This window comes from Lissotriton vulgaris, chromosome 3_1 (assembly GCF_964263255.1).
Source record: "Lissotriton vulgaris chromosome 3_1, aLisVul1.2, whole genome shotgun sequence".
NCBI classification, from domain to species: Eukaryota; Metazoa; Chordata; class Amphibia; order Caudata; family Salamandridae; genus Lissotriton; species Lissotriton vulgaris.
The window spans coordinates 1,729,708,305-1,729,780,393 of NC_141689.1; positions in this window are offsets into that span (position 1 = coordinate 1,729,708,305).

Sequence of the window (72,089 nt, forward strand, 5' to 3'; positions counted from 1 at the left end):
TGGTTCAGAGCTAGCTGCAGATAAGAAGGGACCGAGGGAGGATAGGTTGGACTGCGAGGGGCATGTTGGTGGTGCCAGATTGCGGCACAGGCTTTTCGAGCGGAGCAGCGAAGGTGCGGTGTAGTTGTGACAGAGGAGTGCCCGGACATGAGGGCAGTGGGGGCCGGGCGTAGCGGCGTATTGGTGTCAGTTTGTTCGGGGGCAAGGGTATGTGTGGGAAGATCACAAGGGATTATGAGTGAAGGAAGTTGGAGGGAAGGATTTGTTTTTTCGACAGGGGGGAGACATTTCTCCTGGTCTTTACTGGCCTTGTGGGTAACGGTCTGGCGGAGGAGTGTGGTTCTTGGGGCATCGGGGGGTGGCAACAGCTGTGGTGTCATAGGGTGGGTCCGGGGGGGGCACTGACGGGGCGGCGGGTGTACAGTGAGGTGTCGGTGACGAAGTGGGTACTGGGGGCATGGGGTTTGTATTGCAGAGGGGTTTAGGCTGACGGCCATAAGAGGGCTGGGGGAACGCCATGTATTTCTTGCAGGACTCATTTTTCTTTTCTACCATGGGGTCTGGAAGTAGAGCGGGAGCCAGCGCAGTCGCCTGGATGGGGTCGCCTTTTCTCCCGGTATTTGGTCGACATAGGAGGTGCGCTAGCGGGTGTGTGGACGTTACTGGGTGGGGTCCACGATCATTGGGTGGTGACCTGGTGAGAGAACGGGTCGGAAAAATTTGTGGGGGGGAGATGTTTGTGCCAGTACGATCACCGTTGGGCACAGGAAATGGGAGGTTGCCCTGAGTTGAGGATACATGAAGGGGAGAAGTTTACTGGGATATGTCAGGTCTGGCATTATCCTGGGATGCTTGGCAGGGGATGTGTTTCCAGTGAACAGATCATGGGGCGTCCTGGACATGCGTATGTTTTGTGCTTGGGGGAGACGGTTTGGGGGGTCAAGGATGTGGAGGTCCAGGCCATGGCGCTCTGGGTGATGGGACTGTTTGGGGTGAGATTGAAGGTGGGGGCCTTTTTCACGGGGAGCCACCTGTCGCGGTCCAAGAATGGTCGGGACCGTCACTCACATACATTTGAACGGAGGTGCATGTGGTGGATGGTCGTCCACGGGGGGCACCTAGCAGGGAAAAAGTTTGGCCCGAGAAAACCTGGGTACGGTATGCAGGCCCGGTTTGGTGAATAGTCGTTCACTGCGGGTAGGGGGGATCCACAGTGAGCTATCCACCGCAGGACGATATAAGAGATGAAGGAGGGTGACCGGGCAGGAGTTTGATTCCTTAACAAAGACTGAATTTTGTTTGCATTAAGATTCCTTTCTGGATCGAGAGCGGTCTACAACTGTTATGGTTTGCCAAGGGATACGGAGGACTGAGGTACAAGGGGTGGATGGTCGTTCACCTCGGAAGTGGGGGGGGGAGCATCTTGGGTGACCAATGATTGGTCTGGGGTTGTTGGTTTTGGTGGATTCAGGTTACAGTGGTGGACGATCGTTCGCCACTAGGGGGGTGTTGCGTTCTAATCTAGGACCCTGATCGATACTGTGACCTTATGCCCCTATACAGCTATAATCCCCTTGTACCCCTATATTGGCATAACTGATCAAATGCAATATTCAGAAACTCGTCTCTGGCCTCACACGAACAGAGCCACATTTCAGAATCGCTTCCTCTGCCACTTCCTTTGCAGCTAATTAGTGCAATGACATAGCAGAAGTTACTATCTAAGATTCCTAGATTAACACTCCGAGTTCTTCAACAAGATAAAAACTCAGCAACCTGGGAAAGCCCCGCTTGCTAAGTTTTGATTAGTAATAGAACTCTAATGAGCACTGATAGACGATCACTTCCTAGTGACATCTTTATTGATGTCTTATGTCCAAAAACATACGTCAAACAAGGCACCTTTCAGGTATAAATATTACCAACATTGCCTTAAGCAAATGCTGCTGTTTTCGCTGAAGCTGAAGCTATCTCGCTGAAGTTGCTGCTGTTATGCTGATGATACCATAGCTGCTATCGCTACTGCTATCGCTGCTAACGAGCGAACGATGGTGTGGTGAACTTAGGAGCTGAACAGCCGTCCCCTGCAAGAGCCCAGCAGATGCAAGCTGCCCCTCCTCCTCCTCGACGCGCTGAGAGAGAAGCTGTCTTTTCTCCTGCAGAGAAATCCAGCTCCAGCGTTTCCAGCCTACTCTTGCGAGTGACTGGGATATCGAGTTCCCTGAAGGAGATACCAGACCTCCATCATTCTATTCCAGAGGTATGGTGTTGACTAAACCCTTAGAGAGAATTCTTGAAGAAAACCTTGGCAAAACCAACTTAACTTAAAGCTACTTACTTACTCCCCTCCCAAGTATTAGGCTTAGGTCAGGTACACTGGGGTAGGCGTAGTTAGAAGCACCAGTTGAGTATTTTAGACTAATGTATATATGAATGTATATATGTTTTATTCATTTTAAACCATTGTATGGCTAAGAAACCATATCAATGCTTTTACAGTATTATTTCGCAATACTCATCTTACTGTACGTACTTTTTATAATAACAAGTCTTGCAATTGTGGCAATTCATTTCTCTTGTACGAGAAGAAAGACTGTTCAATAAATGTTACGTTTTATTGAAAACGCCTGTCTCTCTATTCTCTGCATATTGTGAAAGTAATCTGCACAACAACTGACTGAGTAAAATAACTGTCTATTGTTTCACACGACCCTAGAGATTGACTCTTATCTGTGGAGCAAAGTTGTCATGTTGCAAGGTTGTTGGAAAACTGAATCCCTTCTTGTCTGTACCAAGGAAGCTGATCACTTCCTATTCAGAGAAGAAAGTTTCCAGTGACCTCTGAGCTAGTTGGTAACAAACCCAATTAAGTTTAGCATAGTCAGTAGAGGCCTGGAAGATCCGCACTTCGATACTACTGTTTATGTTATTCCAATGCGAAGGGCCTATTGGGAAAATAGGAACTACACTACAGGGGCACTTACCCAACTCACGAAGATATACAAGATGAAGTGAGGATGAACAGGCAGTGGTTTCATGCTCACCTAAGACCAAAGTTTGTTTTCATTGACATCACATGATCATCTAAGATCATGTCACAATCTAGAATGCTTCTTTGTCGTCATGAACTTCTAAGGTTACTCATTATTTGCAGACGTGAAGCACTTCCATATAGAGGGGGGACAAACTTACATGTTACACGGCCTTTGGGGGGGGCACCTTTTATGGGCCAGGAGCGGGCAATGATTTGCATTGGTTGTCGAAGGGGCAAAGGTCGGTTGTACAAGGGGTGGATGGTCGTTCACCTCGGGAAGAAAGGGGGCACATTGGATGGCCAATACAGTGGTCCGTAATGGTTGCTGGTTCTGCTGAGATGAGTACAGGTGATGGATGCAGACCAGGTGGTGGATGGCCGTTCACCGCGGGGGGGGGGGTGAATTTTTTCGGCCAAATGATTGGAACCGCACATGTTGCTGGTTTATACGGGCATTGGGCAAAGTGGTGGATGGTCGTTCACCGCGTTTGGGGGGGGGTGCCATTTTCCGGCAGGGTATGGCCCCATGGCATGTTTTTGCTTACCCGGCATGCAGGTGCAGGCGGGAGTGATGGAATATCACAGCGTTGAGAGCAGTTTTTCTTGGTGGGGTTTGTCCGGGGGACGTTCCTGAATTGCAGGGGACGCATGTTCGGTGGATGGTCGTTCACCAGGTGCTGCTGAGTGGAGGCTGCCTTTGGGCACGGGACTGAAGGGCGCGTGGGCCCGTTTTTGGAGGGGCACATTTCATGATTCATGTTTACATCAAGAGTGGTATTTTGCTGCAGGACCCAGGGTGAGGTGGTGGATTGTCGTCCACTGGAAGGGTTCAGGTGCGGCTGGCAGGAGGCGAAAGGTGCGCAGGACAGTGGGGGGGTGGGGCAGGTAACCGCCCTATGGGGGTTCCCTGGTTGGTGGTACTTTGGAGGGGTGGGGAGTCACTTACGGGCGGATCCACCCCTAGGGTGGGGGGAGAACGGTACACAGGTGACTGATAGTGGGGCACGGGAGGCAATGAGCAATAAAGGCAAAGTCAACAGAGGATGCTTGGAGGGCAAGTGAAGGTGAGAATGGGGAGAGGAAGGAGGTTATCGAGTGAATGGGTGAAGAGTTAGACAGGTGAGAGGGTTTTGGAAAGGCAGAATGGAGAATGTATGGGATGGAAATGTATATTTCATGCATTGATGTACTGTTAATAAGTCTAAATGATTATGGAAACATATTTCATCCATTGATGTACTGTTAATAAGTCTAAATGATTGCAACCTTGTCATATTAAATGTCCTTTTACGCTTCAAGTAACAGTGTGGAGTGTAGTTATTGCGCGATGTGGCCCCCGGGGGAAGTAAGGTCGCAGACCAGTCTTCCCCTGGGGTTTTCGCGCAATGAACAGAAGGACAAGGTGGAGGGCGGGACTACAGGGGTTAAAGGAAGGAGTGGGATTGGGGAGGGCATATAAGGTGTCAGGGGAGGAAGATCCGGCCTCTTCCTGACACTTGAGCACCACCGGGAGGACGTTTAAGCCTGTCCACCCGCCCACCCTACAGGTTCAGGAAAGGACCGGGGTGGTTTTTGAGGTCTGGGGTGCCATTTTAGGGCAGGTTGCGGAGCAGAGGTGTTACGGTACTTTGGAGGGGTGGGGAGTCACATACGGGCGGATCCACCCCTCGGGTGGGGGGAGAACGGTACACAGGTAACTGATAGTAGCGCACGGGAGGCAATGAGCAATACAGGCAAAGTCAACAGAGGATGCTTGGAGGGCAAGTGAAGGTGAGAATGGGGAGAGGAAGGAGTTTATCGAGTGAATGGGTGAAGAGTCAGACAGGTGAGAGGGTTTTGGAAAGGCAGAATGGAGAATGCGTGGGTATGGGATGGAAACATATTTCATGCATTGATGTACTGTTTATAAGTCTAAATGATTATGGAAACTTATATTTCATCCATTGATGTTCTGTTAATAAGTCTAAATGATTGCAACCTTGTCCTAATAAAGGGCCTTTTACGCTTCAAGTAACAGCGTGGAGTGTAATTATTGCGCGAGTCAGCGGCCTCTACCTGACTCTTCCTGCACAGCTCCCGGTCGGGCGGGCGGGCGGGCGGGCTCCCATGTGCTGCAGGAGTCACGGTGTGCCGCCTAGCCGCCCAGCCGCCCCAGCCACCTAGCACCCAATACCCCAGCAGCAACAGCAAGCCACCAGTGCTACAGGCAGCACAAGCTCCTTTGCCCGGTCTGGCTGGATCGGCGAGCATGGACGCTAGCCGCGAGAGCTTCCCTGAGTGCAGGTAAGAGCTACCTGCAGGAGGGGCCGCGGCGGGTGGAGTATTTGCGGGCATTAAAAAGGCATTAAAAAAGACAGAAAATCTTCCATTCTCAGAGGCGTCCTCAAAAGCGGCAGTGCGGGCAGGAAACAGATTAAAGTTACTGCCACCAGGAAACAGATTGAAGTTACTGCCACCAGTTAACCTACAGCGCAGATTAGCGCTGGAGCTGCTGAGATCTGGCATGAGTGCAGCAGGAGCTGCGAGTTCCTTCTTCCAGTGCAACAAGAGCCGCAAAACAGCTGCAAAAGTCCTTTATCTGGTGCAGCAGAAGCTGCAAAAGGCTGCGGATCCCTCCTTCTTGAACAGTAGGAAGAAGTGCAAGTGCAGGAGCTACGCAGGAACAGTGTGTTTAAACTGCAGTGCAAACAAGAGTCAAGCGACAGTGAGGACAAGCAAAGACATTTACTGGCGAGTCTTGTGAGTCTAACGCAGCCGCTTTCCAACTTATTCTAACATTACTCCAAGTTACTCCAAGCTCAGTATATTGCAGCAGGGGAAGGAGGAAACATCCATAATAATTTGGTTTGAGCCAGGTTGAGTCTGGTTGAGTCTGGTTCAGTCGGGTTTGAGTGCCCTGAGCAGGTCCTACCTCCCCACTCCCACTCCCCTGCTCCCTCTCGCCTATCATAATCCTCTCAATCATATTATTAATCCCACTATCAATACAGATCAACCCGGATAATATCCGGATAGTATCGACCGGAACTAAGACACCAACTTCAACACCTGGAACACAACACAGTTGGAAAGGGTTCTAAGGGTTCTCTCTCCTTCTAAATTGAACTAATATAGATAATTAGGTCTGGTAAAGTAGTAAAGTGCAGAATGAGGTCAGGTCGCATCCGAGGAGGACCAACGGTTATAGGAGCTACAAAAAAGCTTAAGCGAAACACCAAAGCGCTGGAAGGCACCAGGGATGAACCATCATCTAAAACCAGGCCATCAGTACAGAGCGATCGCTCCTTATTTGAAATAACCATTGACAAAAACATTTAAGGGAAGCTTAAGAGCGGTTAGCCACCAAAAATGGAAATAATCAATAAATCAAAGAACTGCCAAACCTTGTTTCAACCAAAAATGTAAACAAAATTTAGCTTTTTTCAAAATGCAGGGGACACTGTGCTTTCAAATATTAGAGAAGTGCTGGGCCTTCAATCACTTCTTCAGCCATTACAGCAATTTCAACTGTTACAGTGTTGCTGTGAACTGAGCAATATTTTCAAAAGGGAAAGTCCAAGTGCGTCAGTTAGTAGCACACAGCAAGTAACATCAACTCCATAATGTAATACATTTCGGATGGGTGATGATACTATAACCACTGGCAAGAAAATTGCAATAGACAATAAAGTAGTTCAAGTGCACAGTTCCAACGATGCACAAGAACTATGTGCAGACGATCAAGAGGAAAGTTGAACTGTTAATTATGAAATAGTAGGCGCTAGCCTATCGTCGCCTAGTAAAAATATAATTGCCAACTGTGTCATAACCGATGTACCATCAATTTGCGAACTGAGAAGCCCAGAGGAATCAAAACAGAAATACAAACAAACGAGAACAATGGAAAAAGGGAGAGAAAATGAATTTTCGCTGGCAGCTTCAGCTCTAGCTTCATCAGTGAGCGTACAAGCGACAAACTACAATATATCGCTAATATCAGGGGAGAAGAAAGAAAAAGAGGACAGGCCAGTAATTCATTCCTCAGAAGTGACAGAAGTCCCTTTATTCCTGGAGAAGGAAGAGTGGGAAGATCTCATAGCCGCCTACTCCCAAGATAAGTGTAGGAGAGGGTATACTGCACATATCCCGATCCTGACAGCTGAATGCAAGCAGGAAAAAAAGGTGGAGAAAAAAATGCTACAGCAACACCAGAAAGTCAATAGGAACCATAAAAGCATATAACTTATGAAAGTGCTTGGCCAAGTCTGTTAAAAACCAATACAACTCCTGGTGGAGGCCCTCCATTACCAATCCGACAAGATGGATACTCAACTGGTGTTACTAGATACTTTGGCTGCCTTTGTGGTTGCCATCGACGGGAAGCTGGGTACACTTAATACACTTCTACAAAACAAGTACGACCAATCGCAAAGCGATAACTTGAGTTGTGGACGTGGTCCAATTATTAATAAATTGGTCACACTCCCAGTAATGCTGAGTGATCTGTGCACTGAACTCAAAAGATCCCCGCAGGGCCCATACAATCAACCTTTTGAGGGCCACTTGGAAAAAGAAAAACAAGAAATACATGATTCAATAAACACAGTAATAGTTAAAGTCAATAAAACAGGAAACTCCTGGATAAAGGATAGCCTGGCCCACATGATTAACGGAACAGTGGGCACAGAAACCAAATCATTAATAGACCAAATGTCGGAAGCTGCATTGGATGACATCACAGACAAACAGCTGAATGCAAAGCAAAGGCGAGCAAAAGAAAAGGCAAAAATCAAAAATCTAATTTGAACCGTGAAGGATTCACGGGTCTCTTTGGGACATCAGTACCATCATCACAAAGTGACCTCATGCTAAAAAATTATATCAGTATAGCAGGGACCCCTGTACGAAACACAATATCTGCAAAAGAAATAACGCAGCCTGCCAATAGAGTGAAGCAAGTAACTGAGAAAACGCAAGTCCTTGGAAATATTTTGAAGGAAGATTTAGAGGCCCGTATCAGGAAACATCTAGCCTGATCCCCCGATCAACCAAAGAGGAAAAGGCATCTTTTGAGTCGGATCAGAACCAATAATAAAAGGAGCAATATCATGTCCCGTTCTATAACCAATCAAACAACAAATTCTGAATATATCTTGGTAACAAAACCTGAGAATAAAAATGACCAACGCACACTGACTAAGAAGTCAGGAGAATCAACAAGGCACCACCTTGATTAAATAAATGACAGCCAACTGGCATCCAATACCCAAGTTTCTTCATCTATACACAAAAGGGTGTAGCAGGGTTTCCGTTCTCCCACAGAACTGTGCACAGAGATCTAGAACCTGGGTGAGTTAGGGTGACCCACAACTCACCTTTGTTTCAGAAATCCCCTTACCAAGCTAGCTACAGTGTCTCATCGGTAGTAATAACTTACCAATGACTTAGACAATCCAGAACATGAACTTAGAGTACCTCAGGTATCGTGGAACACATGAACACTCTTTCGTTATATTATCATACCAAACCGAAACTGGGAGGCAAAGAATACACGTGCAAGTTTGAAATGTTTATTTTTCAATGCAGCATTCTCAAACGCAGTATCTTGTATAATATCAATATACATATTATAAAAATCAGAGTCAGCAGCATAGTCACTAATCCATAGTAAGCAAAAGGTGATAGCATTTTATGATGCAAAAATCTATAGAATTCTGTATCACCTATATTTCGCGCACCCTAATTAGCATATTATATTATATCTAAGAAGATCTCATCTGGGTTCTTAGTAGGGCGGACCCATACCTTTAATTCTCAGTAGGAGGAGATCACATCAACCGCTACCAGCTCTCTGCATGCTCAGCATCAAGTGTGTTGATTCATTCCCTGTAACTGTATCTTAAATCCACGTAGAGCCAAATGTTGGCAGAAACATTATTTGTGTTATGACTAACGTGGTGCGAGGATCAGGCCTTCAGCAACCTTGTGTTAGGTTATTCTGAGAGTGTGCAGTTCTCAGTGTGCAGACAGTTGTACCAAGTGTACCAAGCACGACTGATACCAGGGCAATCACATATTATTCTCAAATAAATCACATCTTTCGTCTAGGTTGAAAGCTACAATAACAATTAGGTGTCGTGTGCAAACCGAAGCAGAAAGAAAATATGGCGTTTAAACATTTAATAAGCACATGCTAACTTAACACAATATATAGAAACGTAGTAACCATAAGACACCCCCCCAATGATCCGAGGACGGTTAAAAGAGAAAAATATAAGCCAATACTCCTATGAGAGGCAAGACATGAAAGCAGAGTTCAATGATATTGAGCCAAGCTAAATGTATGTAAATGTATGTAAAATTTAAAAACACAAAAATGTATGTATGAATGCCTATAGTGGCCACACAAAATATAAAAAGTCGAACTTGAGGCCTATTTTCAGTTAAAAGGCCTAGAACATATGAAAAAATCGAATGTTCGTATTGAAAAAGGCACCATTCAGAATTACTAAAAAGTCACGTGCCATAATGATGGAAGTCTTCAGAGTCACTCATCGTTGAATGAATATGCAAAATAGGTAGCTACAGCTTCCAACATGAAATCACTGCCATCATCCGAAAACAGTTCAGCCATCCAATTAAGCAATGGGAAAGAACATACGTGCTCCTCCAACACCGATTCCTCTAGCAACATCAATGTAAATGTAAATGTAAATGTAAATGTAAATGTGTTTCGATTTATATAGCGCAACACTTTAACCCAGGGGTCTCAAGGCGCTTGCTTAGGGAACCCGTCCTGGTATTCCCCTGTGAGATACCCCGGCCGGGTATCCACAAGGTGAAAGCCAGGCATCCCGCCGCAAGGGGCCGTAGTGGAGATTAAGCAAGCTATTGCCCAGAGTCACAGAGTGTGACCCCATGAGTTGAGTAGGCACCGGAGCGAGAATTGTCGACTCCGTGGAATTTTTGAGCCCGAGACCCGCAGAGGCGGGGAATCGAACCCTGGTCCACGGCCGATCTCAGCTTCCGGGTCTGCCGCCTCTAACCACTGAGCCACGCTTCTCCACATCAGAGGACAACTCAGTGGGTTCTCGAGAATGCTCTGTGCCAGAAAGTCATGCGCCGCTGCGAATATGTCCCACTGACCCATTAGTCCATGCATCGCTGCCACAGCCATAACCCTTTCGCCAGAACAGACCAACTCGTGAGCCACTACGGGGTTCATCAGCTGATCAAAGTTGACGTCAGGAGAAGTCGGTAAACAGAGACACAAATCAATGGCCCAGTCGAAATCACAGCTCAGGCAATGAAACACAGGCTGGACACATGTGAAATAGAAAAATCTGAAGGATAATCCAAAAGCCGTGCTTAAGGTCGCAAGCGGCAAGGAGCCATAATAATCAAGCATCCGGTTGCGAAACTGCATCAGTAGGGGCTGAGCGTTTCCTTGCGCAGGATGGGCATCCATGTTTTATAAAATAAAATATCACCAGAACGCCTGCAGCCAAAGCCAGCAAAACAGGAAATCCGCCAAACAGGCTAGCAAATATAGAATGAAAGAACGCAGGGATAATACCAAATACTTTTTCAAATGTAGTCACGAGACCACTGCTAACCATTTTAAAAAAATGAGCCAGGCTCGTTGTGGAGGAGGCATTGAAGATTTGATGAACCAGCTCGCAGAAATGAAACGGCAAATCAGTACTTAAAAGTGCTTGTACTTCTGTGCGTGTGTTTGCTATGTGAAGGACATAAGTTTCGCGGGCAGAGCTCAGGGCCACCTGCTTTTGAGACGATAGGGCTCTTATACGGCCTAAACCATTGAACTCAGCTCTCAAGGTTGGTATTCTTGGCCAAATTAAAACTTTTGAATTCCCATGCGTGGGTGGATACAACACATTCTTGCAGCAAACCACCCTTTCTGACACGGTAACCACATAAGCGATACCAGCCTCTAACCCACAACAAAACTCGTTATTTAAAAGTAAATAACTTCCGTTGGACAACAAAGTGAACGTGGGAACTATTGCCGGAAATGGTGTCCCTTTCAAAACACAGGCCAAATTAGGTTTGTCCTGATTACAAGAACCATGCAACTGGATGTGTCTGCATATTAGTGAGCGGTCAGGCGACTGTGTACATTCTTCACCATTCAGATTCACTTCATTTCCCTCCTTTAGGCATCTGTAAGTGTATGGTAAAGACCATGTCTCATGGAGGAAAGCACTGCCTAATGGTTCATATCGCCCAATGGCTATATATTTCATACAATTTGTAAATTTATACAAAGCAAAAGGTAAGGTTATAACACCATGGATAAGCCATGTAGCAGCAGTCACCTCAGCCACAGAAAATGGCAGGGATTCTAATTTTTCAATATGTAACATAGAAAATGTTGCATCTCTCATTGATAGCATGCGCTGTTTTTCAGTTAGATTAAATGGGGCAAATAGTGACGAGACGTTCATAAAATTCCATGGCACTCGACCAGACTTAAGAGTCTGTAGTGTCCAAGCAAACTGCATCACAGAACGCAATTGATTTTGACCATGATATAACACGGACACTTCATCATGTACAATGTCAACAACAGAAGACACAATATTGTTTAACGTGTAAATTCGGGAAGAAAGCGTGTTAATGCTGTTATCAACAACTGCAAGCACCTTCTCTAAATTTGCTTGATCAATAGCTCTCAGGCGTTTAGCAGCCTCAACCTGGGTAACTTTCCAAATTTCATTGTAAATCGCATATAGCCATCGTTTAGATCTACCTTTAGCTGGGCCTTTTATAAAATCGTTCAAATCCACATTATCATTTAATAGAGACAGATGTAGTTTAACTGCAGCTAATGTGGAATGTTGTAACCAATTCTGACACAGCTTCCCCACAGAATAAGTCGTGACAGTATAGTCTTCTTCAAAACGGGGATCGAGTCTGACTTTTGTGAACCCCTTAGCCAAACCCAGAAAACGGCGTTGGCAAGAATCAGCACTCCTATGCCACACCAGCCAACCCTTAGATTCCAAACTGGAAACGTTAAAGGACAAATTTTGTAAAAGAGTTTGCAACTCCTGAATGGACAAATCAGTAAAATTACCCCAACCTGTATATTCCTCTAAATCTGGGATGGTCGGTGTATTTAATTTTTTAGAAGTAGCCAATCCAAAGCATGTTGTTTGGAAAATGGATGAATTTAAAAACAACATGTGATTCGGGATGAGACATGCACGGTGCAAAGCCTCAGTGCCTTGTACCTGCCAATCTTTGGTACCCCAAACCGATTTAAGGTCAATTGTTCCTTTCCAAAACTCGTAGCCATCTACAGCCAACCTGTCTAGAAAGGACTTCGAATACAGCAATTTTGTATTGGTAAGTCTAACTTTGGACATGGACTTTTGTGTCATTTTAAAATAAAATGACTCGGGATTAGATTGATTAAAGTCTGTAAAATAGGTGTATTTTTTCAGAAACGTATTGGAACTGCCACCAAATGGAGTAGGGCAATGTTCCCATTGTGTATAATTTACAGTAACCCTCCTGGAATTTGTCTTATGTAAAAAATGATTACCATAGTGTTGAAAACAAAACAAATCACCATAATTAATAGAATCTGTGTACAGATCCTCAGCATCAAAGGCAGCATAATACTTTAAATCAGAGAATAATGCTTCTACGGCCTGAATATCCCAATCATCAGAACGTATATTCTGTTTAATTACATCTCCCATGTTTACTCTAAGCACATTTGGAACATTAATCACTTCAGTGGGCCCATGTATCTGAAACCTAACCGCATCCCACACAATCCCATCAAGGACAGGCCAAGCAGTAATGTTAACTGTATTTAAGTTTCGTTTCAGTCTGTGTGCAGAATGTGAAGAGGAAAGAGGGGCCAATGTTCCATTAAGGTACCGAATTCCTGTTCTTTCTTTAACGTAGTGACCATCAATTAGGCGGAAAAAATAAAACACAAAACCAATTGACATAAAAAGATAGAATGAAAATAGGATCAACCAAATGTATGTCCAAGGCGGAATTAAAAAATGTTTTTTAAACAACGTGGCATATCTTGCAATGTTTGTGGGTTTCTTTGAAGGTTCCGAAACAGAGTCAAAAGAGAATCTGGACTGGCCTGCCAAACGGGTCTGTAAATCAGGCATCGATAAATCAGCAGGATAAGTGTAGTTTAGCTCATCAATGTTAGTATCAGGAATAGTATTTAATAAAGGACTGGATATGGCAGGCATCTCGAGGGACACCTCCTGTTCTGCACCAGATGTAATAGCCAGCACAGAGTGCCTCACCATGGAAGGACAGGATACAGCCGGTGTCATGCTATGAAGAATCGGCCACCCTGTGTGTCTTGACATTGTCAATAGAAATAAATCTGTTTTCCTTACGACCTGGAAGTGGTGGTAAAATGACTGTTCTTGTGCCCTTCACTCCAAGAACTCGAACCGGTGCACGATATGAGGGACCAAACTCTTTCTTGTTATCGATCTTCTCTCGAACCAGTTCTCCAACTTGGGGTAGCCAGCCAACTACCGGGATCTGCAGCGCATCATCCGATGTGGAGGGCAAATGTTCCTTTGCAAGACTGTCTCTGGTCTTTTGTAGATTCTGTAAAACATTGCAATGTTCATCTACGTCAAAGGCCGTGGCCTGGGCCTTGCTGTCTAGCCCATCGAGGTCAGATACCAAAGAGCATTTCGTATGGGGTCCGCCCACCCAGAGACCTTCTAGGGAGATTATTAAGCGCACGCTGCACGCCTATGAGGTGGGCTAACCAGTTTCTGCCAGTGCCTATAACTCGAGCTGTCAAAGATTGCTTTAAGTCGCGGTTCATTCGTTCAACTACACTATTACCCTCAGGTCTGTAGGGACTCGAAAATTTGACTTGGACCCCCATCGAAACCATAGCATCCTTATACGCCTTAGAGGCAAAAGCCGGACCCTGATCCGAATGGAAGGTACCACAGGCAAAAATTCCCACAAAGACTCGCAAATCCTTAATGACAGTACGTGAATCAGTGCTCCGATGTGGCCATACCCACACAAAGCGTGTGCATGAATCAACTGCTACTAAGATGTACTTATACGCAGTATCAGAAGAAAATGGACCGCAGTGATCCAAATAAACGCATCCAAGTGGTTTATTCGAGATGTACAACTGTGTCTGAAGCGGACGCGCAGCAGTTGAAGGCTTAATCTGCTGGCAAATGTCACATTGAAGGACATAATCGCGCGTCTGTTTATACAGTCCCCGCCACCAGAACCTCTGTTGTAGCTGAGTTACAGTGGCTGAGACGCCCGCATGCGCAGACGCCACACCTTCATGCGCTGCTGTAATCAAAGCAGCTCTGCGATCCGAGTTGGGAACTAGACGTTCGCCAACTTCAGGGATTTTCACATAAGGAACCTTATCGGGACTTAAGTGGTATGTGTATTTAGAAGGGAACTCCGCAGGATATTTACTTCCCTTCTCCGTTGCAGCAACTGCTGCCAAGATGTCATCATCTATTTTGCTTTTGGACCTCGTGACCGCTGCAACTAAGTATTTTGATACCGCTGACTTCGCTGCTTCATCAGCAAGCGAGTTGCCAACAGCGTGGACCCCCACGCGCTGATGACCGAGAGTATGAATCACAAACACGAGTGGCAGCTTCTCTTTCATTTCCGCCACTCGGACCCAGATCATTTTATGTTTTATTGTGCTACCTTTGGAATCGCGAAATTCATTTTGAATCCAAAAGAACAAGTTCTCATTGTAAGACTGGACACAGTAGTAAGAATCACTTACGATCAAAGTCGTCCCACTAGGATCAGCGTACTCCAATGCAAGCATCAGTGCACGAAGCTCTGCTAATTGTGCGGTGCAGTCCCCAAGCGTCTGCGTATGCACGACACTGGACTTGAACTCATCGTTCACCATGGCCCCGACCACAATGGCGCAAGCGGAAACGTAGGCATGTTTAGAGCCATGCGCAACCTGCGCCGAACCATCAGTGTAAATGATGCAATGGAAATCCTCCAACGGCCGCATTGCTAATGGAGCAGGATGAACAAATTCATACTGTAAATACTCCTGCGACCGTAAAGTGGCGTCAAAAATAAACGTGACATCCTGGGACGTCAAGGATGCCGCCCATTGAATCCACCGAGGGTGCAAAGCTTTGGAATTAGGTACACTGGCTTTCGTAACCGCCTCTAAGGCAGGACACGGGGTAACAACCAACATGCGCTTTCCTTGTGACAGGGCACGTTCCTTAAGAATTGCCATCTGCACAGCCGTTAAAACTTTCTCCACAGTGGAAAACCGCAATTCAGCCGAAGTGTACAAGTGTGACTTGTAAGCAATAGGTACTGTGTCTCCTTCATTAAAAGTCAGGTACGTGAAACCCACCGCCCCAGGGATAATTCTTATCACCAGGTTGGTCTGGTTATCACGAGTCTGTAAGTATTCAGAAGCGAGCAAATCAGCCTGCAAAGACTGCAGAATGGCCGAATGCTCAGGCAGCCAGCATGATTTGGAAAAAGATGGTTGTATCAAAGCATACAAAGGCTTGATACGCTGGGCATATTCCGGAATGTATGTCCTCCCGAAATTCAGAGAGCCCAGTAGAGATTGTAATTTTTTCAGTGTTGTCGGAGAGCGCAACTGTGCGCATTTCTCCAGGAAGTGGGGTGCTAAACCCTTCCCTTTGTTGTTAAGCTCGTAACCAAGAAACAACACTGTGTACTCTGCAATGTGCGATTTTGCAAAGTTAAACTTGTAACCTATGTCAGCAAAGTTACAAATTATGCTATTTACCCGACACAGATGCTCCCAAAGATCGTCGTCTGTGAGATAAATGTCATCCACATACGAACAAGCAACTGGGTCGAAGCTCTCCAGAAGAGAGACAATGCGTGCGGAAAATACTCCAGGACTGTTCTTGTAGCCCATTGGGAGTCGCCTAAACATTTTTTGCACACCGCCGCATGTAAAACTGGTCCATTGGGAACTTAGACCGTCTAATCTATGGGCATAAAAACCATTGGAAATGTCAAGCGTGGTTTTGAACCGTTTACGCTCAAGACTATTCACTAACGCAGAGCCATGAGTATTCTGTACTGCGCAGTTACGGCAATGCAAGTTCAAATGCCTATAATCCAAAACCAAACAATATGAGCTGTCTGGCTTGTTCACAGTAAAAAGGGGGTTATTCATCAGTGACACACACGTTTCAATTACACCTTGATATTCCAACTGTTCAAGGATAGCCGCGACTGAAGCTTTGGCTTCACGCCATATGGGATATTGAGGTTGAGGCTGTGGTTGAGACCGTAAAGGAATCTCGTGGCTTGGTGACAATTTATCCCAGCCACACTGATTGCGGTACACAGCCGGCGCAAGCGCCAGAGCCCACTCTTCTGCAAAATGCAGCGCCTCCACTCTCGGCACAGTGTGCGCGAAGCTGGGTAGGATTACCTCCTCCCCTCGCGGAGCTGCGAGAACAAAAGGTGGGGGCCAGTCAGCCTCCGAAAGCAAAATGTCATACGTAGACAAGAGATTTTCCCAAAATACCCCTTTTACAGTTCGCTGCATGTCACCTTCAATTAGCAGGACAATTTCAAAAAGACGTTCAGGGGGAGCAACATGCGTATCAGCAGTTTCAATCACAACATAAGAATCAGTCGCTGTCACCTTCAACAGTGGACGGAGGGCCTCTCTCACTATGGTAATCTCTGCTGCGCTGTCCAGCAAGGTCAGAGCCCACGTCAGATTCCGAAGCCACGTTCTCACTATCTGGGGCATAACGATGCGCGGTCAGGGCAGCGACTTTCTTCGTGGCAAACTGTGGTCTCTTGGGCGTAGAGCCTTCCTGCTGATCTCCACCGGCACGCGGGCGGGGCTGACCACGTCCTTGCTGGCCACCCCGGCCCCTGCCGCCCCCTCCACCACCGGTTGACGGAGCCGATGAGTCCTGAAAGGAACGAGGAGAGCGTTGGTCAGAAGCCTGAAACCTCTCAGGCGATTTAATCATTGCGCGGTCGCGCAATTCATAAACACGATCCGACTGCGCAGGCAACGGAGACGCAGGAGCAGAAACCTGTGTTTGTTGTTGTTGTTGCTTACCCTGATTCTGCTTTTTAGGCCAATTTTGTTTCTTGGACTTTTGTTGACCACTAGTTTCCGATGTCTGACCCTGGGGCTGCTTCTTCTCCTTATCAGGAAAAGCTTTAACCCCCATTGCATTGCGGCCAACCATTTTGTAAGCAGCTACAATTATCCTTGCTAACCGTCTGGGTCGTTCGGCCTCGGGAACCAACGCTAATTCGTTAGCAACTTGAAAGTTCACTGCATCCCCCTTGACATTCGCAAGGATCAGATCGCAAACCACATCAAAGGAGCCACACAGGCGCATACCCAATTCAACAGCCGACTCCGGTCCGTGTTCCTCTTGAACACGTTTAAGGACCCCACCTAGATTGGTCACAGACGGGGAGCCATAGCACCTCGAATAGACCGCTGCAAAAGTCTTGCCCCAGGTCTCACAGTCAACAAGTTCAGGAGCCAAATCTTTCGGCAAACTTAGTGTAAGAATCCGGTGTTTATCACCCGGACTCGTGTTGGGAAACACAGCTTCCAGCTGGCCGAATTTCTCAGCAAGCCAGAACGGAAAATCATCCTTGTCCTGGGGCTTTTTACCCATCACGGAATTAACCATGACCGGATTGATTTTCAGACAAGCATGTTCTGCACGAAGCTGTGCACCCCTAGGGGCCGCGTCTTGAACATTACAGCTAGTGTAATGAACAAGCGCTCTAATCACTTCCACCGCGACTTCATGAAGCCGCCGCAGATCAGCCACGTTACAAGTGGCACGTCGAGGGTGAGGAGTAAATCCAGCCAAAGCGGGCCAAGGAGTGCCCGGAATGGACAAAGGACCTAACCTCGGAGCGGTCAAAGCGTGCGGTAGGGCGCCACCAAACCAAACTCCATGCTGCCAAGCGTCAATAGGAACTTCCAGTGCCCTGTACGGAGCGTACGCAACCGGTACATCCGAAGCAGTGTATGAGTGGAACACACCAGAATTAGCGTCTACTGCCGGAAATGTCACCCACGAATAAAACAGTTCGTACGGGTAAGCATGTTCCGCACTCACCACCAGAACCACAGCCAAGCCTTCCAGAGGAACATCATACATCCGCAAATGGTCACGCACCGCAATGCGACTATGCTGCGGGATGTCCACGGCTTGAGCCATGTCAGCACAGGAAAATGAAAACACAAAGAATAATTTGTAGCACAACTGGGTAGTAATTCAAAGAAACCGTTTTAGATAGATTCAAGCTTGAAAAAGACCTATTTCAAAATAGGTAGGTATTTCCGACACTGCCGTTTTCCGGAAACGGGAATGTAGGCGTTAAGGTTTGAATGATATACTACTCGAGTGTCATGATATAAGGCCAATCAACGTATGGGCGCCATGTAGCAGGGTTTCCGTTCTCCCACAGAACTGTGCACAGAGATCTAGAACCTGGGTGAGTTAGGGTGACCCACAACTCACCTTTGTTTCAGAAATCCCCTTACCAAGCTAGCTACAGTGTCTCATCGGTAGTAATAACTTAGACAATCCAGAACATGAACTTAGAGTACCTCAGGTATCGTGGAACACATGAACACTCTTTCGTTATATTATCATTCCAAACCGAAACTGGGAGGCAAAGAATACACGTGCAAGTTTGAATTGTTTATTTTTCAATGCAGCATTCTCAAACGCAGTATCTTGTATAATATCAATATATATATTATAAAAATCAGAGTCAGCAGCATAGTCACTAATCCATAGTAAGCAAAAGGTGATAGCATTTTATGATGCAAAAATCTATAGAATTCTGTATCACCTATATTTCGCGCACCCTAATTAGCATATTATATAATATCTAAGAAGGTCTCATCTGGGTTCTTAGCAGGGCGGACCCATACCTTTAATTCTCAGTAGGAGGAGATCACATCAACCGCTACCAGCTCTCTGCATGCTCAGCATCAAGTGTGTTGATTCATTCCCTGTAACTGTATCTTAAACCCACGTAGAGCCAAATGTTGGCAGAAACATTATTTGTGTTATGACTAACGTGGTGCGAGGATCAGGCCTTCAGCAACCTTGTGTTAGGTTATTCTGAGAGTGTGCAGTTCTCAGTGTGCAGACAGTTGTACCAAGTGTACCAAGCACGACTGATACCAGGGCAATAACATATTATTCTCAAATAAATCACATCTTTCATCTAGGTTGAAAGCTACAATAACAATTAGGTGTCGTGTGCAAACCGAAGCAGAAAGAAAATATGGCGTTTAAACATTTAATAAGCACATGCTAACTTAACACAATATATAGAAACTTAGTAACCATATGACAAGGGCCAACCAGAGACCAGTAATGCAGGCACCCGTAAAAGAACTGAGAACCACGCCAGATGTCCCCAGACGTGGAGTGAATGGCCAACTACCAACACTAAGACAAGAAGCAATTCACCAAAAAGTGAGAGACGAAGTTGAAGCTTCCATCTATCAGGCACCATTAACAGCAACACAAGGATAGGAGCCTACCAGGAGCTCAGAGGTATTAAGGAACGCAACAAACGCTATATGGCTCAGTCCGGATTATATCTCGAAAGGTAGACACGATATACTGAATAGAGGTAATATTCTGTGGCTTCTATCGCATATTCCACCTTTAGAAGAAGTGACAATTTTAGATCTGTCTTTAATCAAACTCATAGATGGCGACGGAACGGGCACTGAAAAAACGAAAGCAACATGGGCCACGTCATCAATAGCACAAAAAAATTTTGCAGAGGCTCACACATTCAAACATTGGGGGATAACAATAACTCCCTATATGAAGCCAGGATATCTAGAATTATTAACACCGGCAGCAACAATGGGAGCGCAGGGTTCTGTAAACAGACCTGGAATATCGGTGCTCAGAGGTGCAGTGGAGAAATGCGGAACAAGAAATTAGCAACATCCTAGCATCACAAGAAGCATCCAAATCAGTGTGTCATCACCAACAGGATCTCCTGAACTAAGATGGATCACCAGAACAATGAATCAACATACAAATTGACATACCGACGTACATCTAAGATCAAGTAAGCATAATCAATTACGAATATGTTCATGGAACGTCAATGGTCTAGCCTCCAAAATGTCTGACATAGATTTTGTTAGCTATATAAGATCCTTTGACATTATAGCACTACAAGAAACATGGCAAGCAGACCCCCCCCCCACCTTCTGGGTTTTTTGCGCTTCTTTACCAGTGCAATAAGGATGACAAATTACGGCCACCTTCAAGGGGGTCTAGTAACCTATATATCGGCCACAAGTGCCCATGTGGTCAAGGAAGTTGGACCAACCACTTTAGAAGCAGTGGTAATAAACCTTCTTATCTCACAACTGAAATCAGGAATAGACCTTACCGTGATCAATGCCTATATCCATTCAAAAAGGAAAGCAAAGGCAGTGAAAAAATTATGCAATTGCGTGGAGGAGAGTATTAGGGAAAGACCTACAACAGATCTTATGCTCACCGGAACTTTAATTCAAATCTCATGGGGATCTCGTCAGATGACAAAATTCAGCTTGGAATATACCATCACAAGGGAAGCCGCAAGTTTCCAAACAAACCAAATTAGGTAAGCAGATATTAGAGGACCTCAAATTTTTCAACATCAGAGCATTAAATGGAAGAGTTGCTGGAGATAATCCCCAAGCCTCTACATTTCACTCAACAAGAATTAACTCTCTATTGGATTACACTTATCTCACTACCTTTATTTCAACATACCATGTCATTGCAGATAGGTGAAAAAGCTGATAGCGATCACTGTCCCCAAGAAATTGTCCTTAAAATTAGCAAGCCAAAATTCGAGTCATTCTTGGTGCTGAAAGAGTCAGTTTATACTATCAACTACAAAAGGATTAAGTATTCAGCAGCAACGGACCAAATCATACAGGAAAAGGTAAAGCAGCATTTCAATGCTAGAACTGGATCTAATGAAGTTTAGAAAGGGGGACACTTTACATCTATGGCAGCGTACGCTAAAAGATCCAAGACTGAAATCCAATCATGCCACAGCAACAAATTACACTTTACACGAGTCTAAAGAGAAGCAGAGGTGTATAAAAAAATTAATTTATCATACAATGAGACAACTCCGGTATAGTCCTATGGATTTTATGAAACATGATCTCTAACGGAGACAAAAGGCGAAAAAAACAAAATGGGACGCCAGCAGATCAGTGGAGGACAATATGTGGGCAAAATTACACGCTGACACCAAACAGAACAATGGAGCAAGTTTTTGGAAAACTATAAACCACTTTATAAGACCTATGCATGACAGAGTTTCCTATAAGATTACCGAAGAAGTATGGGTAAGCAAGCTTAGGAATTATTTTAATCTGGACATGGATTTCAAACTGGAGACAAAAACTGGCAATGTGATAAAAAGCTCTGTTAAAAATAAATTACAGTCGTTCCAGTGGGGCGCCAGCAATCCAGAAGGTCAAACTTTAACCACAAATGACGGATTCTCCTATACATAAAACATCATTAAGCGCCAAATTAAAAAAGGAAGAAGAGAAGGGGCGCCAGGCCAGAACGGAATTCTGCCCATCTTCTATAAACAAGATGAGAATGAATGGGCAACAGCGCTTAAGCCTTTATTCCTGGAAATAAGACACTTTAAGAGATTGCCCAGCTCCTGGAAGGGCTCAATCATCTCTCCAATTTTTAAGTCTGGGGACAAGTCTCTTTCACAAAATTATCGATTAGTGGCCCTAATGGACAACAAGGCCAAGTACTTTGCAGGCACACTTTGAGGAGCTGCAGGCCTGGGCTACAGAGAAATCCCTAATTCTGGTTAATCAGACTGGCTTTGCTAAATCAGTTGGGACCATAACTAATATCCTAACTATGGGTATGTTAATAGACAAGGCTGACTCAACCAAAATGCCCATTCATTTCTGTTGTATGAACTATAAAGCTGTCTTTGACCACATACATCGAAACATTTTGTGGTCCAAATTGAATGGTTGGGGGATACCAAGGCCTCTGTTAGACTTGCTGATCAACCTTCACACGAAGACATGGGTCCAGCTAAAATTGGGTGACGGATCACTTTTTTCAAGATGCATACCAACCAACAAAGGCCTCAAACAGGGTTGTGTTTTAGCCCCCACATTATTCAATTTGTTTCTAGGTGACCTTATCCCGATCCTAAGTAGCTGTAACTCTCACGCCCCCAAGTTAGGAAGGCTATTATTACAGTGTATTCTCTATGTGGACGACATAGTCCTATTCAGCCACACAAAAATATGGCTACAACACCTTGTGAATGCTACACAGTGCTACTCTGAAGCAAACAAACTTACCATAAACCTGGAGAAAACACAGTCAACGACAATCAGCAAGAATAGGAGAAAATAGTCTACATGGTTTTGGAACAGTGCTCATTTTGAGGATACGCCAGTATATACATATCTAGGTGTAAAATAGATAACACTGGTAAATTTACTGTACAGAAGACCAGCATCAGAGGCAAAGGCCTTGCCTTAGCAATCTCTTTAAAAGTGCTTAACAGCAAACTTACTGGCCCATCTCCCCTTCCACTGGTACAAGTAATACGAGCATAACTACTGCCAACAATTACGTACGGGAGCGAAGTACAGAGAGGCAGAGATGCAAAGACTCTATAGTACAGTTATAGCTGCATACAGGATTATTTTTAACTTGCCCAAACAAACTTCAGCAGCTCAAATCAGGCTTGAGTTTGGCGTTCAGAAGCAGCTCCTGGCAAGACAGGGGGCGTTCATAACTACCTGGGAAAAATTCCAAAATCCAAACAATGAACTCAAAATGATTATTTATGGATGGAGTTAGAGCAACATTCAGCCTCACCATCTGCCAAGTATCTTAAAAGCAGCTTGGCGAATATTGGCTTAAATCAGCTTTGGGATACCCCCACTAACCATAGAAAACTTAAATAATTGGTTAGGAAAACAATCAAACATCTTTCATGGGTTGAAAACAAGGCACCCCTCACGAGAAGGTCACACGGTTGGATGACCCTGAACTCGTATCCCACACAAGCACCACAAAGCTACCTTGAACTGAGCTATTCTAAATCAGTTAAAATGAAGTTTCTAAAGTATAGGTTGGGCCTGTTACCCTGTATCAGGCATTTTCCACACTGGCTAAGGGATAAGTTGGGCTCCCTTTGTCGGTTATATGGTACAGCGCCAGAGGATATGCTGTATTTGATATGCCCCTGTGACAACCTGCTTGGGATACGCACACGAAGACAAGCAGTTCTTGCCTGCTTTGCACCCCTTGATCTACAGCTGAACTGTAATTTTGTGAAGTTTATGAAGGTGGTGGAAAGGAAAATGCCAAGACTTGACTCTTAATTGCCGTTTAGATAATAGTACAACACAAAACTGCTCTTATTTCTACTTAAGGTCGCTAAAAAGTATACATTTTATGACTTTAAAAAGGGAAAAAAATAGTGATTTATGATATACTGGGTTTACAAAACTGTATCTATGTTTACTTAAGATCACTGAAAAAAGTGAACCCTGGGCGGAGTGGGGCTTCGCGGAGCTACGCGAAGTGGGCGAGAAACTACGCCCACCTCCGCACTCCGCGTAGCCCCACTCCGCAAACACCACTGGCCGCCAGCCCCGCCACCCGCCTCCCTCCCGCCCTCCCTAAATACTTTCAATTAAAGGAGTCAAATAATTAAAACGCACTTACCTTGCCCGCCGCTGCCCGCCGCGTCCCCGGGGCTCGCTATCTTCCGTCTTCTTTACTAATGCGCATGCGCGGGCGGCCGCGCATGCGCATTTTCTCGTGAGAAATGCGCATGCGTGGCCGCCCGCGCATGCGCATTAGTAAAGAAGACGGAAGACGGAAGATAGCGAGCCCCGGGGACGCGGCGGGCAGCGGCGGGCAAGGTAAGTGCGTTTTAATTATTTGACTCCTTTAATTGAAAGTATTTAGGGAGGGCGGGAGGGAGGCGGGTGGCGGCCAGCTATGCTCCGTCTGCGGAGCGTGCATAGTGCCGCCTGGCTACGCCCGCTCCGCAAAATGCGGAGTAGGCGGCACTACGCACACTCCGTGCACGGAGCGTAGCTGGCCGCCCACCCTTAATTTTTTTATGATTTAAAAAAAAAAGGATCGTAAAACTGCGATTAAGATATACTGTTTTATCAATGCATGCAGATTTATTTTTAAAGTTTATGTTTGTACTGCAATGTTTGTAATTAACTAGGCAAATAAAAATTACTTACCATAAGTGATCATGTCTAATGCATAGCAATGATATGCAATCCATGGTCTACACAATATAACCTAACAATTCATTTTGTAGACATTTTAGTGTGTATAATTTTAACTGATGTGCCAACAATGTACATCAAGCCTTGTGGGGTGGAAATGTGTATGGCACTATATCAACTACGATAATATTGACGTGGAATACTATACTCCAAATTATTAACATACACAACATTGTCATGGGAGAATTGATTTACTATTCCAATCCATATTTGCTTACATTGTCAATTATGTGCAAGTCTATATCTTGCAGTTGATATTGTTTTGGGTAATTATTTTTATTTTTAAGTGCTATTTTAGTACCTCATAACTTTTCAAGCTATAGATGTGCACCTATTTGTGCTGTTCGACACTCCATTGGTTCCACCGGGAATGAGGAATAAAAGATACCCTCTGTAAAATTCTTTAACATGTTCTATATGGGTATTCTGTGTGCTCTGTGTTCCGGGGGGCACAAACGCAAGAAGTGTCACTCTCACTCTACCCAAGATGCGATTCATCTCTTATGATTCTTGTAACCTGGGTCAATGTTGAGGGATAATTTCATTTCTGGGACGATGTGATTGACGTTTCAATGCCAGTTGATTTTGTATATCATGCTGTTGTAAATAAAACAGCGATAATGTTAAGCATTAGCTAAAGACATAATATCGTAATGCACTTGTTGCATTTCCCGCTTAAACTGTCGTAATGGTCAGACTCCATCTTGTTCTCATGTCCTCCATCTTGTATGCTACACATTGCCATGTGCCCCTCCATGTGACGAGTCCTACCTCTTCGCTAGTCGCCCTTAAGATCAAGCTAAGTGTTTAGCGCATGCTCAGTAAGAGTCACATCTGTCTTTGATTAGCGTAGATAGGAATGTGCTTTTCGCGGGCTTCAAGAACCGTTAACTCCACCTATGTATTGATCATGTTCAGAAATGTCCATATATGGTCGTAAATCATGCTCTGAGTTGTACTCGCCTACTTATGAACCCCTTCTTTGTGTATAAAAGGGGGCTATGTGCCTGAGTTCTTTGTGCTACCCTGTACAATGCTGTAGAGTGTTGTGTAGGCTGTAGGACCACCTTTAAAGGTTTATTAAACTACGTTTTTGTATTTCCAGTTTCCGTGCCAATTTCTTTCTATAGTCTGAGGACTTCGTACGCAAAAGGGCGAGCCCTTTGCACTAGCGGGCCTTGCTGAGGCTTGTACTTATCAATGCTTGCTGAAATTTGGGGTGCCACGTTTGTCAGAACTCAATGTTAAGCCTTCTGGATCCTGCTTTTGTTACCATCATCTCATCTTCCTTGATTTAGTAAAAGACATCCTGAAAACCCAAGAGTATTGAAGCACGTTTAGGTGGCGCAGTTTTGTTAAGTTAGTCTTTGGTTATTTTGCATGATTGTTTCTCCTGCTCTTTTATTATTACCTAGATTTCCTTTCAGATAGGCTTTCTAATAAATGCTGACAGTTTATTTTCTCACTGAAAAAAGCAAAAGGTTAAAGTGATGCTGTAGCTAGGTGTTGAAATAAAATAAAAAACTAACATTTAAAAAACAAAAGACCTCTGAAATATTTTACCGAGTAAACTATAACTTGTGGCCCTGCCATGCATTTCTTATGGCAGCAGATGTTTCATTAGTCATGACTTCTCAAATGCTGCCATTCATATCTTGTAGTTGTTTGGGAAATGTCTGCATTTCTAGGAGTTGTGATACCACTGTACCTAAAAATGGTATCTGTGACTCACAGTGAAACAACATCTCATTGGCTAATGTCATTAGTTTAATGTATTCTCACGAAGTTCCCACTATCTCACTCTCTCACTGTTATTAAATGGTTGCTCTTCTGACCATTAACATCCTCTCCAGTCTCTGCTGACTTTTTCGGTGTTTGCAAACTGTTTCTGGATTGAACCAAAAGCCAAAAAATGGCATCTCCTGGAGAAGAGAAGCAAAAGCAGTCCCAGAAACAACAAGAGCAGCAGTATAACTCACAGATCAAACCACAGTGCTTTGTTTTGGACTTTACGATTTCTGAAGAACAAAAGTCCCAGTGAAGGTCGACCCTTACAAGCTCTGCCATCATGGCTTTTCCCAAGGTATGAGAAAAAACTATTCTTTTGATACTTCAGGAATTCTAAAGCATCTTGGCACAGTACACAGGTGGAAGTGGTGAATAGGAGATGTCAGAAAGGTGAAGGTGCCTCTACGTCATTTATTCCATTGCGTAGTTTCCAGTCTGGGGATACTGTTGCTACTGATGTTGCTGCCTTCGGATCTGCGATCTGCATCTTTTCTACAGAACTACTTACGATGCTATGCTTCATGGAATGCTGTAAATTTGCCTCTGCTGAAGAGCAAAGTATTGAAGGCAGAGACCAGCTGTTGATGCTCAACAGCAAGTCTGCAATAAGTAGGTTATTTGCTACATTTTTTAGTCTAAATTTCACTGTCCCATTTTTCTTGTTTTTTTAGTTCAATCCATAAAAAATGTTTTAAAAATAGAAATACAAGTAAAAAGTGTTTAAATATAAGAACAATATTCTTGTTAAAACCACCTTTCTTGTGTAAAGGATAAAAAAAAATAGGTTACGTGTTATGTCTGACTCCTAATGTTGATATATTCTTACAGCTCACCATCGCAGGCTATGCTAGTCATTAAAGGTATTCTACTGTGTTGTAAGTCCAAGCTGAAGGACAAGGCCTATAACTAGGAAGTGGGATTTTAATGTCTTCTATAGCTTGATCCAGCATACTATAACACTGTTAGGACATGAGGAAAGAATGTCTTTATATACATAAATAGCCTACTACCAGGCTAGATCAGCCATAAAAAGTCCACTTTAATTTTATAGACCTGCAACAAATGTGAAGGTGTATGATAAGTGTCTTGGACTTTATTGGGTGCAATACCCACTTACAGTGGTTTATAATGCTATTAGAATAACAAGGGAATGGGACCTTATGACTAGTATAATCCACTACAGGGAGCTACGCGCACGCCACCACGCCGCAGGGATCCGGGACAAGGCTCTGGATTGGACAAACTCCTTCCTCTCCAGCAGAACTCAGAGTGTCCACTTCCCCCTATTCCATTCCAAAGCCTCCGAGATCATCTGCGGCGTACCCCAAGGATCCCCCCTCAGCCCGTCGCTGTTCAACATTTACATGGCCCTGCTCGCACATGTAGCCCGACAGTACAACCTCAACATAATCTCCTACGCCGACAACACTCACCCATCACTGCCAAAGCCAACCTCCATGAAGGAATGAAGGCCATCGCCGACTGAATGAAGACCAGCCGTCTGAAGCTGAACTCGGACAAGATGGAGGTCCTCATCCTCGGCTCCAAACCTTCAGCCTGGGAGGACTCCTGGTGGCCGACGGGACTGGTGGCAGAACCGACACCCACAGATCACGCAAGCAATCTGGGAATCATCCTCGACTCAATGCTCTCAATGACCAAGCAAGTCAACGCCGTCTCCTCCTCCTGCTTCAACACCCTCTGCATGCTCCGCAAGATCTACAGAAGGATCCCAACAGGTACAAGAAAGACCGTCACCAAGGCTCTCGTCAGCAGGAGACTAGACTATGGAAACGCCCTCTACGTGGGAGCCCCGACCAAGCTCATCAAACGACTACAACGCATCCAAAATGCCTCGGCACGACTGATCCTCGACGTACCACGCCACATCACCCCCACCTGAGAAACCTGCACTGGCTCCCCGTCAACAAGAGGATATCCTTCAAGCTCCTCACCCACGCACACAAGGCACTCCACAAGACTGGTCCAGCCTACCTCAACAGACGGCTCTCCTACATCCCCAACCCCCAGATACGTTCCGACGACCTCTCCCTCGCCACAGTCCCGCGCACCTGAAGAACAACCACCGTTGGGAGATCCTTCTCCCACCTCACCGCCAAGACATGGAACACCCTCCCACTGAGCCTACGACAGACCCAAGACCTGCTGACCTTCAGGAGGATACTCAAGACCTGGCTGTTCGATCAGTAGCGCCCACCTCCCCCAGCGCCTTGATACCCTCGTGGGTATGTAGTGCGCTTTACAATTGATTGATCGATTATCATATAAGAACAGATTACCCTTATGAAGGATGGAATGTGGCAAAGATGGCATCGTAGTCCGACACTTCGTGCTGGAGCTCCGCTCCTCCTTAGGTTCAGCGTCCCTCATCCTATGTCCATCCTGCATTTAAAACCTACTGAGGAAGCCCTGGCTTGCCCTATGTGCCGGGGGCTGCCATTGGATACCCTGCCAGGGATGAAGTGAGGGCTTGAGATAGGCTGTGGCCATCAGCAGGTGAGCAGGGCAACTGTGGTTCCTGGGGGCAGCGCGCGTGTGTGCCCTTGCAGCTGTTGGAGCCGAACCACCGGGGGGGCTGCAGCAACACTCTTCTGGGGCTCTCAACCACTGGCTGGCAATAGAACAATCTGCTTTGCTGGCCACTGTGACTGAGAAAGCCAGATGGAGAAGGCCTCTGCTGCACCAACAAGAGTCAAAGCCACCTGAGCCTCTGAAAGTGAGTGGTGGACCTGAAGGCAGATACTTGATTTGCCCAGGCTGAGCTGTCGGCCCTGGTGGCAGAGGTGAGGCAATGGTGGTGGCCTAAGGGAAGACAGGCCACTAATGCACCATACTGGCCTTTCTGCCTACCATAAAGAGGCATGGGGCAAGGCCTCTCTACTGTGACAGTGCCCTTGCATTGGGTTGCTGTGGCTGTTCTGGGCTGTGGGGGTCCTCTTAGTAGCTGAAGCATTGGAGACATTTTAACTAAAAACATCCCCACGTTTACCTTCAAAACAGAGTCCCAGGGCTAAAAGAAAGCTACCTTGACTGTAAACTGAGACTGTTGATTTCCCCCCAGAGCTTTGGTGGGTGGTATTATTGGAGTCAAGGGGGGATTAATCAAGGAGCTCAGAGAGAAAACTCAACCACCCTTATAGTTTTTCAAGAGTGTTGCCCTCACTCAACTGACCAAGTTGTTTTAATTGGTGGAAAACATGAGTGAGTTATGGAGGGGGTCAAAGTCATCCTCAACCTCATATCTGAGACTCTAATTAAGGGCTCCAAGGAGGATGACCTGTGTGCTGTAGTAAGCCCCAGGAACCCCTCTCCTTTGGAATGAGAAACACCAGGAACTTGCTTCATGGGGTAATGCCCGGGGGGGGGGCACAGTGACTACTCTGACTTGAGCTATAGGCCTGCTGGCTCAGAACTGTTTGCTTCGCCTGAAGTAATCACCTGCAACTGTGGGGGTGTGGTGTGTACGCAGTAAGCTACTGTGCAGGACAGGCCTTCCTTGGGGTGGTATAACCGAGCTGGGCCAGTGTGCTGTTGCTTCAGTGAACACAGGAAGTACACATTATTGAGTTACTTGACTCTACCGCAGCATTTCCTAAGAAGACATCCTTCAAAGCATCCAGCCTTCGCTTTGGAGATTGGACCCCCAAGGGTCACATCTTGCGGCTTTCTTAATAGTTTGGCTCCCGAGACTGTCAAGGGTGTCGCCCTGAGGAGCCAGGGAACACACCCCATCGACAGTAGTGAGTTGCGGCTGACCAGTCATCGTTTGTTCTAAGGCAACAAAACCTACACTTCAGAAGTCCATCATGGCCATGCTGGGAGATGCACCGCCCCATGTGGATCTGAACAAACATTTGGAGAGCACGCTGGAAACATACCAACATAATTAATAAAATCCTGCAGGCAAAACCAGACTCCAGAATGGAAATTGAAGGCCAGCTATGAGTCGTACAGGGTGAGAATGGCCTGAGGTGAGCGGGCCAAGCCAGTTAGAACGGGTGGACATGGCGAAATACTTGCTGGCCTTCTTTATGTTTTCTATGAGGAAAGTGCAGGAACAGCTGAAGGTTGAATTGAGGAATGCCCTGGGAGGGCAGAAGATGCAGGAGGATGCTCTCTCCACAAGAATATCCACTTGCTAGGTTTTCGGGTAAGGGCTAAGGGCCCGAACACTGATCAGTTCCTGAAGACTTGCTGATGAACACGGTCTTAGCTAATAAGGTCTGGAAATTATTTTCAAGTGTGAGAGCACACAGGGTCCCAGCTCCCCATGGTGCCAGGGTCCTCCCCGCACCAGATTATAGCATGTTTATTTAATTCAATACAGAGACATACTACTGAAGTTATTCGAAGCATGGGGCTCTTGGGCACCCACAATATCACGGCATAACCAGATTATACCATAGATGTCTAAAAGCAATGCACTACATTTGCAGCAGTTGAGGCCCAAATTTGTACCATGTATCTTCCATTTACCTTATTGTTTCCAGCCCACCTGCCTGTAATAGACACTGGACCACACACTTATTCACATAGCCAATGCCATTGCCAGGCCTCTTTTGGCAATCAACTGTGCTGATCCTAAGGAAAGTTCAAACATTGATGCCGCCACCCACACAGACTGCAGTCTCACCATCTGAGGAACATGCAGCTCAATAGGTGGTGGCAGAGATTTCTAAAAAATGCAAAAACAACAGGTGATGTACAGAATGCAGAACAATGTCATACATTCACCCCAGTACAGAGATCTGGGCCTAAATCCATCGTTTTTTTGCACTCCACACCACCCCAGTTCAGACATGGCCATATGCAAATCAGCCTTGACCCTGTGCTGGCTGGCAAGACCCTGTTCTGGCTGAAGATGGCTGATAGCCAGAAACCGGTCCTAGGATGCTTGATTCCGGTCCAGGAAAGACATGGCTTGGCAGTTCGGGCTGGACTGTTCCCATGAGTCACAGGGTCAAGGCTGATTTGCATATGGCCATGTCTGAACTGGGGTAGTGTGAAGTGCAAAAAAACGATGGATTTAGGCCCAGATCTCTGTACTGGTATGAATGTTTGACATTGTTCTGCATTCTGTCCATCAATTGTTGCTTTTGCATTAGGCAGAGATTTCTAACCATGGCACAAACAGGAACCAAGCATGTGCTCTTGACACGGACCTCAATTTGAAGCCTAGACTTTTGGCTCGGGCACCTCGGGCTGCGATTGCAGCAGACACCATAAGCTTCCCCTCGATGAGATCCTCCCGGACTCCTGAAGTCCCACAAGTCTGAGTCACGGTTGATTTTGTTTGATGTGAGGAGAGGTCCTAAGCTGCCTGCTTGTGCATCTTTGGGGCCCCAGAAGAGAATGACTTCGGACAAGGCGCAATATATTTGTAAGCCATATAGCTGGGCCTGATGTGGGTAATGTGAGCTGCAGCTACTGGATGAATGGCTTCACTTGGTCCTCCCCCCTTGATAGCATATTCAGCATGGACATGTCCTATTGCAGGCAAATATTTCATATCAATTGCATTGATTGAGGTTTTGTGGCATGAGGCCGGAAGTTGTTCAGTACTGGGATGGGAAATTGTTCATCACAATTGTTGGACTGTTTTATTTATTTTACCCTTTGGCTGGCAGGGATGGCAGCGGGGTGGTTGGGGCGAACGTAGGGGGATGGGCAGGGAGTGCTGAAGATTTTGAGTATCTTGAAATGCATTGTCGTCTAATGTGGTTGTTAACTTTCGAGGCTTCACTTGGAATGTCTGAGGACTGGCGACCCCCACTAGAAAACACAGCATGTATGCCTATCTCCAATGCTGGCAGGTTCACTTGGCATGTCTCCAGGAGAAGCACCTGACTGTGGGGGAAAGTGACAAAGTTGGTGAACGATGGAGCGGTCAGGTGTATGGCCCAGGATTGGATTCTCAGCATTCTGGGGTTCTGATTTGGGTTACCCCAGAGGTTCCTTTCATGCAAGACAAGCTCCTGATTGATAAGGAGGGCTAATATGCGACTCTGGATGGGTGCCCATTTTTTTATAACATTACTTTATGTACCCAACACCTTAGAGGGAGAGGTCTAGACTCCCTCTAACCAATTATGCTGATTGACCATAGGTTCTGGTGCTGTGGGCCGGTAAATTTAACTGCAAGCAAAATATAGACTTTGACCGCTCTGTCCCCCAGCTCCTGGGCACACAGGGCCCGATTCACAGAACTAACTTAGGACAAAAAACTTTACTACTCCTAAACTGAGAAAAATCCTAACTTTAAGACTTTCGGTATTCACAGAAGGCATTTAGGAGTCCTAAAGTTAGGACTCCTAACTTCTGTGAATACCAAAATGAGTAAGTGCCATCTGTGAATACCAAAATGATAGTAAGTTTAGGATTTTGTCTTAAGTTAGTTCTGTGAATCGGGCCCACAGGGTTTACAAGCAACAAAACATTTCCAGTACTGGACTCAAGCTCTTAACATGCATGATGTTTGGCATCTGGGGCACCCCAGAGAAACTGAATACTCCTGCTAAGCACTTGAGCACCAGGGTCACACTAGGCTGGAATATTTATTTTTCAACACTGGGTGTTTGCTCCTCATATGCAACTCTGAGGATTTAGTCAGGACTCTGTCAGAGCACAACCCATTGCGGGTGACGTTCTATTCGGGAGGACAAGGACTGTTACTCTGACTTTGTAGCTCTGCACAGAAGCACTACAAGACAAGGTGTATAGGCACACCATTGCAACACACCTCACCCAGTTCTTCGCTAATAGTGCAGGATCAGTGGGCTCGAATCAGACGCCTTGAAGTTAATCCTGTGGGGACACTATTAGTACAACATGAGGAGTTTGGGAAGCACAAACATGCACTGTGCGGAACATTGAGATTTGGCTTTGAATGAGATAGAGGCAGTTACGGCACCTGGCGCCTGACCCAGACTTACAGTGCTACTCTGTCAATATTAAGAGGAGGTGGGTTGATTGTGTGCTTTTCATTATAAGACCTCCTTAGCTCACCACCATGCCGACGGTGAAAAGCCAGGACATTAACTGGCATGGTTATTGTAATCAGAGGTCCTTAGGACCCTGATTGGCACCAAACCGGGCAATGTGGGATGTTGGGAATACACAGACTGACATCAATAAAGTATTCACACAATATTATGAGCAGTTGTTTTCCCTCCTTTTCGGAACCAACTCTGGTGCAGCTTCAGGACTATTTTTATGAAGTGGCACTTCTTAGTCTGACCCAGATACATCGGCTGGAGCAACTTATACAGTTAGAGGAGATTCTCCTGATTATTGGTCAGAGGACCAGCAGCAAGACTCCAGGCACTGACGAGTTTCCTATGGTGTATTATACCTCTTACGAGGAGATCCAAGCCCCTCATCTATTAGAGGTTTATTGGGAGGCACATCACCAGGGCACACTTCCAGGGACCTTTCGTGAGTCCATCATAGTGGTGCTCCCAAAACCAGGATTAGAATTTCTTGAGGTGAGTTTTTATCACCCGCTGTCAATGCTGAACATTGACTATATATTGACTGATTCTGGTGCTTGGCTCCTTTGTCCACTCAGACCAATGTGGGTTTGTGCCATGACAGGCGACACACTCCAAAACTTGGCGTCTGTGCCATATCATGGATGCTGTATCCAACGGGGCTAACCTTCTGGTGGTAATTTCCCTGGATAAAAAAAAAGAATGTGACATGCTGCGTTTTAGAGATATGACAGGCCTCATGGTAAACTGAGGCAAATCCTGTATTTTAACACTGTGCTGGGTCCAGCCTGAACATCGCATGGCACCAGTATTGGGGAGTCTCTCTTAGATCTTTGAAACAATATGATAACTGGGTATGATCGATTATCATACAGCCAAGGACTTGATTGACGGAAATGATCGAGGACATTACCTCACTTCATCAATCCCTGCATTTATGGATGCTGCTGCCCCTCACCCATGGGTATGGATTCAATAGCGAAGATGTTAGTTCTTCATAGGCGTTTATACTTTTTCGCTTGTGCTGGTGATTTGCCCAAGATTTGTTTTGCTGCTCTGTGGAGTTTAGGGTCCAAGCTCATTTGGGGACCTACTTGACAGCAAGTTTTGCTTCCATTTATCTGGCTACCTATGCTCGAGGGAGGGCTTGGGGTCTCTGACCTGAAGCTCTATTTTGCAGTGGCACATGTGATGGCTGGCTGGATATGAGGCTGAAGAGGGTAGACTCATTCGGGGTGACTTAAGGGATGTGAATATACTAGAATGGCTGCTCTCACCAGGTGGTCCAGTAAGGCAATGGACATGCTTCCATGTGTGGCCAAACATGTTTGGACTTGTTACATGCAACATTCCCTGAGCACTGGTCCCTTATGCACTGCAGTTGCCCTTCTGGAGTGTGCCTACTCTCAAAGCCTTGCCTGGAACGCAGGATCCTTCCCACTGGTGGTTGGTGGGGATTACTAGACTACTGTATGATGAGGATACTGTGCTCTCCTTCAAGGGTCTGAGGGAACTCTATGGACTGGGGCCTGGGCCCTTTCTTACACATCACACAAGTAAGGCAACACATTGGGATTTATTGTTCCTGGGACAGGGTGAGCCTCCACTGCATTTGGGTTTGCTATTCTTCTTTACACCTGAATCTCTTTTTTTTGGGTTCATGGATGTTACGTCTGCTTTTGACTGGGTGCAGAGAGGGAGATTTTGGGAAAAGATGTTGAATATGTGCATTGAACCATCTATTGTCCACTTCCTAGCTACTATGCACCAAGATGTGACAGGGAGAGTCAGATATGGAGCAGACAGCGAACTCTCTATCCCAATAAAAATGAAATGCGGGGTTCGCCAGGGTTGCGTTCTCGCACCTTATTTTTTCTGCATGTACATCAATGACCTAGAAAGCTATATTAACCATGGGTATGTGGATGCCCCCATGATAGGCACTAGGAGTCTCCCGGCATTACTTTATGTGGCTGACTGTGTTTTAATGTCTAGAACTGGGGTGGGGTTGCAGAGGCTTTTGACCAGGTTTAATAACTTTATGAATGAACTTGCCTAAAGACCAACATAGGGAAATTGTATACTATGGTGGTGGGCAAACCCCCACCATTTTAAAATCTTGTTTTATAAAAAATGATAATGTGTCTTAAGTTGCCAATTTTTCCTACTTGGGATCTCTTTTTGACCAAAAAGGCACCTGGCACCCTTTCATTGACACAAGGATTAGTAGTTTTAACCAAAACTTAGAAGCGCTTTTTAGATTTACGAAAAAGCTTGACTCCAGACCGATTAATGCAATTAATAATATATACAAGACACATTCTTGCTCTTCCACCTTGTAGGGCGCTGGTGTATGGGGTTTCTGCAACCCAGGGGCCTACAAAGAGCCGCGAACATCTTTATGAGACATTTGTTGACAGTTCCTAGTCTCCCTGCTACTGTTTGTCACAGCGAACTTGAATGATTCCCCTGTCTTTTCGTATACAGTCAGCACCAATTTTACTGTGGCATTCCATCTGGGCAAAGGAAGAACCAGCCCTAAATCGTGCAAACATGTTAGACTGTCTTAAATTGGATCACATGATGAAGATACCCTGCCTTAACTACATATAAAACAGCTGGAGACCATGGGGCTGGCGGAATGCTTCTACATTCCAGGTGTACACTAAGAAAGGTGCACCTATACCTCAATTTCTTTAGAGTTGCGTATTGGTCCTGTAGACAAACACATTCTTGTTTATCTTGGTATTTTTATTTTACCTTTTTCTTTTTAAATTATTATAGAAAACTTTTTATATATTCACATGACGAATGTAAACATGGTCAATTCATAACCATAGCAAGACATTTCATAAAACATTACAAACATACTGAAAGAAAACGTAATTGTGCTTTACAAACAAACATCACACAATATAAATTCACATCTGTGACAAAGAACAATACATAATAACATAACATAAGTAGAAATTATCTGCGATAAATTATCCGATTTATACAAATTACCCTTTTGCATGTATTTCAATAAAGTTTCTTATGAAAAAAGGGGGAAGGAAAACAACTTTTTTAGTCCTTATTGTAATAGTGGAATTTAACCACAAATCTTTGAGATTTCCTAGAGTAATGCTTCTAGGAATGTGCCGACGCGTTTTGAGTTCAGGTGTTTCCTTTCACTGGACTCTCATCAGGGCTTTGTAATTACATCTGTAAAACGATTTATGCGATGTCAAAGATCGTTTTTAGGAATCTACTCTCATTTTGTTCATCTCACTAAGATCACATCTCATCTCGGTCATCGTACCGTGGAGGTGTTTCTCGAAATGGCCCAGGAACAATTCACTCAGTAAACCATGAAATGTTAACAATTTCGGTGACCGTCGTTTTTCTAAATGAAATAGTATATACTTTTTAGTCTTGGTGTATATTAGAAAAACAAATCCTTATTGGCGATACTCATCTGTTTGCCTACCTTATCTCTTACTGCACCTTTGTCAGCGTTTCATGGAAGATATTGTGGGAAATTTCGGGAAGAACGGGACACTTCTGCAAAGACGTATATCATATTATTATCTTCATTCGTACCGCTCAAAGTGCAGCTTTTAACTTTGATACTAAGAGGTTAAATGAAGTACCTTAATGCATAAATCAATGGTCCAACCGCTTTTCTTTTGATTACAATGACTGCTGTGTAGCTCGTTGCTGTGAAAGAAAGTTAAACCATCAGCAACGGGTAGATGCTACTTTGTTGCCACTATATCTGCATAATTGTATCAAAAACGGTTCCTTCGCCGCTCTCTCAGAGCGCGTTAGTCCGCAATTATTTTTTCACACTCGTCTTTCTCAAGAATTAAAAGAAGACGAATGTGATACTAGCTTCAAACTTGAGATGAACTATCTTTTCATAAACACTCTTTGGCCACTCATCTTTTCACTAAGTTTGCAACACCTATGTCAAATCTCCTTCGCATTATTCAAGCTGGAGGCCATATTGAGGCCTCACGGGCCGACTTCAAGAGTTCAAAGTGAAGCGGGAGGAGTGAAAAAAAGCTTTGCAAATCAAACTTTAAGTCAATACAGTTGCGATTTTTGTGATTTATGGGACATGTAGTTTTTGTGTAACATTGCAATTCGTTCTCTAATTAAAATAAAGCACTCTGTCTTGTGCAAATCTATTATGGGAGGATACGGGCGGGAAGAGGAATAGCAGCAAGGAAGCACAAACTATTTGGCTGCTGGACTAATAGCAGTGAACCTTGAAGCGCGATAAGGATATTTTTCAATACTTTAATTACACGATATCTCTCACACTAGGTTCCTTATTATAGCTTTACCGATCTATTCAGCAGTGTAGGGAAGAAGGGAGGTGGTGCAATTATTCCAACTCATTCATATAGGTACTTAGATATTTAATGGTTACAGTATTCAAATTATTGTGCCCGCTTTTTATCGGGCCCATTATCTGATTTTATATTCTACTTAATTCGCTCATGCTATTCAAACCTTCAGCAATAGTGTTAAACCTCATGATTAGATATGCTTTTTTTTGCAGTAGCACCCTTTCTACATCAATCACTTTGTTAGCCACATTCACTGTTGCTAAAACTGTCCATTTAAACTCATTTTCACCATGTGATTTCTGAGTAAAATGTGTGAATTGGTGAATTGATTACCTTTTTTTTAATTCTCGATCTATGTTGAGTAATCCTAGTGTTCACCTGTTGGTTTGTCTTTCCAATATACACTTTTTTACACAGACACATTATTGCGTAAATAACGTTCCTGGTTTTACAATTTGTAAACTCTGTGTGTCTCCACTTTACTCCATCATGATTAAAATCAGTTCCTTCAATGGTGCTACCACACGCTAGGCAGTTACCACATTTATGGTTTTCCTGGACTGGTTTCATGTTCAATTGAGAGAGCAAGTCACTCCTGGGCTTAGGCAAAGAAATGTCAGCTCTTACAATTTGTTGTCCGATACTTAAGCTCTTTTTCATCCCAAATATCGGCTTCGGAAAAGGACATTCCAAGTTTTCAAGGAGATGCCAATTCTTCATTTTAATTTGTCTGAACTTGTTAGTGTCAGGGTCAAATATTGTGACACAAACTAGCTTTTCTAATTCCTTCTTTGGCTTTACTACTAGAAGGTCTTCACGTGGTGTAAATCTTGCTCTTTTAGTAGAGTGGCAGCCATTTCTTTACAAAAGGAGGCTGTATGTTCCTCAAACTCTTGCCTCGCTGTACAATTTCAGTAGTTCTTTATTCAAGTTAAAGGTACTGTCAAGCGTTGTCCTTATGCACCAGAAATGGCAGTGCTGTATATGGCCCAATTTGAAGAAAGATTTGTCGAAAGCAACAACCCATTCAGAACAAAAATAATACAGTGGCTACAATATATTGATGATATCTGGCTCCTGTGGCAGGGGAGTCAGATTGAACTCAATATGTTCTATGAATGGTTAAATAATAGACATGAATACATCACGTTTTCGATCCAGTCTAGCAAAACTTTAATGACTTTTCTTGATGTCATGATCAATCCACAATCTAATCAGTTTAAAACATCTTTATACAAAATGGAAACAGACAAAAATACAATTTTACATTTTAAAAGTGCCCATTTCAAAGTTTGGAAGAAAACCTTCCATATGGGCAACTCTTAAGAATTAGGAGGAATTCCTAGGTGAAGGACTCTCTTGTACTTCGCTTTAGAGATGGTCAGAGGGTTCTAGGTACCACAAGTTTCATCATTTATGCATGAATACTGGGTTGTGCTGAGGCCCCTGTATATCCTAGTAGGCATCCATGTGGGGTTGAACATTTTTTCCTTCACCCCAGCCCACACACAATGACGTGTCAGCACATCATGCTGGTGAAGAGTCTCTAACATATGCCATCTGCCTCTCCCTGGAGCGGCATCAGCTGAAGAGTTTTGTTAGTTGTTAGTTTGTTCTATTGTACTACAGGCATATTGTCTGCTCCTCTATAAGATTGGATGCACTATGTCAACTTGGGCTCTTATTATCATAATTGTCTCATTTGCCACATTTTCCTGTTTCATTGTGTGATTTGCAGGCAGGAAATGGTCTTTGTATACAAAATGGGTTATGCTTGATTAGTCACTCCTTGACAATACCTATAGCTGCACTCTTTCCAATTAAGTATGGGCGGAAAATCCGTTCCGCTCGCGGATTTTGCGGATTTTCGGTAAATTCGCAATCCGCGAGATTCGCGAATTTCCCGCAAAATCCGCAAATTTTGCGAGCAGCGGATTTTATGGCTTGCTCGCACTGTTCGCGTGAGTTCGCGGCTTCCCAGTTCAACTTCGTGCCCCGCGAATAAGCGCTAAATTGCAGAAATACGATCTTAGCAAAACTGAAACTACTTACCAGGTTCAAAAGTTCAAGCTCATCATTAGTAGCCATTTCCTGTAGTGCTTCCTGAGGGGCCCCTCCAGAGTTCAGTTGCCTACTTGCAACTATTATGTGACCCTGCTCTGACCCTCAGAATAGTTACACATATGCCACAAAGGTCCTGAATTACAGCTAAGGGAGACAAGCAGGAGCCAGGCTGGAAGTTCAAATCCAGTGACACATTAATCAGCCCCTAATTCATAATTGTCAGTTGGGGCAGGGCAGGTGTTGTAACTAATTTTGCAACAATGAAAGCACTTAGCAAGTGCAAAAGATCACTAATCAGGAAGCACTAAGGAAGCAGGTGCCAGCTAAAAAAATATTCTGTGACACATTAATCAGCCTCAAATTAATTCAGGTCACTTGAGGCAGGGAAGGTGTGCTTTGCCACAATAATGTACACTGGACAACCAGAGGGTGCTGTGATGAAACAGAGGGTGGCATGGGTGGGCCAGAGGGTGGCATGAGTAGTCAGAGAGTGGCAGTGGTGACAGAGGGTGGCAGTGATGAAGAAGAGTGTCCCAAACAGGCTGGACACGTAGAAACAACAAGTTCGCAAAACTTGCGACCCGACAGGTAAGTTCGCGTTTGCGAAATTGTACAAAAACCCTCGCGAACTGGCAGAAACCCGCGCGAACACACAAAAAAAAATCCGCAAATTCACGAGAATTCGCGGATTTTGCGGATTGCGAGTTCGCAAATCCGCAAAATTCGCGAACGCGAGATTCGCAAAATTCGCCCATGCTTATTTCCAATATATGATGTTTTGTATATAAATGGCAAAAATGATATTAAAAAAATATATACCTTGATAAAGGGGCTCATTTACACATTAACACTCACGGTGTTCAAGTGCAAATGTGACAGGGTACCCTGTCTGACAAATCCTTGGTCAGCCCACTTCATTTAGAAATTTTGTGAAATATTAATATTCCATCAATAGAGATCCTGTCATTTCCATTGAAAGAATAATCATAGAATTGATACTTTTCTACTTTAAACCCTATGCTGGTTTGCTCGTTTTATTTCAATGACTTTCAAAACAGATGTTGCAGACAGAAAGAGTGAGTAAATTTGCCTTTACTCTTGATTTTCCTTTCTAATCTTCTCCAGTCATTACACCCACCATAAGAACTGATTAGACATTTTTGTGTGGTGTTTAGGCCTACAGTGAAACTTTATTTTGCATTTTTTTGTGAGTTAATAACATGCTCTTTTTTATCTTCACATCTTCAATAGCACAGTATTTTGAGTGCATGACTATAATTTTAAGTGAGTTTTCTCTGCAGTTTCCACAGGTGAATGTCACCTCCTCTGTAGGCTTAGGTTCAGCCGATTTATAAAAAAGTTTCTCAGCTTTGTTCCCGGGGTGCTACAAGGGTTGAACTCCAATTCCTTTCTCAGGTCAAAGGAGAAGAAGTTGTAGATGTCTGTAGATATGATATTTTGGACCTGGCTCACCCCCAACTCCAAGCAATGTTACATTTTCACAGCCTGCACTGTCTCACCTTCAACCCTGTGCTGATCCGCACTGTTTGATTATAAGGTTTCAGGCACCTTGTTTGGAAGCAGGAGTGAGGGAATACATTTGTAGTCTAGATTCTCTTCTCCCACCAACTGCAATCATCATGCAAACTAAAAAGGATCAATGTCTTCTCTGTACCTTACCATGTCAGACAACTGTTTTTTTTGCTGAAATATATGTAAAGTTAGATGAGGAATAAACTGCATTCCTGGGCTGGATCAAGTTTACCAAATAAAATTTCAGCCAGGGAGACTTTTTCAGCCCTGGATGAAGAGCAGCAGGTCTCAGTCCATGGGTGAAAAATCTAATATATGGCCCAGTAGAGATAACATGGACCCTGCCAATATTCAACATTTAGGAAAATTGTTTTTAACCCAAGAGCCTGGCAGGACTTCTACCCTATATTGACCCACTCACTATACCGGAATGAGGCAATGTTAATCCAGCGCTATATAGGGCCTGCTGACATCCCGCAGCACGGAATGCTTGTGTTCAGCTGAGTAGCCTGGCAGAATTATGTCACACTCCATACTACAATGAAAATGTAGATTGTGCACACTGAATGCGTCTGTATACAGACTGGTAGCTGTCGGATCTTCACACGGGAAACTGTCACCATCTCAGAGGATAGTATTGTGAATAACAAAGCTTGGAAATAGTGAAGCTAAAGGTGGACGATATAGAGAAGCTAATTGTTTACTGTTTGGAGTGGGAAGGTAGTGCCGGGTCTTCAGAAGTTATCAAGACGTGAAGTACGTATTGAGATAAGGAACCGCCTATCATCACATTTGAATTCTGGCACATCTCTTCTTTTTTCACAAATCATTGGCCCCTGAAGAATGGACAGGTTGTCCCGAAATGCATTGGGCTTAGGCACTACTGGTTTTTGTTATTTATGTTTTGCATTTGTGTATCATTGTAATATATGAAAAAATATTATTTAGAGACTTAATATGATTGTATGATCAGTGAAAAAGATGTTTAAAAACTTACGATGATGATTAAATGAAATATAAACATTGTACAAACAACTGATGAACTGTAATAATTGACTGTAAATAAGAATAGTAAGTGGTATTTATCCATAAACTTGTGCGTATGTGAGACCAGGTGGACCATGTGGCACCAGGCCCCCTCCCAACACTCAATACTATCACATGATAGCAGGAAGAGGGGATGGCAATCTGGCACTACACAGAGCGCACTGACCTCCTGACCTCCCATTAATCCGAGCCTTACAGCATGCCGTCTTAGTTTGTGCAGTCTTGGGATCTACCTTGTCTTTAACCGTTTGTATAAGTTCTTGTTCTGCTACCCTTAAATTTGCTAAAAAGCCAGGCATTTGCTCCTTCTTAAGCCTTTGCTTTTTCCATCCATAACTAAATGTCTCTCCCCTAAGCCCAGCTTTCAGAGCGTCCCAGACCATTGGCAATGCAGCTGAACCTCTGTTACTCTCCAAAAACAATTTTCCCGGATTTTAATATGAGTAATATAATCAGGGTCACATAATAAATTCTAATTAAAAGTAAAAGATCTGTATGCCTTTGCGGGACTAAGGCTGATAAGATCAACTAACACTGGGCCATACTTGCATCTTAGCATCAACCGTAAATGCCCGGGGTAAAAACATATAGTCTAGCCGAACAAATTCATTATATGGATACAAATAAAACGTATACCCTCGATACCCTTGGTTCACTACTGCCCACCCATCTACTAAGAGTGATCACTCGAATCACTGACTAAAACAGTAACTCTCGGGAAATGTTTTATCCGGAATGAATCCAATGATTTTTATTATTTTTGCATCACAAATATCATATCAATGAGCAATTTTTTCATTTGAATACAAACAACACTTGTTTAGCTCCACGTAACATGTCAAAGAACATAAATTCAACAAACAAAAAGACAATGTTTTTTGCAACAAACTCTCAACTTGCATTCGACATTCATACAGAACAACACATTGATATATACACACATATAACCATTATACAAAAATATTTACAACATCAAAATTTTAGAAAACGTAGCATTGGAAATCAGCAAATAAAGAGTTTTGATATGCTTGAGAGTCAATCGGAAATTCCTAATGCTGGGTAGAGAAGGTCTACGCGTTTCGATGACCCCTTGTTGTGGGGACATCTCATCAGGACCATGTGCCTCTCAGTTGCTGGGTTCTCTTTTGTGGTTGAAAATAGTTTTACGCATGCCGCGATTTAACAAAAACCTTTGTTGTCACAAATTCGGATAGAAGTGGAGATTTTTGTTGTAGCGTGGGAGTAAGTCGGGTACTGTTTCCCGGATAGCACAGTGAAACGGCTCTTTTTTCGTTTCCTGTTTGGTTCTTGTACGCTGAGTATATCAGGGGGTCCACGCTCTTCGGTCTCTGTGAGTGGAGCTAAACAAGTGTTGTTTGTATTCAAATGAAAAAATTGCTCATTGATATGATATTTGTGATGCAAAAATAATAAAACTCATTGGATTCATTCCGGATAAAACATTTCCCGAGAGTTACTGTTTTAGTCAGTGATTCGAGTGATCACTCTTGATCCAAGTTTAAGTAGTGTGGCAATATTGGTACTGCTTTTGGTTTATAGTTAATTGATGGTGAGGCTTGTCCTTATTGCCAGTGAGCCCAGACCCTGTCTTGGTATTGGCACCCATCTACTAAGCCATGGTTCTGCAACAGCTGTTGTAAAGCCCTATACACTTTTGGTTTGCGTCCAATATACTTCCACTGCTCGGGGTGCCACATCTGGCCTTCCCAATTTATATTAAAATCCCCAGTCAATACCAATGGTGTTTCCCATAAAGCCAATTCTACATTTAGAAATTCAATGGTCTGCCTCATCTAGGTTCGAGCCATAGATTGTGCAAAAAACTATTTTTGTGTCTCCTATAAGGCATTCCACAATGTCCCACCTCCCCAAATTATCTGCCTTTTCCTTACCCGTACCAGAGATTACCCGTCGCGCTAAAATTGTTACTCCCCTATTCATGGTAGACTGTCTAGATGTTGAAATGACCGTATAGTCCAGATTGGATCAAATCCTCCTATTAGACAAGGGAGTATGTGTCTCTTGCAAACACAAAATATCTGGATTTATCAATTTTAACTCAGCAGATACACGTTTCCTTTTAAGAACATTGTTAAGCCCACATACATTAAATGTGCATATTCGCAGCCGCTTATCGGCCGCTTACCTACCATTGATGCCATCACATCTCACTAACAAAAATATATCTAAATACGTTGCATCAAACCAGTAACACATGTATTGAACTGAATTTTCCTCCTTTTCCTGCTTCCCCCTTCCCCCTTCCCCTTTCTCCTGAGTGACCCCCCACAAACCCCGAACACCTACCCCTAAGACCCGCTGACCCTCCCCAAAATAGAGGCTAAGATACATTTTGACTCATATTTATTCCAATCACTGTTTAGAGTCTCAACACCTTTCTTCTAAAGCACTTGGATCCCTCTAGAACACAGGTGAACAATCATATAAACTTAATTTCTTGGGACATGGCAGGGATAAATGCCAAATTGAATATTCCAGACTTGCTCTCCCCCATAGGGAACTTTAACCTCCCTATTGCGTGGAAACCTGGGCAGTAAATCCATTTCAACTACATAAATACCTAACCTTCCACTCACAAGCAGTTCCATCCAAAGTGGGGAAATCTAAGGATGGACTTTCTATTTTAGTATTCCTTCTGTTACAGGGAAGTATAAAGGATAGGGTCAGAGTCCCCACGGTATCAGCCTATGTTGCTGGATATTCTTGAGGGCCCTAGTATAATTGTGATAAACTATTATGATAATCTGTTCAGCTGTTGAAGAGTTGATGTGATTAAAGACCTTGAGAAAGTATTGGGGAGCCTTTTTAAAACAAGAATAGGGATTGTGTGGGTTTGCTGGTTAGACACATATGGTGGAAAGGACAGCTGTATTTCAGAGGTGCTCTTTCTCCTCCTGCAGCGGATCAAGTTCAACTGGCTGTCCTTTCTTTTGCTTCCCCACCCCTAGCCCCTACTTAGCATCAGCAGAGTCATGCTCTTCTGCCTGCCTGCACAGGAGCCCATTAAGTTCTGCAAATTTGGGATATGGATGGTCAAGAACTGCGGGGGACCTGGGATGCCGATGAAGACTGTAGCGACCTGACGCCTGCACCAACATGCCAAAAGGAATCACACAGGGGAATTCTTCTTCGGGTAACTCTGAAATCCAGCATTAAGATGTCAAGGAATGCAAAATTTCCCAGCGAACGTGCTGGAAAGTTTCAATTCCATTAGGGACGCAGAGGCGAGGATTAGACTGTATCTTTCTCCATTTTATTGTATTTATTGTACTCCAGCAGCCTTTCCAAGAACCATCATTTTACATTAAAACTACATTTCCCATGAACACATGCCAGGAAGCCTCATAACTTCCCCTGCAGACACTCTATCCTCGTCTTTTTTCCTGCGACCCCATCACGGTAGTCTCCTGATTATTCCTGCTTGCCAGTACCCGATCCTACCACGAAAGAAAATTAGGTTAGTTCAAGGGAGTAAACTCCAATGAAACCCCTTAGTACAATTTAATTTGTCAACTGGCAATGAGCATCAACATCATCAACAACAGTTCGTAGTAAAGCACTTTTACCATAAAGATTTTACTCACCCGACAAACGCAGAAATTCTGGGTGGGTTCTAATGAAAAACCGGGTGGGCTAATCCTCACCTCAGTGTCCTTAATAGAATTGAAACTTTCCTGCACATTAGCTAGGAAATTTTGCATTCTATGTCAGGACCGGAGGCTCAGATTAGGCTAGTTTAAAGCGTGTCCACCACCATAGAACCTAGTGACACTACTGGTTTAAAATAACATCTTTTGAAGGTGGAGTTCAAGGACCAGTCTGCGGCATTCAAAATATCTTCGAGCTGTGCGCCCAGGGTAAAAGCTTTGGATGCCATGGCACCTTTTACTGAGTGAGCTCCAAAACGGGAGATATCTATACCTAATTTCTGCGTAACCCAGCAGACCCATTCCGCAATAGTAGGGGACGAAACAACCCCATGTGGTTTTGTAAGAGCAATAAACAGTTGCTTGACGCCCTGTGGACGTATATCGATCGTTGCCACCTCGTAGGCTTTGAGTGCTCTAACCACACACAATTTTGGGACACCAGGGAACGCAGGATAGGATACCGAGCGTGAATTGCACTTAGTATGTCTAGAAATGTTAAAGGTAACTCTTTCCGGAGTGTAAACCTGGCTTGAGAGAGCCAAGACCCTCACATCCGAAACTCTGCGACAAGAAATCAAATACAGCAACATTGCAAGTTTAGCGGACATCTGCTTTCTCGACAAATATTTGTTAGATGGCCATGACCGAAACAGGTTCAGAACTCTGTTCACATCCCACTAAATTAGTATTGTCGTTCTGGAGGTACTGACAGCCTGATACCCCTCAATAAATTACAGACCACAGGGTGTTTCCCAATTGGTCGATTATCCAATGGAACATGGCCCGCCGAGATCGCTGAGCGAAAGGTTTTATTGACCTATAAGCCAATCCCTCCTTCACCAACGAGGCTAAAAAGTTACGGACGTGGACAATGCCCGCCCCCATCGGCTCCACTTGTAGTCGCAAACACCAACTGCCCCATCTTGACCAAGCGGATACGTATCTCTTATTGGTGCTCTTGGCCCAGGATCTAGCAAGCAACGTGGCAGCATCCTTCGAAAGGCCTGAGACTTTCCAGCATTGCCTGTAACCCGCCAGGCCAACGCATGCTGCCTGTGGACAGAAGGCGGTGAGGATTCCCCTAAGGATCCTTGAGGAGATCAGGACTGAGGGATAGAGGGATTGGAAAATCCCAGGAAAGTTCCATCAGAACCGGAAACCAGGCTTGCGACCTCCACATCAGGATAATTACTACTAGATCCGCCTGCTGTCTCCTCACCTGGGTTGATAACCTCATGATCATTGCAAAGGGGGGAAACGCGTAACCCTGTTCCTTACTTCAATCCTGGAGGAAAGCATCCACTGCCAACGCCTCTGGATCCGGGCGCCAACTGTAGTAAAGTTTCAGTTGTGCGTCCAGACGAGAGGCAAAGAGGTCCACTGAGAATGGACCCCATCGGACCTGTAAACACTTGGATGAAGTTGCCATAGACTGGTATCTTTCCAGTGGCGAGAGCACTAGTCTGCCACCTGATTGGAAGACCCTGGAAGGTGCTCCGCTAACCGGGATATCTGTTTGGCTCGACAATATTCCCAAAGATCGCACGCTAGATTGGATAATAGTCCCGCCGAGATGGTTAATGTAGCGTACCACTGCCACATTGTCCATCTTGAGAAGATCACAACTTTGGATCCTGTCATTTATCCAACACTTCACTACAAACAAACCCACCATCAACTCCAAGCAGTTGATGTGAAGGGCTTTTTCTGAAGATGACCATCTTTCGCCTGTAGACACTTCGCCGCAACGAGCACCCCAACCCGAGCCACTGGCATCGAACTCTATTACAAGACCCGGTTTGGAACATAATGTTGCTCGGCCGTACCATGCATCCATGTGTTCGACCCACCATAACTCCGTTCTGGCCTCCTCTGTGAGGGGCACGACCTGCGAGTAGGTAAGACCTTTGCACAAGTGAAGGTCTTTGAGACGTTGAAGGGCCCTGTTGTCTATTAGAATTCTCTGTGCTAGTGTAAAGGCTGTAGGCTTGGGTCGAAGGGGCTGAGTGGGCAGGTCTGAGTACTCTATTTCAAACCCTTTGACGGTGTGCAAAACCCAAGTGTCGGAGGTAAGCAAAAGACCAAATGTGAAATAAACATTGGAGTCTGCCCCCCAACTTCAAACTCTCCGCATTCTGTATTCTCACCTCGTTGGTTGTTGTAACCACCATCTCCTCAGCCTGTGCCACAACGGCGATGGGGATAACCTATGGTCGGGTAGAATTTCCTGAATTTGTCTGGATCTTAATACTGTACCCTGTGGGACTCACCTTGTTTGTAGGAGCCTCTATTGTAGTGTTGGCCGGTCAAGCGCCCCCTGCCACGACCAGCTTCGCCAAAAACACACGGGGTAAAGATACATTTAATTGATGTTTGGCTTTGCCTACAGAGTTAAACGTATTGACGAACTTGTCCACTTCCTTGACGAAGGGATCCCCAAAGAGATTGCCGTCCAAAATTGGACCCGCTGTGTCACTCAGTGGATATTGCCACATTAGCATTGCCCAGGAAAATAATCGCTCTCTGTGTCCAACTAGAGAGTATATCCGGGAAATCAGAGTGCTTGAGTCCTTGGTGTCTTCGGCCATAACTAGAATTTTAGCCAAATGCACCGCTGTGTCCAATAGTTTATCTTGACACGCTCTCCACAAGCGATCAATGCCTTTTTTGGGATTTCGATTAAATTTCGCTAAGAAGGTGGCTATCCTGGGGTCCACTTCCGGTGTAACTGAGACCTTACCCTGCAGGGTAGGACGCAGGCTCTCTGCGTGAAGGCAACTACGTACCTCCTGATCTAGGGGCTTACACAGTCTAGCCTCCATGTAGGTCGCCACCTTGGGGGCTGGAACCCACTGCGACGAACAGGATGTATCAATTTGTCAGGATTGAGCATGTCAGCATTCCGGTCTGTAGACGCTGACTGGGAAGGTTGAGATGGGCCCCATGACGCTCCGGCTCCCAACCCCCATCGTAGGTCTGGGGGTATTCATCTGGGTCCAATGTAGCTACATCGTCGGGAACCCCAGAGGGCCCAGCCAGACTCTCCTATGGTTTTCTAGGAGGTACAGAGGTCTTGGCATTCAGGAATGTTTTCTTTAGACGAGAAAAGGCATCTGTGTCTACACCTGTGTTCTCAGAAAGCTTTCGTTTAGGTTCTACCTCACAAGAGGAGGGTTGGCCTGGAGGTAGGGTTGACATTGTGCCTGTAAGGTCTATTTTCTTCTCCAGTGGCGCAACCACCTGGGACACTGCCTTAAATATAGAGGAGTCCATGACCTGACAAAAGTGGTCATCAACCGGTAGGTACATGACCTCCTCCTCTTCCTCTTGATAGTCCCTCTAAACCGCTATGACAGTTGGACCGGAACTAGACAACTCGCAGCGCTGCGGGGGGTAAAACACTCTGAGGAGTGCAAGCGAAAGGGCGCGCAGTCCCCTAGTGGTGGGAGGCCACACCGCGCAAAGAGCCTGAGGTAAAACGCCTCGGCAGCGAAGGAGAGGAGAAACACTCCTGCGGTCAAACCTGCAACAAAAGCTATAATTACGCAGTAATTAACAACCGCTTATAAAACCGCTACACTGAAATGCAGCGTAGGCAGTACCATGGAAAAAAACAATCAGTAAATCACTCATGTAACAAATGAAAATAAAGTCACACATCTGTATGCTGCTGGAGCAGCGAAGAAAGAGGAATATAGAGTGTCCGCAGGGGAAGTTATGAGGCTTCCTGGCATGGGATTGGCTGATGCTGTTTGGAATTTTTTCTGTGTTCATTTTTAATGTAAAATGATGGTTCTTTGAAAGGCTGCTGGAGGAAAATAAATACAATAAAATGGAGAAAGATACAGCCTAATCTGAAGCCTCCCGTCCTGACATAGAATCTAACCCCCAGATTCATCAAAGCCACATTCTGCGAATTCTAAATTGCGAGAATTACCGAATCGCAATATAGAATTCGCAGAATGGGATTCATGAAGAAATACGATCAAAAAAAGCGAATCGCAATCGGCCGCAATTGCCGTTTGCGATTTTGCTTAAATCACAAAAAAAATCGCAGAATCGCCCTTTTTCTGTGTAGAAATTGCAATCTCGTAATTACCGAAATCGCAAATTGCGATATCGCTAATTGCGAGATCGCAAAACGGGAAGTCGCATTTCGAGCACAGTGATGACATCACAACCAGGAAGCAGGCAGTTCCCTCCCTCATCCAGCACACTGAGCCTGAAATTGGAAGCAGCACTGGCCAGAGCTCCACTACAGACCACCTTCAGCTGCAAATCAGGAGACAAACTACCCCAGAAAATGTCCCAGGAAGCAGCAGGGAGCAGTGCCTCAGGAAGAAAAAGAAAAATTACATTTTCCAAGCAGGAATTAGAATATTTAATAGAGGGAGTATCCATACATCATGACCGGCTTTTCGGGAAGGATTCACGGAGGGTGCCTGAGGCAGACAAGAGGCGCATTTGGCTGCGCATCCGCGCTAAAGTAAACGCAGTGGGAGTAACCCAGCGCTCCATAGACGACCTGAAAAAGAGGTGGTATGACCTCAGAGGGCGTGCTAAGGAAAGAATTGCAGAGAGGCTGTGGGAGCGACTCACAACCGGAGAAGGAGAGCCCACTGTACCACCCAACACCCCACTGGAGGACCTTGTGGAGAGCACCCTGCATCCCGAGGCATGCGTGGGGTTAACCCGGCTGGACTCCTCCCTACCCCCCAAGAATCCCAAGGTAAGTGCCATGCGACTGCGACCCTGTCCCCTAACAGTGGCCATGACTCCAGAGCTACCCATTAGAAACCCAAGTCATGCAGGCCATGCACACCAGAAAAGCCCAATTGCATTGTGGGACTTGTAGTGTGACCACATTTTCCAGATAGCCCCATACAGCCAGACCTGTCCAGTGAGAGTCATTCCTAAAGCCAGTCAGGGAATGCTAGCCTGCATGCATGTAGCAACCTCCCATGTGCAAGAAACATGTCATTAATCACCGTCCCATTACATCACAGGTGGCGCAGAACAACCCAGCACCAATAGTGAGGCCCTTCACATTGACGACAATTCCGAGGACACTGAGGGAGAGGGCCATCCTACCCCTAAACCAGGACCATCACAGCCAGCACCAGCAGCAGTAGTACCACCACCTGCCCCTGTGGACAGGGCCACCCCTGCAATAACAGGCGCGCCGCAACCACCCTGAGTTACACCCATGCCAGTGGCACTGGCAACTACAGCTGCAGCACGGAAGCAGACAAGGCGCACAGCCACTGTCCGATCACAGTCCAGCGGACTGGTGAGGGAGCCACGCGACACAACACCATGCGCTGGCAGGGGGGTGAATGTCCAGGTACCTGGCCTGTCTATTGAGCGTCGGATGATCCATGTACATCAAAAGCAGGCACGTCACTTGGCAGCCATCCACCTGCAGCTGCACAAGACTGCACGTAATGTGGGACAGCTCACTGACAGCATGGAAAGCATGACCGCTGTTGTCTGGGAAAACAGCCAGGTCCTGTTGTCCCAGCAGGATGTCAACCGCCGCCGCCAGCTGCTGACCCACCTGTCAGCGTACACACACTCCAACCACATAATCAGGAATGCCACCTCCCAACTATCGCGCCGATCACTAGCGATGTAAATATAAATGGTGCAATGCTGCCAGGATGTTGCTAGGGCACTGGAGCAAGTCACCACTGCAGTGCAGAGTCTGTAGGCGACTGGCCATGGCCAGGCAGCTGGGGGGGATGATGCCAGTGGGGGCAATTCCAGCCACGGCAGTCTGTTGTTGCCGCTGGTGATGGTACCCCGCCGCAGCACCAGGCTCACTGCAGCCTCACGGGCTAATGCTGATGTGGAGGAGGTCGAAAGGCGACTGGGAGCGTCCGCCCGGAGGCGCCACTGACTATTAATTATTTTCCATGCAGGGCCATGCTGATGATACAAGCATGCCCTCCTCACAAACATGGGGATGTATGAGTCAATACAGCACACATGCAATTTATAGAAAAAATATTACATTATTGTGAAAAAAACAATAAGATTTATTATGCAAAAGTTAATCTGACTCATGTCATTATTTTAATTGTCATGCATGGGTGAAGTGTTGGGTGAGGGGAGTGGGTGCACTAGAAACAGTTCATTGTTATTTGGTTGCGGCACCTGTGCCCTTCAGCAGGATTCTCCCCGCGTGCATGACGCACATGTGCAGGTGGGCGGTTGTCCCCTTCCGACTCACTGCCAGAGATCTCTACAGGGGGGAACATCCTTTACAATGCAACTTTTACCACGCAGTGCTGTTACAATTCAGGTTTTACAACAAAAACCATTACAACGCATTACAATGGGGGGTGCTCTAGGATAAGGAATAAGTTTAATTTACAATCCAACACCTTCCCTAGTGTCCACGAGGACTGGAGTTGTAATAGTAAATTAAACTATTCACTATCCAGCACTCACAAGTGTAATGCGTTGTAATGGTATGCGTGGTAAAACCTGCATTGTAACAGTATGCGTGGTAAAAGCATGCGTTGTAACATCATACATCCCTCTACAGGTATCCTCCGCTTGGTAGCAATGTTGTGGAGTATTGCACACACGGCCACGATGCGGCAGCAGACCTCAGGCTGGTATTTTAGGGCCCCACCAGTCTTGTGAAGTATGCGGAATCGGCTCTTCAAAAGCCCAAATGTCTGCTCAATGCAATTTCTTGTGCGGATGTGTGCAGCATTGTAACGCCGTTGCTGTGATGTGGCAGGGTTGAGGTATGGGGTGAGGAGGTACTCACGGAGACCTTAGGCGCTGTCACCTGAATGAAAGGAGCAGAGGGTGAGTGCCTGTTATGCGCAGCTACATGGTTGCAATGTACTATTTGTTGGCATGTGTACTTACCTAGAAGGTGTCCTTCGCCAAAGTCTCCCCTGGCCAGTCGTGTGTGCATACCGCTGTGCTGGGCTATGAAGGAGCCATGTGTGCTCCCCGGGTATTGTGCCACTATGCCCATGATGATTGTCTTAGCGTTGCACACCATCTGGATATTTAGGGAGTGGTAGGACTTGTTATGTTATGTTATGTTATAAATTTATTTCTATAGCGCACGGCTACTCCGAGGAGTGTCCCGGCGCTTTATCGAGGCGGCTCAGAATAAAAGAACATAACACCAATACAGACAATAAGCAAAGTAAAGAAAAAAAAGAAAAAAAGAAATAGGAATCCTAAAGATTAAAAAGCCACGTCTTCAGGCCTTTCCTGAACAGGAGCAAATTCGGAGAAGATCGTAGCACCAAAGGCAGGGTATTCCACAACTGAGGGGCCCTCAGGCTAAAGGAGCGACCCCCAGTGCGTGCCTTCCTAATTCGAGGCACCATGGCCAGAAACAAAGACTCTGACCGCAGTGATCTAGTCGGACGGTAGAAGGCCATCCTGCGTTGTAGATACTTTGCTCCCGCGCCGAATAGCGCTTTATACGCCAAGGTCAAAACCTTGAACATGACCCGCTTTCGGATGGGCAGCCAGTGGAGCGACTGCACCAGTCCGGAGGCTCTCGCTCGGCTATGAAGGCCGAAAATCGCGCGGGCCGCGGAGTTCTGCACAACCTGCAGCCGCTGAACAAGATAGTCCGGGAGACCTATATAAAGGACGTTCGCATAATCCAATCTAGAGCCCACTAAGTCTTGCACGGTAATCTTCCTATGCTCTTCTGTGAGCAAAGGTAGGAACTTCTGGAGCATCTTGAGTATCCCATAGCAGGTGCCCGTCAGACCCTGAATATGTGGAATCAACGTCAGGCTATTGTCCAACTTTACTCCCAAATTTTTAGCCACCAGCGATGCCTGGGCAGGGGGACACCTATCCATGGGCCACCACGCCCGCCAGTCAGGGTCAAGGGAGCAGCCGAAGAACAGCACCTCCGATTTGCTGGGGTTGGCCTTGAGGCTGTTCCGCTGAAGCCAGCTAAAGACCAGCTCCAAACACCCCCGGATGTTCTCTCCATCGAAGGCCTGATCCTTCCCACACGCAAAAAGCAGTTGCTTTGTGTCATCCACGTAGGACACGATCCGGGCCCCAAAAGACTCCACCAGTGCCGCCAAAGGTGTCATAAAGATGTTGAAGAGAGTCGGGTTCAACACAGAGCTCTGTGGGACCCCGACTCCCAATGGCGGCATCTCGGGGGAGCTCGGAGAGGCCCAGACCGTTTGTCGGCGACCCTCAAGAAAAGATGTAAACCAGTTGAACACCGTCCCCCTCAGACCGATGTCATGTAGTCTGGCGAGAAGCACCTCATGGGGGACGGTGTCAAAGGCCGCCGACAGGTCAAGCATGACCAGCATGGCCCTACCTCCAGCATCCAGAGTCTCCCTGATGATCTCCGACGCCTCCAACAGTGCCGTCTCCGTGCTTAAATTAGGGCGGAAACCGGACTGTGAAGGGTGAAGCAGATCACTGGACTCTAGATAGCTGGAGAGGACGCCATGCACATGATTCTCCGTGATCTTAGCCAACGCTCAGATAAGGGAGATCGGCCTGTAATTGGCCAAAACCTTTGGGTCCGAACCGGCCTTCTTGAGGAGGGGGATCACCATGGCCCTTTTCCAGGGCGACGGGACCTTCCCCACTCTAAGAGAAAGATTCACAAGTGGATTGACCAGTGGGTTAACCACGGTAGCCACCTTGCGGTTCCTGTACATGTAATCTGATTGTGCAGGTGGGCAGATGTTGATGTGGGTACAGTCAATGCATCCAATTACATGGGGGAATTGCGCAATGTCGTAAAAATCAAGCTTGATTTGATTCAAGTCCTATTGGGTGGTCAGGAATGTGATGTAATGGTGTAGCCGAGTCAGCATTGCCTCCAGGAAACTCCTTAGGCAGCGGGACATGGTGCTCTGGGAGAACCCCCCTGCGACTGCAACTATCCCATGGAAGCTTCCGGAGGCCAGGAGGTGCAGGCTGCACTAGACCTGGACATGGGTGGGCATGGCATTGGTCCTCCTTTTTGGGTGCTGCATCAGGAGCTCTAGGTCCCGGATCAGCTTTGTAATCATTGCCCCATTCAGGCAGTACTTTGAGTAGATTTGCTCCTCAGTTTGGCCCAGAAGGGTGATCCGCTGGTGGAAGATTCGCACCTGGAACCTGCGTCTGTTCCTTGCTGCAGACTGCAACCTTCGCCGCCTGACCACCATGTAGAGTCCTGGCATTGTGAAAGTCCTCATGCTCCTACTGTGTCTCCTTAAGTGTGTTTGGTCAGGCTCGCACCTGTGGCTAGTTTAGGTTTTTTTGAATTTTTTTTTATTGACTTCATGTTTACCACCTGGCATGGGTTCTCCTTAAATTGTGCCTCGCAAATAGCAATTTAGCGATTTTTTTTTCCATGAATTGGGTTTGCGATTATTTAGCGAAATCGCAAATTATTTCGCAGAATCCTTGGAATCTTGCTAATTCCGATTCGCTAAGGGGGTTCCACCTAGATTCTGCGATTTATTTTGCGAATTCGCATGATCGATTTTGCGAATTCGCATGATCGATTTTGTGAATTCGCTATTTGGTCATTTTTCACATCATGAATTGCATTTAATTTAATTGCGATCGCAATGGCTAATTCGCAGCTATTGCAATCGTAATTTTGGTTGATGAATCTGGCTGTAAGCTCCCTTGTGAAGAAAAAAGGCCAACTGACAGAGCAAACAGATTTGATTATCTATTAAAGCAGATAGTGTTTGTCTATTTTATTTAACCAACTGTTCAAAAGACCACCCCTCCCCCACTAGAGATGAAACCTGGTAGTCCACGTACGAATAGTGATGAAGAACAAACCCTGCTACCAGTTTGAGACTAATGACATCACAGAACAAGAAGAAGATTAGGAACTTCTTACTGAAAGTTCAAAAGCAACTAATGTATAAAGCCAATTTCAGGAGTCTCCTTTGTATTTTTAGCCTGGCGAAATGAGAGTTTGCAAATCAGAAGGTTGATTTGGCTCATGCCTTTCTTTACATAAAAATTGAATGAATCAACTGTGTCCTTGGTAATGAAATGGCCCTCAGTAAAACAGTGCGGACAATCTCTCTTTTTGGATACATGAAGCACTACCAAAATATTCCTAGTTCACACAAGGTTTTTCTTTCCAAGTCCACATTGCAGAACTGGATAACAGAGTTCAAGAGATGGATTCAAACACTTGGTGCTGTCTGTCTTATAAGTGGCAAAGAACAAAAGTCTGCATTTGTCTGGGATGTACTGCTGCAGGGAACACGGGATGTCTGTGTCATCTGAAAAGTAATTCTCATTAGATAGAAGTCGGTCTTCAAGAAATTTAGCTTGTGATATCTAGCCATCGTTGAATCTCATAGGATTAAAAAGGAAATCTTAAAATCTGGTCGGCAGACATGAATCTATGTTGATTGCCTCCTAAATGGGTATGTGGGCTGGTTGAATTTCTGGGTGTGACCCAACGACAGTTTGCCCTTGATCAATATGCGGAACATTCAATAATCTGATTGTTGAACACAGTTTCATGTTTGTACATGATGTTTGTCCTAGCTATGGTTCTGTTTGACTTCAACCTATGTACTTTAGTATGGGTCTGTCTAGTGCAGCACGTTAGCGGTCCTGCTATCAGAGGACCCGATGTACACACATAGCGCCTGGACGCCTGAGGGCAGCTGCAGCGCTTTACAAATTTTATTTTCATTTCATTTCACTGCATTCTCTGGCCAGGCGTGGCCAGAGGCTTTGAATAAATGGGAGTGAATCACTTGTGGCTCACTCTGATGTGGATATACTGTGTGTGGTGGTATCTTCAGCAATCCGGTAGTGGGGCCTACATGCTTAAGACACTGGCTGGCTACTGCCACCCCGGCACCACACAGCCAACTAGGGTGGGAAGATCCACTGCACACCCCAAATCAAAGCACCTGCAAAGACGGCATCCTGCAGCAGCGCCTCCTAAATCCCCACATTGAGTGCTGCGGCAACCCCGTGGAGACCGCCGAGGAGCCGGGAAGACCACACCTGCAACCAGCAACCTCTCCTTCCAAAGCCGACAGCGGTCAAGCGCGGCAGCCGGGCTAACTACCTGTCCAGTATGCGGTAGTGCGAGAGACATAGCGACAAGAACACTGTTGTGAGTGGCGAACGAGCCCTGGCCCCGCCCACTGCGCACAGAAATACATGCGAAGGATCTGGCATATCCTGTTGAAAACCAGTCGAATGACATACAAGCCAGCCCTCAACCCGGTGATCTGCTCACTCGTAGCCAGCCTCATTGGTATAATCTTCGACCTAACTTTCAGCACAGCCAGTGGCTCAAGGAAATTGTATGTCAATTAAATGAACTCAGATTTTCAAGACCAAGTTGGGGATGGATGTAGCAGGTTAGCGGTCCTCAGGGCTTTAAGTGGGATGAAAAAACTGGGGGGTCTGTCAAAGGGGCGTGGTCAATGTAAATAGGGGCGTGCCTTTAACACTCTTACGCTAAAAATCTGTGTTTAGCATAGTGTTCCGCCCGACTTGTATTTTGCTCTTCTTGTCATTGCATCCAAATATGTGAGACAATAAGTCACATTACACCTACAACAAGTAAGGACTATTGGCTTTGTCAATGGTTATTAGTTGCATAAGATAAATAAGCTGCAACTATGGCTGGTTACATATAACATTGAAAAAGCTTCCAATTGAAGCCATGGTTTAGCGTTTTCAGAAATAGAAGGGAAATCCATTAAGAAAATGACTCTTTGGATTTCCCTTCCACTACACCGCTCACCTGGCATGACGTCATGCCGTAACTTCTCCCCTAGTGAGAAGTGAGCAATGTGAGCACGTACACACCGATGTGCCTGCTGTCTTGAAACGGGTCTCTATCAGGCTCTGTGCGCCCTGGCATTTTTTTCTGGACTGCACTGACAGCAAACTACTGTCACTGCAGTCCGGAAAAAAACGGAGCGCCTGTGCCAGGGCTCAAAACAGAGCCCGATAGAGACCTGTTTCGAGCCCCCCTGAAAAAAACTGCTGGTGCTCAGACCCCTTGAGACCCGGCCCACTTAAAGCCCTGGCGGTCCTGCTATCAGAGGACCCAGATGTGCTTACACCCCAGGCATGGCCAGAGGCTTTAAATAAATGAGAGTGAACAGCTCGTGGCTCACTCTGATTTGGATTTACTGAATGTGGTGGTATCTTTAGGGATTGTGGAGTAAGGCCTACACATGTGGGACACTGGCTGGCTACCGCCATCCCAGCACCACATCTATAAGATGAATTTTTTCGTTCTGACTGATAATGTTGGGTATTAATGCTTTTGATTTGAGCACTTCTTCCAAATGCACTAGTGGTCAACCCTGTAACTGTTTAATGTGTACTAAATGCTAAGGTTGGTTGCCTCACTTGCAGGGTTGGATTGGGATTTAAAATCGGCCCGGGCAGGCTAAAAAAAGTGGCCTACATTTGCATATTGCCTTGCAAAACACTGCTTCAGTGAAATTGTATTAAAAAAAAGGGGTGGGGGTTTTAAAAAAAAAATCCAGGGAAAAAAAAAAGAAAACAAGTGAGGCCACTTTTGCTCCCCTGCACCGCTCAATATACATACATTAATGGGCCGGCCCAGCGAGAGAAAGGGAGTGACACCTCTTCATTGATAAGAAAGAGGTAATGGACGCCCATTTACTTCCAGAATGGCCACTCAGGCACCCACTGGGCCGCTGGCCTCATTGAACAACGCGGAAACCGCCCAAATCGCCCCCCCCCGGCTCCTCAAAAAAGCAGCCCACTGCATTGCCCGAGTGCCCTCGTCACCAATTCGACCTTGCATACTTGTTCAGCCAGTAGGTAGTCTGAAAAAGTGGCCTCAATATTCGATGGCATGGCATACATCGTGAGGGACTAGCAGCGACCCTAATTAAACACAGCTACCATGAATTTATGAAGCGTCTCATAGTATGGGCTGAGGACACAGGCATTTGGAGTGCTTTGATGTTATAGTTGAGTTTGTCAGGAGGTTGCTGACAGGGCAGAAACGCCCTTGAGGGAAAACTACCCTGGATGGTTCGCCCAGGCCTGCACTTGAGAGAACACAAATGTACAAGCATTGTCAACTTTTGCGTTGTTTTCACCCAGTTAGGCAAATGGTCGAGAGACCCTTCTCTGTCCATCTGACAACATTTTGCAACAATGCACTTCACATTGAGTTGTTTCCTGTAAACTTTATAAGGAGGCAAGATCACTGAGTCTTAGACCATTACTTAAAAGAAATTGGTTTAAGGCATTTCAGTCCCGCTCCGCTATTATTGAACAATCTTTAAAGATGAGGGGGTCGTTAACTTTAGTCTTTAGACTAAATTGGAATTATCTTTCTTTGTTTCTGTAGGTATTTTTCCTTGATGTAGTTTAAGAATGCACTGTACACTATGTTATATGCACGAATAGCATTTAAATTATGCTTTGCTATCTTTATGGTTGTAAAACCAAATAAAAATGTGACTGATCGATTGGATGCATTTATTAGCTCAAGCTTAGGAGCTCACCAACTGTAGTAAAACAGGTCTGCTGATAATACTGTAATCCACTTGAAGCTAGAGGTCAGATCAAGGAACAGACCTGATACCACAAAATGTCCAGATATGTTTTTTAAAGAATAAGGAGAGCTTCTCTTATTAGAAAAGAGAGAAATCTAGACATCATCATTTAGAACACTAGTGAATTTCGTGATGCTCGTACAGCACCCTCTATTTTTTTCCAAACTGGGACTGAACATGGCAATGAACATGGGATGAACATGTAAAAGTGACGCCTGTGTCGGACAATATTATATTTTATGTGATGCAGTCAATGTTTATGGAGTATGGACGTTATGATATAAACACAATTTTGATCAACTGAGTAAAAATACAAAATCTCAGCAACAAGAGCTGAGAGGTATGTATTTCAGGGTTAAAAGGGATACTCCAGAATCTAATCTACAAACATATTTACACCTGTAGTTGTCCCATACAGGTATACTAATGTCCATTTCCGCTTCTAAATGGGAAATCCTTGTAATGAGTTCCATTTAACATGTGGAAATGTTACCTTACCTGGCAGGCCTTGATGCTTCTATTAGAATAGGAAAGAGGTCCCAAATGGGTATGGAAGGGGTGCCACAGGCTAGTCTTCCACCATGAAACGATTTTTTTACGTACAACAACGTGCTGGCATACACATGCTTCCAGAGTGGGAATGGGATAACACACATTGTATGGGGCAGTAGGGCAAATGTTTACATTGAGTATTGTTTTTTCCCTGTGGAGAAAAACCTTGGTCAACACAAGCGATGTAAAAAGACACTGCCTTACCATCTTCCTGGCATAGAGGTGTATTTTCCAGTTATAAACATAGCATTCCACGAGTCGAGTAAAAATATCTATAATAAATAAAAATCATGAATAATAATAACATCCAAAATTGAAGAAAGATTTTTTCTACTAACATAGGATACTTAAAAATAACAAATAGTGTAATTATCATAGGCGTGTTTATGTTTGGAATGTACATGCTAAATAATGTTTATTTACTGTATATGTTGATAATATTTTTCTTGACATTTTATTTTCAAATTAAGTTTTTTGCTTTCTTCCTTGGCCTGATAGATTTGAATACTATTTGTATATGTCTGTAGGAAGTGATACTTGGAAATCATGTCCCTTGCCAGTGCACATATTTAGCAATCACAGCTGGAGTGAAAATCTGATTATCATGATCAGAATGCATGCAAGAGCATTTGATGATGTTCGACTCCTACTCCTCCACCCCCATATACATCTCAAGCTAGCAGGTAACTGAGAGACACATGATTTAACAGGCGCATAGAGCATTATGAAACATAATAAGCAGTTTAAAAGCCACCAGATACCTGATTTACAGCACAGCAGATGCCAAAAATCAACATTGTATTCTAAATAAAAGTTATCTAAGTAAGTTTCGTGTTAGATATTAGTATAACAGCATATTGAGTGACATCTTAAAAATACCTCACAATTTCTGCACAAGTGACACCTCTTTAACAAACTCTCACCTGGGTCACATTTAAGATTTAAATGACCATTCTGAACATGTTAAAAAACAGCAAATTGAATCAATAACTTTAAAAGGCTTGATTTCAAGTCAGATATAACACCAAATAGCAGTTCAATAGTTCAGTAAACAAAAATGAAATACACTTCTCTGGTCAGTTAAAAGCTGTAAGTTGCTGTGAAATAGTTAGATCTGGATGACACGCCTGGTGATTCTTTCTGAACCTGCGCATTTCTTCCTGCTGGGACACCTCCTGTGAAGGGCACGGGCTGTTTTGCTGTCTTTTTTGCTCTCCCATTCTGCTGTTGTGTGGGACCCTGTTGCTTTAATGCCCTGGTGGTCCCAGGGTGCATCGCATTTCCCTAATCATCTACAGCTGCCCTGGGGGGAGGCATGACCATTGCAATATAAAGCACTGCCTAGACCCCATGGCGGGGAACGCGCGAGGGCCGTGTGCAGGCGATCCTAGGCCAAGGGCGGGCCAGTCCCGCGCCCGTCAGAAACAGGAAGAGGCAGGGCAGGGCCATTCTCCCTTGGCCCTTGCACTCGACATGATATGAGGAGCTGAAGCACACTGAGTCTATCCTGCCCAGCAGTAAGGTTTGCTTTGCTGTTTTATTTCACCTGAACTTGTTGAAGATTTACCTGGGACTTTTGTCATTGACTTTGATAAACTGACATTGGGGGAACAATCGGGGGTTTGTGGTGGTCTTCTGCAGCCGATCTGTTGCTATTTCTTCCAACTTGGCTCTGTCTTTATCCCTGGGCATGGGTAAGAGGAAACATCCAAGCGGGGCTGCTAAATCACAGAGTTCTGCAAACCCTCCCTCTTCCATTCTAAATTATATCACAGATGCAATGGGGGTTTTATAATAATAATAATAATAATAATAATAATAGGGACATTTATAAAGCGCTGAGTTACGCGCACCGGCGTATCCACGCGCTGAAAAAGTGGGAGAGGCGGCAAGCAGGGAACACAGCTGCCAAGTAGGCAGTTACTTAGCATAGAGGTGGGTTTTGGAGACACAAATTATGAGTGTGGAGAAGTCCTTAACATCCTGCACTAATAACATATTGGGCTTAACCCCTACTGGCATAGCTACAAATATCAGTGATCATCCCGCTACTAGCCCTAGCTCTGAATGTGCTCTTAGGTTGCAGGCGGCTAGAGGGTAGATAGAAAGCTCCCTGAAAAATCATCTAGTACTGTCCTTTCAGACATTCAACTAGCTAACCAACCCCTAGCAAATGACTTTAAACCCAATCTACTGCCCGGTCAGTCTCGCTATCTGTACTTAGCGAAGATGCAAGAGCAGGTAGAGCAGGTGGGAGTAATCAATGTTTTAAGAACACCCATAAGCAGCCCTCTACCAAAAAAAAACAAAGAAACTAGCGTTAGAGCAGCAGCATGCAGATTATGTAGCCCTGTTTTCCCTAGTTTAATCCTTATCTGTATAAGTAAGAGTCGCTTTTAGTTTACTGACTAATCAACTAAAAGGGATAGAGAAGAACATCCTCTCCCAATTAGACCTGCAGGTAAATAATCAGCCAATGCTGGCAAACCACCAGCACCCTCAGCAAAGCACAGATAACAGTGTCTGTGCACAATACTCTTGTACTAATTCCACCCCTAACACCCAAGGTACAAATCAATCCTATCGTTCTGTGAGTGGCAGGCCAGGGGACATGATTAACGCTGACTTAAACACCAACATGTCACAGGGTTGTTCCCTTCTCCCTCCTAAACCCTCATCTTCTTGACATGAACCTAGCGATGGCCCCTCCATTCCATATGAGCCCCCACACATTCCAACTCGTACAGACCTATCTTCCACTGACTCCAGGCGCACTTTCCCGGTAACAAAAATTGATTGCTTAGGGCTACCACCCGAAACCACACCCTATGTAGTAATATTAGCAAATATCCCGACACTCACTAACCTTGTACTTGAGTCATAGGAATCCCTTAGGAATAAATCCCTAAACTAGTTGAACGCAAGGGTAGGGCTGGGGGGGAGGGGGGGATACTTTTTGATGATTCGAAAATGATTAGGAGGTTTAGATGGGTGGGAACAGGAAGCAAAACGTTAGACTTTGACTGTGTTGTGCTTTCATTTACTTCCTCCAATTTGGAGAATCTTATTCTTGAGAGAGCCAGTCTCCCCTCGCTCGCACGTAAGCAGATTATGGTTTTGCCACTTGTTTTTTTTTATCAAGACCTGGCCATGAACAACTGTCACTCCCAGTAGGCCCACACAATCTGGGGCTTCGGCTAGAGCTCCAACACCCAATTGAAGCCCAAAATAGATTTGATTGCCTCTCCACATTAAATGGTGTTGATGACACATCTGAGATTTTGGATGTTCATAGGAAATGGTTGGCATAGGAGCCCTACCATAAATGTTTCTGTGACAAGGGAGTAAGGAAGGTGTGTGTATCATCACTTTGATGATTATCCTTGGTCCGTAGGTTTAGGAAATTTGATTAAAACTAGCGAACCCACATAAATGTGCACATTTATCAAAATTTTGCTTTACATGATTTGTGTAATCTTTTCCACCCAGGAGGTCTGCCACATTTGAATGGACTGTGCCACACTTCAAAATTGCATTCAGATTACAGTGCCATCTTAAATTTGCTTCACTAGGAATATACAGGGAAGGTTTATTCAGGTAAAATTATATTTTAAGGAAAATAGTATCTCATTAACCTTGGGTGCACAGTCTGGTTTATTAAAATGCAATCAGCTAGACAGGGAGCCTTATTCACAAACATTTTGCTATGTGGTGTAATTTGCTCTTAAAGTACTCCTGAATTGCTCATTGGTGTCAAGAGGAAGCCAAGAGTACTATAAAATAAGTAGGAGCAGAATTTCCATTAATCAAGGCCATGAGTATAAATGCTTTTAACCCCATCTGTGCGGCGCCGATTCCCCCCCGGTGCTGAGCTCTAATAGAACCGGGCGTGGTCATGATGGAACGGTTCCGTCATAAGCACAGCTCGACCGATGCTCATGACGGAACCGTTCCGTCATGAGCATGGAAGGGGTTAAGTGAATGAGGTATACAGTGGTATCTACCTGGCTCTGACCTTTGTAGCATCAGTGTGAACATCACAATTTTCAGTCTGTAAGTAAATGTATATTGGATAGGGGAATATGGGGCCTGGGCACCCTGCAATGTTTTTAATATAGACCTCATGAGGTCAGTTTGCAATGATGCTTAGTGTAGGAAAGTGCCCTTTTCGTATAGTCGCCACAACACTTTTTTGTCCAACGCTTATGAATCTGAAAGTACACTGGAGGCTGCTAACCAGGCCTCAGTGCCAGTGTTCTCTCCCTAAGTATGATATATGTGAATTGGTAACACCAATTGGCAAGGACTTTAACCCCCTTATAAGTCCCTGGTAAGTGGTACCAAGTGTATGGGAGTTAAAGTGGTCACCAGGGCCTGAAGCTCTTATTTTTCTAGCCTGGGTGACTCAAGTACACAGACAAGTGATCTAAGATCCTTGTGCAAAGTTCAGCAAAGCTAGAGAGAGAAGGCCATTCCTCAAAAGAATACCCTGGAGAAAGTGAGGATGATGCTTTATCTCAAAGAGAAGATTAAGTGGATGAAGGTGAAGGCCACAACTCTCCGTCATTTCCCAGAGCTCCTACTGGTATGGTAGTAGTAACACTTGAGGAAGATCTTGATCTCTACTCAATAGAAGATGAAAAGATTGAACTCAAGGAAAGGAGGCAAGCCCTCATTAAACTGGACGTGATTCCCATGTTGGATTTGATGTAACATGCACCCAGGTGGCCACCTTAGATGTTGCCCACCAGGATGATCCAGCATTTTCTGTGCCTAGGCTGACAGCCTGCAGCTGCAACCACCAAGACAGGAATTTGACCCTCTGCCAGGAGGTATGAACCTTCCCAGGACTCTAAAACAAAGGCTTGCCTGGGCAGAAGGGGTCACCTCCCTTCCTCACAGGATAGCTAGTGAAGTGGCACATTAAGGTGGTGATCTACAAAGTTCCCACTGCATCTGATATGCAACCAGGCTGCCTCCCAAAGGAGGAAACAGCCAACCCCTTCCCCAGGCACATTTGCACCCAGGAAAGGCAAGAAAATTAGGTAGTCAGGAGGCATACACCCCCAGAAGGCCAGCTACACTCTAAGTGTGGGATACCCGGCCTGTGTAGCCCAGGATGTGTTCTGCCATTTTTAAAAGTGGGAGAATAGAGGGTTCTGTGTAGAAAAGGTGGCACATAGCCCCAAGTGTGGTCACCTCAGGAGCAGATTAGCTGCTAGTGCTAATAACCCATTGGCTATAGGCACCACACCACTAATACCCCTAAATAAAGGATTTAAGGTATAAGCCTGGTACAAGAACTTTAGATCTGAATTTACTTTCAACTGTTAACAAAGAAAAACCCATAGTCTGAGGCTTCAGGACCCGCACAAAGCAAAATTGTGATAACCTGCACCTGTGGAACCCACCTTGCAACTGCACAACTACAACTCATCCTGGGCCAGAGACAGGCTCCAATGGAAAGAGGGACCTCTCTGCAAGCCAAAGGGAGCTCCAGAACTCTCTGGCACTAGAAGCACATGCCCCTACAGCCCCCCAGGCAAATTAATCTCCCAAACCAAAGAATCACTGGCCATCTAGCCCACTAATAAATCACCCAAACCTAATTGGTCTAGTGTATTCTGGGAAATGTAGTCCTGACCTCCTGCCTCTTTTAAGTGGCTCCCATTTTCCCCAGGAGTACAGCACGTACAGGTAACTCTTGGGTGAGCTTGCTGCCACCAAGGCTTGTTGGTGGCCAGTACGGCTACCACTACCTTTGTTTGAAACAGTGCCTTAAGGGAATCTTGCAGCATCTTCAACCCATTGCCTCACAAGCCCAGTTGGTGAGATTTTGAATCCATTTTCATAACCAGCACTGTCTAAGCTGTATAACCAGCAAACCTGTGGCTTCAGCTCAGCACCAGGACAGGCAGAATAGCTCTGCATCCGGATCCTAAGAGCCAAGTAAAATTCAAGCAACTGACAGAGCAAAATCCTGGAACCCGCAAAACCTTACCCCCAGTGTTTTCCACTGAACTTGACTTGCAAGTGACCAATTGTCACTAGTGTTTTTATCCATTGACCGCAACGTAAACGTTTTGCAATAGTGAAACTCACCGATGTATTTTTGCTTTAAAAATTCATAACCCTCCCGGGCATGGTTGACCCTGATCAGGCCGGGTTTGTACCGGGCCGGCAGACTGTCGACAACACTAAGAGGGTGACCCATATCCTGGAGAAGGCCTCGCGGATACCCGGGGAACGTATGCTCCTCTCCATTGATGCGGAAAAGGCATTTGACAGAGTGCATTGGCCTTATTTGGAGAAGGTCTTGGGCAAATTTGGCATCGGCGAGAAGTTCAGGCACCTGGTGTTCAATTGCTATCGATTCCCATCCGCGGTAGTGAGGGTGAACGGGTGCAGCTCTCAGCACTTCCCAATAGAGCGAGGCACCAGACAAGGGTGCCCACTGTCACCATTGCTTTTCGCTCTTTATATGGAGCCGTTCGCACAAAGAGTTCGCCAGAACCCCGACGTCATAGGTGTCCGTATGGGGGAGTTCCATCATGCTCTAAGTCTCTACGCGGACGACGTAATATTGACGCTCGATGATCCACGGAGGTCATTGCCTGCGTGTATCGCAGAACTGGACCTCTTTGCGACAGTGGCGGGATTCAAGGTAAACCTTGGGAAGTCAGCGGCCCTTGACATCTCGCTGTCTAGCGCCACCAGGGCTGACTTACAGAGGCTCTTCCCTCTGAGCTGGTCTAGGGACCGGATACCATATTTGGGGATTCTTCTAGCACCCTCTCTCCCTGCTATGGTCACGGCCAACTACACGGCTTTAAGTGCAAAGATCAAGGAGGAACTGGCCCGCTGGGATAGGGGCACGTTGTCGTTGCTGGGAAGAGTAGCCGCGATGAAAATGACCCTCCTGCCACAAGTCCTGTACCTTGAAGGACTGGGTTTTTCTAAGACCCAGCGGTGCCAGGGGACAACACCTAAAACCTTCGTGGGTAACCTGTTCCGGCGTACAAGTGACAGAGACACGGGACACTTCCTTCGGCGTCAAAGATTCGAGGTTTATTTACTGCAGGGAACACAGAAATCACAGGAAGTACAGCGTGTGTATGTTCGAGGAGACTGCTTCAAATTGCTACTGTAGGTTGCTCCTTTTATACACATTTCTATCATACGTTAACATGGTACACAACGGTTTACAACTTGGTTCCCAACATTATCCCCGAGAGGGGTCGCTTTGATGTATTCAGGGTCCGGAACATAAGTACGGAAACATTTGGTGGTTCCCAACTGTAAAAGCCCATCTTCCCACCATTAGTACATTCCAATCAGCAATAAACAGATCGAAGAAGGAACAAGGACAGGTGCAGAGGAAGACGGGACAGTGGGGAGATCGGAAAGGGTGTAAAAGGGGGTGGCCTCGGGAAACACGAGCTACAGGCATCAAAGGGACGCGCCTAATGAGATGCACGGCTAAGACAATAGACCGGCACGGCAAGATGAGCCTCGAGCGGGGCCATCTGCCTTACAGTATCATCCCCCTCATCATAAAGACACTTTCAAAGGAACATGTGTCTTCCGCAAACGTCTTGGGAATCCCAGGGTCGCGAGGCGGACACCGTCCGTTCGCTGGCTACTTGAGGGCAAGAGACAAAATGGATGCTGTATCTAAGATGGAACCCGTGGGCCCGGATGAAGAAACCCACGAAACGAACAAACGGTTTAGGTTAGCACAGCGAAACTGCGCACACTTACTAAACTCGTCATTTGCGGTTCATAGATACCATACTCGACCATATTCGTACGAGTCGAAAACACCACTTACAATTGTCACGGAACCTCAGACGCTCCTTTTGCCCTCATGTAGGCAAGCACTAGTCGGAATCATATTCGATATTCATCAGACCGTCTAGATGTTGCTGCAACATAATTCTATCCAACTGAGCAGCTTTGGTAACAGGCGGCTGTCTTATACACGTCGTAGCACAGAGGCCACATAAGGCAGGACCACACTGTACACAAAGACAACACGTGAACAGAAACGCTGCAACAACTCCGATGATCATCAGAATCTTCCAACCCCAAGTCGACATCAAGCCCCAAAACCACCCAAGTAGCGTCCAATCCCCTACGTCCACGTGTATGGACTCAGAGATCTTATGCAACTTTGAGATGGCTTGATAGACAGTCGGAGCGTTATCTGGAATGAAAATACAGCAGCTCGAATGGATCACCTTACATACTCCACCTCGATCTGCTAATACAACGTCTAAAACCATACGGTTTTGTAACGTCATGAGCCTATCCGCCTGAAGTTCTGTGGTGATATTACCAAGGGCACTGGCGGTGATGTTAGCTGTCGATTCCACCACTCGGGTCAATTGTCTCAGGTTCCTACTATTAACCATAGGTCCCCAAAACGGAAAGAAACCCTTGAAAAAGTCTCCTGCCTCTTGACCGGCAGTGTCTTCTTCGCTAATCACGCCTCTCACAACTCTAGTCTTGTGATAGTCTGCATCAACAGTGAACGTCGGAGGCAACAAATTTGCAATATAACATGAGCCCACAAAGTCAGAAGGCAACCATGTATATGCACGATCATGGCAGACAAAGTACGTACCCTTGGCAGCCAGAAACACAGGGGAAGAGGACATCGGCAGAATATAAAACTCGGAGCAAGCACTCTCTCCGAGTCGAGCTCTCGCTCTTCGGCCACGACCCATTAAGCAAAGATTACCAAGGTGGGGTACGACCCATATCGGGGGCGAGCTTCTAAGCTGTTTTTCACCCACGAGCGCACTATACTCAACCTTACTCAGGACCCTATAGGCTTGTACCTCTTTCTCTGGGATGAGCGACGGGTCATAGATATCCCTATCTAAATCCTCTATCGCTGTAGCCAAAGGCTTGTTATACGAGCCAGGACCGGAGTAGGAAGAACGTGGCTCTCGATTGGGGTAGGAATCTAGTGCACTTCGAAACATTGTTTGAAATGCTCGAGCTGAACCCTGGGAACTATAAGGAAGGACCAGATACGGAATTCCCTTATCCGTTGTATGTGGCATTAACCCACACACCCAACAATTAGTAGTGTTAACCACTAACTGGTGCTGATGAAGGAGCTGAATAAAGGAATTATTTCTGAATTCTGCACGTCTAGCCTGTTCGTGTTTGGGTAAGATATGGAAGGAATGAGGGGATATAGTGGAGGTAGGTTTAGGTTCAGAAGTAGGAGCAGGTATGGCAGAAGATAAGAAGTACGACATCATATAATACACCCCACCCGCCAATAACAAAGAAACAATTAGAAACAGGAGGAACACCTGAAACATAAAGCATTTGGTACGGGTAATTTGTTGCGCCTGAGCTTTTTCCAGATCCACAATTTTTGAGAACGCCATCCCCTAAAACCGTCCGCAACGTTTCTTGATGCACTTCGTTCTGTGTAGCAGTAGTCAATCCCTAGGGGTTCCTAGGAACCGACGGCCTTTGACCTAGTGTCAAGACCTACTAACCAGAAGGAAGTACACGCGCGGCCCTACGGTTCACCTGAATGTAAAGTATTTTATATACAAGTATGTACAAAAGTCTCTCAACTGTGGAAGCAAAAACACATGTGGAAAAACTCAATATTTACAAAAATCACAATAGTACGTGTGTTTGGACTGATCGTGGCAACGGGGTAACGTAGATATCAAAAGGATAGAAACGAATCTTTTTATTAGTCTTTAGGATTAGATCGCAAAAAGTATCGCCTCTTTCCAGGACGTGTCTGTTCATCAAACAAGGAATCCGATGAGGGAACAGAGTTCTGTTGATCAGTCGATTGTTCCGATCTTGAGTCGTGTGATGATGAATGTTCAACAATGTCTTTCTGCTGCACTGAGGATTCTCCAACAGGCTGTGCGTCGCTAAAAGGTACAAAGGTCTGCAGTCCTTCGGTTTCAGATGAAGCAATGCCCTTCCTCACCCACGAGTCCGCCGGTAAAGGTATAGGTACCTTCTTGGTGTGGGTGGCATGCACCCAGTGTTTGCGTCCCTCCAAGCGGACAGCAGTTCTCGTGGCAAGGAGGACCTGGAAGGGTCCAGTGAAGCGAGGTTCCAGATTCTTCTTGCGAGCGAAGTTTCTGGTAACCACCCAGTCTCCCGGTTGGAGCTGGTGGCCTGGACCCTCCGTCTGCGTCGGCAATGCTTCAAAGACCTGTTGATGAATTAACCTCAGTTTAGCAGTCAGATCATAAAGATAATCAATCAACATCGGGTACTCAAGATTAGAAAACACACTTCGTCTAGGGACCCCCCAAACATTCGCAGGACGACCGAACACTATTTCATAGGGACTAAGCCCTACTCGGGAGTGTACAGTCGCCCTTGTTGACACCAAAGCTAAAGGCAAAGCGTCAGGCCAAGAAAGACCAGTCGTGGCCTGAATCTTCGCTAGTTTGAGTTTAAGGGTGCCATTATACCCTTCAACCAAACCTGCTGACTGGGGATGATTGGCACTATGGAACTTCTGAGTAATTCCAAGGCCCTTACACACACTCTTCATTACACTTCCTACAAACTCACTTCCGTTATCCGACCATACAATTCGCGGCATTCCATACCGCGGAAAGTATTCCTTCAGTAGGATTTTCGCAGTGGACATAGCAGTGTTGTCCTTAAGAGGGTAGGCTTCAATCCATCGGGAGAATGCGCAAACCACAACTAAAACGTACTTCAGGTTATTGCATCGCTCCATATGGATGAAGTCTAGCTGAATCACTTCAAAGGGACATGAAGGGGGCGCAAAATGGCCAGCAGGTGTAGGGGTTCCCTTACCAGGGTTGTACATCATACATATCATACAATTCTTCACCAATCTTTCAGCACACTTCGTAATACCATCATTCTTCCACACGGGGGACAACAACTTACAAATACCTTTCGCACTAATATGTGCTAACCCGTGTGCCATTGTCACAACAGCTAGCACATATGCGTCTGGCAACATCCACCTCTTGTGGTCCGTCAAGTCAATCCAACAACCATTCGCATCCAGCTTTCCCGTACTTTCTTTTCACTTCGTCTTTTCAGTCTCGGTGGCCTCATTCTGTATCGCTTTCACACTCTCGATAGTATCCTCACACATACTCGTTTCTGTAGGCCACCTTACCGAACTCGTCACATACATTCTAGTGCTAAGGTTCCGGGCAGTCTCCTTAGCAGTCTCATCCGCAAACGCATTACCACGACCAACGTCATCCGTCACCTTACGATGCGCACTGCATTTAACAATCGCTACCTGCTTAGGCAACGTAAGTGCATCCAAAAGATCATTTACAAGTTGTCCATGCTGAATCTTCGTACCATGCGACGTCATAAAACCTCTCTCTCGCCACAATCGTCCAAAGCTATGCGCAACGCCAAATGCGTATTGACTATCAGTAAACACATTCACCCGTTTCCCTTTCGACAACACACACGCTCTAGTCAGAGCTATCAGCTCCGCAGCCTGAGCAGAATTCTGATTCAATCTCGCAGCTTCCACAACAGTGTTCAAAGTTACCACAGCATACGCAGTCGTGACATCACCATTCGGTAATTTAAAACATGAACCATCCGCATACAAAGTCCCATCGGGATCATCCAAAGGAGTGTTTTTAAGGTCCACGCGACCTTTTGTTTCTTCCTCGGTCCTTAAATAACAGTCATGAGCTGTTACTTCATCTGACTCTGTACTGATTGGCAATAAAGTCGCCGGGTTTAGGACATTACAGCGTTTTATCTGGATGTGACTTGCCAAAAGCGTAAATTCGTACCCAGACAATCTTGCACTCGTCAAATGCTGAGTTTTCGTACGATTTAAGAGAGTGTCAACTGCATGCGGAACCATCACCGTAAGCATATTATCCATGACCAATCCTGCTGATTGTCGGATGGACACCGCAGCTGCCGCTGTTGCCCTCAAACAACTCGGCAATGCTCTAGCTACCGGGTCCAAGGTCGAGGAAAAATATGCACATGGACGTTGCTTATCAACAAAAGGCTGCGTCAAAACACTCAACGCACAACCTTCTCTCTCGTGCACGTATAATGTGAACGGTTTACTGTA